The 72,089-nt window shown below is 41.3% G+C and overlaps 1 protein-coding gene across 1 annotated transcript; it reads left to right on the top strand.

Moving 5' to 3' along the window:
• Nucleotides 1–37,038: 37,038 nt before the first annotated feature.
• Nucleotides 37,039–46,352, top strand: CBLN4 (cerebellin 4 precursor). Its single transcript, XM_004447713.5, has 3 exons — nt 37,039–38,380; nt 41,376–41,492; nt 43,072–46,352. Exons 1-3 carry the CDS (start codon nt 38,090–38,092, stop codon nt 43,267–43,269), a joined length of 606 nt encoding a protein of 201 aa, XP_004447770.1. The 5' UTR covers nt 37,039–38,089; the 3' UTR covers nt 43,270–46,352.
• The last annotated feature ends 25,737 nt before the right edge of the window (nt 46,353–72,089 follow it).

Here is a 72,089-nt window from a genome sequence, read left to right as displayed (position 1 = left end):
ATGGATTGTGTTGCCTGAGCTGTGTGAGTTTGACAGGCTAGTCAACAATCACTTGACCATACCTGTGAGGGTCTGTTTCTAAACCATAAATTTGGTTCCATTGGTCTATTGTGTCTGTCTTTAGGCCAGTACCATGTTGTTTTTACCACTATCGGTAGGAATTATGATTTAACATCTAAAGATGAGGGTTCACTTTTCTTTTTTATGATGTTTCTGGCTATTCAGGACTCCTTACCCTTCCAAATAAATTTAATGATCGTGTTTTCAATTTTTTCTTTAATGTTGGTGTTATTTTTGTTGGGATTGCATTAAATCTGTATATCAATTTGAGTAGAATTGACATCTTAATGATATTTAGTCTTCCAGTCCATGAGCATGGAATGTTTTTCCAGTTATTTAGGGCTTTTTAAAAAAATTATTTTGTGTTAGAAAGCTAATATCTCAGACTCTGTACATCACCTTAAGTAAATATGATGTGAAAAGGGTGTAAGAGTATAGCTGTGAAAGGAAAAAGGTTTTGTGGTGGATGTATGGGAGTGCTGTATATTATATATATGCATTGCTGTGGTCTAGGACTCCTGTGAAGAAATGCTGAATAATTAGGGGGGGGGGGGGAAAGGATAGGATGTGGAATTTTTTCAAGTCAACATTCTTTATCTAAGTTCTTTATCTAACTTTATCCAAGTTCTTTATCCATCCTTTAAACCCATCGCTATATACCATTCCCTAGTAAGGGACCATGACATTATATTGGGCTTCAAATTTCGGGGAGTTCTGGACCACAGAGTGTTTCAACAATGGCAATGGAGGGATACTGGTATGGGATACCAATGACAGGTGATATATGGCTGACAGGGAGCTGTACAGAACATATGTCCAGGGGGCATGGTAATGATTGGATATACTCATAATGGCAACAATTAAAAACCACAGCAGGGGGGGTACTGGGTTCCTGGCCAGTGGTGCTCTGCCGCGGTCCCTAGGGGAGCAGCGACAGTCTCCCAGGTACAGCGGCGGGGACCTGGAGGGAGTGAGGGTTCAACAGTGAGCCCCTGATGCTAATGACTATGCTTGTGAGCTGATAAACCTAAAATAAGAACAAGGCCTAGAGCAACATTGTGCCTGGGAATTTCCTCCTGTCAGCCTTCATGTTACTCAAATGTGGCCAGTCTCGAAGCCAAACTCAGCATGTAAATGCAATGCCTTCCCTCCAGCGTGGGACATGACACCTGGGGACGAGCCTCCCTGGCAACGAGGGACCACTATCAAATACCAGCTGATGATGCAACTGGAAAAGGACCTTATACGGAAGGTTCAATGCGGATCAGCAGAATATCCACGTCTACATAAAATAACATGACTTTAAAATGCTGTTTGACCTAAAGTAAGGGGGAAATGGAAAGGAGAAATGAGTTTATACGGCTACGAGTTTCTAAAAAAGAGTCTGGAGGCTGGCAGAAGGATTGCCCTCATGCACAACTGAGCAGAGTCAGAGAGACAGATAAAGCAGATACAACCCCCAGATATTGGTTCCTTTGAAGGCTAAAGAGACCCATGAGAGTTATGGCCATGGCCGATGGGGTTAACTACCAGGGCAGATGGCCCCTCTTTGGAAATGGTGTTTATGTGTGATGAATCTGGACTCAGATGGGATCTCCCTTCATAAGACTTTCATGCTAATGTGCTGGAGGTGCAGTTAACGTTGGGATTTAAGATATATTTAGGGGATTTGAATCTCTGGACTGACAATGTGATAGCCAGGTCCTGAACCTCAACAGACTCCAGCACCTACAATCTGATTTATTGGACTTACCGCACTCAGCTAAGATGGAGTTGAAGAAGGACAATCACCACACCATGGAGCCTAGAGTGATTACAACTGAAAATGGGAGGATTGCATCCAGCATCCATGTGGAATTTGAGCCTCCTCTTGACATAGAGGTGCAATGGACACAACCAATCCAATGTCCACATAGAAGAGGTGGTATTGGATTGAGAAAAGTGGACATGGTGGACGATGGGTATGGGGAAAGGCAGGAAGAGATGAGAGGTGGAGGTGTCTTTGGGACATGGAGCTGCCCTGGATGGTGCTTCAGAGGCAATCCCCGGACATTGTAAATCCTCACAGGGCCCACTGGATGGAATGGGGGAGAGTATGGGCCATGATGTGGACCATTGACTATGAGGTGCAGAGGTGCCCAAAGATGTACTTACCAAATCCAATGGATGTGTCATGATGATGGGAACGAGTGTTGTTGGGGGGGGAGGGGGGGGTGGGGGAGCGGGGTTGAATGGGACCTCACATATATATTTTTGATGTAATATTATTACAAAGTCAATAAAAAAAAAGAAAAAAAAAAGAAAAAAAATTATTTTGTTTATTTCTCTCCCCTCCCCCCCCCCATTGTCTGTTTTCTGTGTCTATTTGCTGCATGTTTCTTCTTTGTCCGCTTCTGTTGTTGTCAGCGGCACGGGAATCTGTGTCTCTTTTTGTTGCATCATCTTGCTGCATCAACTCTCTGTGTGTGCGGCACCATTCCTGGGCAGGTTGAACTTTCTTTTGCACTGGGCGGCTCTCCTTATGGGGCACACTCCTTGCGTGTGGGGCTCCCTTACATGGGGGGCACCCCTGCGTGGCACAGCACTCCTGTGTGGCACAGCACTCCTTGCATGCATCAGCACCATGCGTGGGCCAACTCCACACAGGTCAAGGAGGCCCGGGGTTTGAACTGCAGACCTCCCATGTGGTAGACGGATGCCCTATCCATTGGACCAAGTCCGCCTCCCCTCCTTGAACCATGGACCTCCCATGTGGTAGATGGACACCCTGTCCATTGGACCAAGTCCGCTTCCTCAATTTAGGGCTTTTTTGATTTGTTTTAACATTGAGTTGCAGTTTTCTGAGTACAAGTGCTTTACATCATTGATTAAGTTTATTCCTATTTGAGTTTTATTTGTCACCACTCTTTTGACACTCTTAGTTACTTTTATTGATATAATCTTTATTTCTATATTCTCTTCTAGGCTTCTCTCTCCTGTCTTTTCTTTTCAGGCTCTAATATACTCTAATATACCCTTTAGTATTTCTTGAACTTCTCATCTCTTGCTTAGAAATTCTTTCAGTTTCTGTTTATCTGTAAATATTCTAATTTTGCTCTCATTTTTGAAAGACAGTCTTGCTGGATATAAGATTCTTGGCTGGAAGTTTTTCTCTTGTAGTATCTTAAACATATCAGACCACTGTCTTCTTGCCTCCATGGTTTCTGGTGAGAAATTAGCACTTAATCTTATTGGGTATCCCTTATATGCTATGCATTGCTCTTCTCTTGCTGCTCCCAGAATTCTCTCTTTGTCTTTGTCCTTTGACATTCTGATGAGTATGTCTCAGAATTGGTCTATTCAGATATTTTCTGATGAAAGTACATTGTGCTTCTAAGACATGAATATCTATGTCCTTCAATAGGGTCAGGAAATTTTCTACCATTATTTCTTCAAATATTCCTTCTGCCCCTTTTCCCTTCTCTTATCCTTCTGGGACACCCATGACACATATGTTTGCATGCTTTTGTTGTCATTTAGTTCCCTGAGACCTTGTTCAATTTTTTCCATTCTTTTCTTCATCTGTTCTTTCGTATGTTCACTTTCAGAGGCCATTTCTTCAAGTTCACCAATCCTTTCTTCTGCCTCCTCATATTTGCTATTATATTATTCCAATGTTTTTAAAATTTCATTGATTGCACCTTTCATTTCCATAAGATCTGCTATTTTCCTATGTATGCTTTCAAATTCTTCTTTGTGCTCATCCAATGTCTTCTTAATATCCTTAATCTCTTTAGTCATCTCATTGAATTTATTAAGGACATTTGTATGAACATCTATCATTAGTTGTCTCAACTCCTTTATGTCATCTGGAGGCTTATCTTGTTCCTTTAACTGGGCCATAGCTTCCTGTTTCTTGGTGTGGACTGTAATTTTTTGTTGGGGTCTTGGGATCTGGCTTACTATTTATTCTGGGTGCAGTTTTTCTCTTTAGTTTAGGACTTCTTGCCCTTTCTCCCTTACTGGTTGCGCAGTAGGAGCCAAGTATATAGTTGGTGGTGTAAGCTGTGGAGGCTCAAGCTGCCTTCATTATGCTAGGGACCAATGAAGCTTCTTCCAACCTTTGCCAGGGGTAGGGACAAGAGTCACAGCTGTTTGGAATAATCCAAGTCCTGCAGGCCTAGACTGTAGTTGTCCAGAGAGATGATGAACCTTTGTCCCCTGCCTGGGGCTGGGATGGAGCTGCTGGTGTGGGCAGCAGTCTATGCAGTGTGGGTCTAAGATGACCACAGTTGCCCTGATAGACTTCCGATTTTCAGTCTGTGCCAGTCAAAGTTATCTGCAGTTACCTGGATAGGCTGGTGCAGGGCCTGCCAGCCTCTTCCCTTTCAGAGGTGGGGCTGAAGCCTAGGCTAGGGCTGCAGGCTGATCTGGGTGAAATAAACCAACTCCTACCACTGCTGTGATTTTCAGTCAGCCAGACTTCCCCTCAGGCTGGGGGCAGAGTCAAAATGATGGCTACCAGCCTCTTTCCTACTTGGGCTGATTCACATCCCAGCTGTTCCTAGGGTTATATTTTAGCCAGTTGAGTCTACCAATCAATAGCCAAATTTGGCAGCCAGCTGTCTCCTCCTCCTCTGTTTTTGGGAAATGGATCTTCCAATTCCAGGCACAGAATAGCTCCTGGGGAAGCTCATGCCGCCAGAGTAGGACAATCACCGGCCTCTGCAACTTGTCCAGTAATTTCCCAGAGAGGCTGGCACAGATCCCCGCAGTATCCTCCCTGCTGGAGGTGGGGCTGGGGCCTAGGCTAGACCTGCAATCTCACCTGGATGGGAAGAAGCCGATCCCCACCACCACTGGGATTCTCATTCAGCCCTGCTTCCCCTCATGTCAGGTGCAGTGTTCAGATGGCATCTCCTGGCCTCTTTCTGATGTGGACAGGCTCAAACTTTAGCTGTTCTCAGGATTATACTGTAGCCCACTGAATTTCCTCATCAATAACTGAAATTGGTGCCCAACTATCTCTTTCTTCCCCATTTTGGGAAGTGGAGCTTTCAATTCCAGTGGGGGAACAGCTCCCGAGGTGCCTTGTGCCTTCAGTGGAGGATAGGCACTGGCCTCAGGGGCATGGAGCCGCTACTTATGAGTCTTCTCTGCAGATGGGCAGTCTCCTTCTTCCACTCCACCAAGTCATTGCAGAATGATCTTCTGGCCTCCTGGATAGTCAGATAGCTCTGGGTGTTTGCTAACTGCCCTGTAGCAGGAGCTGACTCTAAGAGCTCCTTACTCCGCCGCCATCTTGCTGGTTGTCCGTGTATATGCTTGTGATGAAACAAAGCCCTTAAATATCTTGACTTAATTTTGAGCATTGTCTTAATGTTTAATCACACCTTTAGGGTTCTTATATCTTTTTTGGTTTCTGCCACAAGTTACATTTAAAGTGAAATAAAACTAAAATAACCCTTTAAATGAGCAGCAGTTGTATTGTGATAATCCTTGAATTGTATTCCCCTACTGATTTTTCCAAATTCTTTATAGCCAATAAGAAGAAATCCTGTGGACACTGAGGGAATGTTTAGGTACAAGAGAGAAACCCAGTCAAGTTAGTTTAAGGAAAAAGTTATTTTAAAGCTGCAGGGGACTCTTATAGAATACGATTTTGGGGAAGCACAACTTTGCCTCTCAAGAACTTGAAAAAAATTAGGGAGTCTCTATATTTTTTCTTACTTAAGCTACATGGTCTCCTGACCTGCCATGCATCTGCTTCATTCTTTTATTTCTGTGCAAACTGGCTTCTAGGCCCTTTAAACAGATCCTTTAGAAGAGGCTTTGGTGTGTCACCCAGATACCCTGTTCAGGACAAAAGTAATGTTTCCCCACCTCCTGGGAGTGTGGGTGGTTGATGGTTCTTGGTTGCAGTCTGGGTGATGAGAGTTTCCTTGCTCTTCGGGCAGTCTGCCTCCAGTGACCATAGGCAGGTAGGTGTAAAAGGCTTTGTTACAAGGTGGAAATCTCTGAAGGGACATCCTAACTTGACAGCTTCCAGAACAGAGAGAGGGCTCTGCACAGATCCAGACTTCAGTGCAATTGGTCCTGCCACTTGGGCCATAGGACCTGATAGCCCATAAGGTATTGGAAGCATCTGTGGTGGGAAGGATGCTGTGTGGAGCTGATTACAAACTCCAGTAGGAAAATAACAATGCAGAAACCTAAGTTTCTGGAGCAAAGTCATGCTATCTGTACCAGAGATATATACCATTTGAAAAATAGCCTCTGGCATGCTACTGGCTCCCGGTAGAGATGGAGTCCCTAACTATCAAGTGACTGTGCAGTCAGAGCTACCCATCCTGATCTGGGTTCTATCAGATCCACGAGTCTTAAGGTCAAAAGGGCCCAGCAGTAATCCAGTGTAAGATGGATGTGGCACATGTGGGACTGGGAAGAAACAAACCAGAGGACACAGTGAGCTGCATGAACAGGTGAACATCTCCTCCAGGTCACTTACCAGGGTTGTACTGGTGCTTGTTGCTTAGTTCAAACCTGTGGCCACATGAGGATTCCCTTATGATCAGCTGATGAAGGACACAGGGAGCAAATTTATTTCATGGTTGGCTTGACTCAGATTGTGGGTACAAGCTGAAAATTGACTATTGTTGCATGCTCAGGGATATCCCAGAAATAGAGCAGTGAGGAGAAACCCTTCCAATGGCAGACCTTTGGACAGTGCCCCAGTTAGCTACTTGGTATAGAAAGAGACATGTCCTGGGGATAGAATATAACATCATGGTCAATGGGGAATGATTTGATTGATTTATTGGGGGCCTGGAAGGAGAAGATGGTTTGGGGGAAATGGCATGTGATGAACCCATGGGAGTAAATGCAAATTGTGAAAATCTTTGTATTGCATGCTATTGCCCACCAGTGAGCAACCACTGGGGAAGAAGCACTAAACAATCAAGGAGACAGAATGACTCAATCAGTTCACATCAGCCAGTCTCTGTCACCAGTCACCCAGTGGTGACACAATGAGTACAAATTCAGTAGCTCTGGTAGCAGGGATGAAAGCTATGCATGGGCCAAATAGCAAGAACTCTCCCTCACCAAGGGTGATCTAGCTATTGCTACTGCCAGATATCCAATCTGCCAGCCACAGAGTGTGCACTGAGGCCCTGTTATGGCACCTTTCCTAGAGGAACCAGCCACTTGGGAAATTACATTGGTCCCTTTCCTATTGGAAGGCACAGCACTTCATCTTGGCTAGAATCAACACATATTCCAGCTACAGGTTTGCATGTTCTCCTTACAAGGTCCCTGCCAGCACCACTTTCCAAGGCTATACAATGTTTGATCCATCAACGCAGGACCTGGCATGATGTTGCATTGGACCACTCTGCAGCAAAGGATGTGTGGCCGTGGGCACACTGGTCCCAGTACATTCTGCATCCCACCCCAAAGTGGCCAGACAGAGCAATGGAATGGCTTTGAGAGGCATCAGTTTGGAGATGACACCCTGAGAGGATGAGGTGCCATCCTTCGGGTTTCATCATGTACCCTGAATCAAGTCCATCAGGCAATGCTATATCCCCTATAAGTAAAAGACCTGGTTGAGAATCAATGGGGAGAAAAATGAGTGGCTGACTTGCCATCATTCCCAGTCCCCAGCACAGGAATTTCTGCTTCCAATCCCTGCTACTTTAGATTCTGCCTGAGAGTGAAACCTCCTGAAATTCTGGGCCTAGGCTCTTCATTCTCCTCACGCTAGTCCCAGCCATGGTCCATGATTTTACTGTTAATTGACTCAGACTCTGTCTTCCAATTCTAAATTCCCAAGAAAATAGAATTGAGGTAATAGAATATAGCAGTTACAGCAGTAAGCAAGTCTGGGTCCCAATCTCAGCTTTCCCAATCACAGATTATCTGACCTTGGACTTGTTATGTAGCTCTCAGTACCAGTTGCTTTTCTCTAAAATGAGAGTGATTATCATTCTAATATCATAGGTTTGTGAAGGGTGGAGGGGGATAAATTAGGTGTCAGTCACAGCAAGTGCTCAGAAATAATTAGGTATTATTTTTATTGTTATTACCACTACAGCAACACCTACTACAATCTCTAGTGCTCCTGGGAGACTCTAATGAGATAATATATACCTGGCTTGATCGGTGCTTATTGAATTAAAAACAAATGCTGCTGGAAAGGGCACATTAAGCTTATCGACAACATTGTCTCTTTTACAAGGTAGCTGAGTACAGGACACAAAGATCTGCAGAGTTCCTGCTTCTGCTCCTTCCCTGTCATCATTGACACAATAGCCAATATTCTTTGAGTAGTTTATATGCTTATACGTGTTAAGCACTTCAACGTATTACCTTATTTAATCTTCTCACCAACCTTAGAGGCAGGTACTATTATTGTCTCCATTTTACAGAAAAGAAAACTAAAGTATAAAGAGTTTTAAAACAGGCATTCTTCCCTCAGTGACATTTAACCATAATGCCATGCTGTCTTTTTCCCCACAATCATGAGCTCCTCACTTTTGATCATGAATATTAAGCATTTACTCCAGGCATAGAGGAGAAGAGGACTTTAGCACGGCTAGGACAATAGGGTTGAAGACAATTAGCCTAGACTCTTACAGAACTTAAATTGTTTTTTTTTTAATATAATTTTTTTATTAGAGAAGTTGTAGGTTTACAGAAAAATCATGCAGAAAATAGAGTTCCCATATACTCCCCCATTATTAACACTTTGCATTAGTGTGTGGTTTCTTTGGTACAACTAATAAAAGAATATTATTATAGTCCATATAACATATATATTAAGGTTCACTGTGTTTGTAGAGTCTTATCAATATTTTTTTGGTAAATTTTTATTCTTGTAACATATATACATCCTAAAATTTTCCTTTTAAATTGCATTCAAATATATAAATCAGTGGTGTTAATTACATTGACAATATTTTGCTACAATCACTACCATTCATTACCAAAATTCTTCTATCAACCCAAACAAATTCTATACCTATTAAGCATTAACTTCCCATTCCCTACCACCATCCTGGTCCCTGGCAACCTATATTTTAGTTTCTGACTCTTGATTTGCTTATTCTAGCTATTTTGTATCAGTGAGATCTTACAATATTTGTTGTCTGGCTTATCTCAACCTGCTGTCTTTGAGGTTCATCCATGTTGTCACATATATCAGAACTTCATTCATATTTACTGCTGAAAAATATTTCACTGTATATTAACACGTTTTGTTTATCCATTCATCTGTTGATGAACACAGGGGTTGATTTCATCTTTTGGCAATTGTGAATAATGCTGCTCTGAATATTGGCGTGCAAATGTTATTCAAATGCAGGACATATACCATTTTGCTATTTGGACTGTTTGTCATATTTTTTGTCCCTCAATTCTTCTGTTAATGTCTACTTTCAAATTTAATTTGAGTTTTGGTATTGTACCATTTTTGAGTCCCTTCTCATTACTTTTTGTATTTTTTTAAATATATTTTCTTCGTAGTTACTATGGGGCTTAAATTTCACATCCTAAATCTGTAATAATCATGTTTGATTTGATACCGACTAAATGTCAATAGCATACACATACCTGTTTCTTACCCCTCCTCTCCCTCTTTTTGTTAAAATATACAAATATATCTTTATACATTGTATGTCTAAAACCATAGATTTATCATTACATTCTATATTTTTTGGAACCTGTAAGAAGTAAAAAGTGGAGTTACATATCAAAAAAATACAGTGCAATATTACCAGCATTTATAATTAACTACATGGTTACCTTTAACAGAGGTATTTCTTTCTGTCAGTTTAAGACCTTATCTAATGTCCTTTTCTTTCAGCCTGAAGGACTCCGTTTAGTGTTCCTTATAGGGCAGGTCTGTGATGAACTCCCTCAGTTTTTGTTTATCTAGGAATGTCTTAATCTCTCCCTCATTTCTGAAAGACATTCTCTTCAGATATAATATTCTTGGTTGCCAATTGTTTTCTTTAAATACCTATTGCCTTTTTGCCTCTGTGGTTTCTTATGAGAAATCAGCCCTTAATCTTATTGGGTATCTATCAGTTTGACTATTGTATGTCTGGGCTTGATCTTCTAGTTTACCCTGTTTGGAGTTCATTGGGCTTCTTAAATGTGCATATTAATGTCCTCCATTAAATTATCTGCCTGTATTTCTTTGAATAATCCTTCTGCCCCTTTCTCTTTTTCTTCTCCTTCTGGAATTCCCATAATACCTACACTGGTACACTTCATGGCATGGGCTCTCCTCAATTTTTAAAATTCTTTTTCCTTACTGCTCCTCAATCTGAATCATTTCTCTTGTCTTGTCTTCAAGCTCACTGATTCTTTCTTCTGACAGCTTCATTTATGCTGTTGAAATCTCAAGGGACTATTTAATTTCAGTTATTGAGGTCTTCAATTAGAGTGCTTGACTCCTTTTTAAAATTTCTGTATCTTTATTGAGATTTTCACATTGCTCACTCATTGTTTTCCAGATATCCTTTAGTTTCTTTCCCATATTTTCCTTTATCTCTGTGAGCATACTGAGGATCGTTTTTTAAGTCCTGGTCTGGTATGTCTAAGGTCTTGTCTTTTTCATTGATGTTTTCTGGATTTTTATCCTTTCCTTTGGATGTGCCATCATTTTCTATTTCTTTGTTTTTAATATTTTGTTGCACACTGTTCATTTTAATATTTTAAAGTTTAGTACTTGAGCTGTCTATTCCATAAGTTTGCATCCAGATAGAAATTTGACAGAGTGTTCCTTGGGCATTAGGAGCTACCAAAACAGCAAAAATCTCCCTTCACAGTCTTTTGCATTTTCACTGTGAGTTGGCTGGTGGTCTCCTTCAGAGTTTAGCCCTCTTATCAAGATGATCAATCTGAGACATATCCAAAATGCCAGGTCCTTTCCTTAACTGAGCCTGGTATTGTCCCATCTTGTGCTTCTTCATAGCCTTAGGAATGCCCTCTTTTACAGGAATTTGAGTGTCTCCTCTACCCCTTATGATATCGGCTTTCTTCCCATCCTGTGTGCTCTATTGTATGATTTAATTCAGTTAATCTTTTGCTCCAGCCTACTTTGACTTATTAGTTTCTCATACTGCTTTCACTGTCTGCAAGCTGCTTCTGCCTACAGGCAAGTTCTGGGAGGATGAGCCTGAGATGAATTTCCTGGTCTAGTTTTTCAGGTGTAGTTCACTTTGTTCTGATAGAAGAGTATATGAATAAAAAGCCACACAAGTTATTACTCAGAGTAAAAAGAAGTAAAAGGTAATTAGAAATTGATATTAAATCTCTCTTATCTATATTATACTAGGTTCTAGTCTTCATAAATCAGAGGTGGAGTGCCTTCCATATTTTGAGTTTCCAGATTTTAACTTTAACTCTGAAAAGCTTTCTAATTCTGGATAACTGTAAGTGGTCACCCAAGTGAACTGTGTCAGTAGTTAAATGTGGATAGTATAGACTATTTGTAGCCTTAATAAAGTGTCAGAACTGTGCTATAATAAACATTCATGACATATTTGGTCTTAGAACTGTACAATACTTAGAACTGTACAATCCCTTTTTATGGATTGCTTTAGAGAAAGTCATTGTGGAGACAAAGTGGTCTCAAAAAACATCTAGAACCTTCCATACAGCTTCACCTTCCTGTAGCTTATTATTTAGAGGTGAAATCTGTAAAATGCTTAAGTGTGAGAGGCCCATTTACTTTATAGATAAGGCAATTGAGGATTATAGATGGAGAGTGATTTTCTAATGCCTCACCACACTAGAGTTAAAACTAAAGCAAGAATTCTGTGTATCTCAGGACACTGCATTTTTTGTTTATTTGTTTATTAGGCAATGATTGCCTTGAGGGAAGAGACTATGTCACATGCATTCATCCATTCATTCACAATTATTATTGTTGACTATATACCAGACACTTGTCCTAGGCCCTAGGGAATTCAATATTGAACAAAACAGACCTGACTCCTGACTTCATGGAAATGTTGACTAGTAAGGGAAACAGAGGGTAATCAAATAATCAGTAATAACATACGAAATTTCTGTGATAAGTCCTATTATTAAGAAGTACAGAGTCAGCATATAAGTCTACCTATAACTGGAGGGTGAGAAAAGGCATTAAACTGAATTCTAGAGCCATGCTATCCAAAACAGTAGCCACTAGATACATGTGGCATTTGAATTTAAATTAATTAAAATGCAATGAAATTTAAAATTCAGTTCCTCAGTTGTGCTGGCCACATTTTCAGTGCTCAGTAGCTACTATTCCATAGCTATGGCTTCTGCATTGGACAGTGCAATCCTAGAACATTTCTCTCCTCATAGGTGGTTCTGTTGGATAATGCTGCTCTGAAGAATGAATGAACATTAACCAAATGACAAGAGAGGTGGTTTTTCCTGCATGAGGGACTGATTCATGCAAAGATCTTGTGGTGAGAAGGAGTGTAGTCATGCGGGGACTTGTGAAGAGGACACAATGTGAACAAGGGGCTAGGGAGGTAAAAACTGGAACCAGAACCTAAAAAGCCTGATAGAGGTGGGCTTGGGCTTAGCCTTTCTTCTCTACAAGTTTGAAATTTATAAATCACTCTGGCTTGATGAGAAGACTGGAAGAGAAGGGGAGTCACCCTGGGTTCAAGAAGACAAGTTAGAAAGTTTCTGGTACCAGATGAGAGATGGTGGTGGCTTAGACCAGAGTGATAGGGTAGAAGTGGGGTCTGCTGTCTGGCTTCTGACAGGAAATACTAGGGGTCATTAGAGAAAATGCACTCACTCTCACTTCAAGATATGGTAAATGTTCTGTTTCTGACCATTTTTCTCTTCATCATAGGGTTAAGTAATGCGTTACAGAAAGAGTATACTGATGATTTATTTGTTCCCAAGAAAGTTGAAATTTCAGAATTTTCTGACTAAACTGAAGAAAAGGAAAAGGAACTTCAAGCACTGGAGAGGAAAATGATGATCAAGGCACTGAACTGTATTAAAAACCCAGGGAAGAACCAGCAAGATGGTAGTGGGATAAGGAGTTCTTAGAGTCAGCTCCTGCTATGGGCAGCTAGGAAATACCCAGAGCTATCTGGAGTTAGCTGGACCACCTGTTTGGGGGCTCCAGGAGGCCAGAAGAACATCCTACCACATCCTTGAAGGAATAGAAGGAGGAGGCTGGCCATCTGCCAAAAAGACTCATAAGTAGCATGCTTCATGCCATGGAGGCCAGTGCCCATTCTCAACTGGATGCACAAAATGCCTTGGAGCTGTTCCATGGCTGGAATTGAAAGGTCCACTTCCCCAAAACAGGAGAGGAAGAGATGGTTGGGTACCAATTTCAGCTGCTGATGAATAAATCCAGCCAGCTAAAGTATAATCCCGAGAACAGCTAAAGTTTGATCCTGTCCAAGCCAGAAAGAGGCTGGGAACCACCACCTGAACTCCAAGCCTGGCATGAGGGGAAGTGGGGCAGCTTGAAAACATTCAAGTTTTGGGAATACAATTCAAGGATTATCACAATACAATTGCTGCTCATTTAAAGGGTTATTTTAGTTTTATTTCACTTTAAATGTAACTTGTGGCAGAAAACAAAAAAGGTATAAGAACCCTAAAGGTGTGATTAAACATTAAGACAATGCTCAAAATTAAGTCAAGATATTTAAGGGCTTTGTTTCATCACAAGCATATACACGGACAACCAGCAAGATGGCAGCGGAGTAAGGAGCTCTTAGAGTCAGCTCCTGCTACAGGGCAGTTAGCAAACACCCAGAGCTATCTGACTATCCAGGAGGCCAGAAGATCATTCTGCAATGTCCTTGGTGGAGTGGAAGAAGGAGACTGCCCATCTGCAGAGAAGACTCGTAAGTAGCGGCTCCATGCCCCTGAGGCCAGTGCCCATCCTCCACTGAAGGCACAAGGCACCTCGGGAGCTGTTCCCCCACTGGAATTGAAAGCTCCACTTCCCAAAATGGGGAAGAAAGAGATAGTTGGGCACCAATTTCAGTTATTGATGAGGAAATTCAGTGGGCTACAGTATAATCCTGAGAACAGCTAAAGTTTGAGCCTGTCCACATCAGAAAGAGGCCAGGAGATGCCATCTGAACACTGCACCTGACATGAGGGGAAGCGGGCCTGACTGAGAATCCCAGTGGTGGTGGGGATCGGCTTCTTCCCATCCAGGTGAGATTGCAGGTCTAGCCTAGGCCCCAACCCCACCTCCAGCAGGGAGGATACTGCAGGGATCTGCGCCAGCCTCTTTGGGAAATTACTGGCCAAGCTGCAGAGGCCGGTGATTGTCCTACTCTGGTGGCATGAGCTTCCCCAGGAGCTATTCTGTGCCTGGAATTGGAAGATCCATTTCCCAAAAACAGAGGAGGAGGAGACAGCTGGCTGCCAAATTTGGCTATTGATTGGTAGACTCAGCTGGCTAAAATATAACCCTAGGAACAGCTGGGATGTGAATCAGCCCAAGAAGGAAAGAGGCCGGTAGCCATCATTTTGACTCTGCCCCCAGCCTGAGGGGAAGTCTGGCTGACTGAAAATCACAGCAATGGTAGGAGCTGGTTTATTTCACCCAGATTGGCCTGCAGCCCTAGCCTAGGCTTCAGCCCCACCTCTGGAAGGGAGGAGGCTGGCAGGCCCTGCACCAGCCTATCCAGGTAACTGCAGATAACTTTGACTGGCACAGACTGAAAATCGGAAGTCTATCAGGGCAACTGTGGTCATCTTGGACCCACACTGCATAGATTGATGCCCACACCAGCAGCTCCATCCCAGCCCCAGGCAGGGGACAAAGGTTCATCATCTCTCTGGGCAACTACAGTCTAGGCCTGCAGGACTTGGCTTATTCCAAACAGCTGTGACTCTGTCCCTACCCCTGGCAAAGGTTGGAAGAAGCTTCATTGGTCCCTGGCACAATGAAGGCAGCTTGAGCCTCCATAGCTTACAGCACCAACTATATACTTGGCTCCTACTGCGCAACCAGTAAGGGAGAAAGCGCAGGAAGTCCTAAACTAAAGAGAAAAACTGCACCCAGAATAAATAGTAAGCCAGATCCCAAGACCCCAACAAAAAATTACAATCCACACCAAGAAACAGGAAGCTATGGCCCAGTTAAAGGAACAAGATAAGTCTCCAGATGACATAAAGGAGTTGAGACAACTAATGATAGATGTTCATACAAATGTCCTTAATAAATTCAATGAGATGACTAAAGAGATTAAGGATATTAAGAAGACATTGGATGAGCACAAAGAAGAATTTGAAAGCATACATAGGAAAATAGCAGATCTTATGGAAATGAAAGGTGCAATCAATGAAATTTTAAAAACATTGGAATAATATAATAGCAAATATGAGGAGGCAGAAGAAAGGATTGGTGAACTTGAAGAAATGGCCTCTGAAAGTGAACATACGAAAGAACAGATGAAGAAAAGAATGGAAAAAATTGAACAAGGTCTCAGGGAACTAAATGACAACAAAAGCATGCAAACGTATGTGTCATGGGTGTCCCAGAAGGATAAGAGAAGGGAAAAGGGGCAGAAGGAATATTTGAAGAAATAATGGTAGAAAATTTCCTGACTCTATTGAAGGACATAGATATTCATGTCTTAGAAGCACAATGTACTTTCATCAGAAAATATCTGAATAGACCAATTCTGAGACATACTCATCAGAATGTCAAAGGACAAAGACAAAGAGAGAATTCTAAGAACAGCAAGAGAAAAGCAATGCATAACTTATAAGGGATATCCAATAAGATTAAGTGCTGATTTCTCACTAGAAATCACTGAGGCAAGAAGACAGTGGTATCATATATTAAGATACTACAGGAGAAAAACTTCCAGTCAAGAATCTTATATACAGCAAGACTGTTTTTCAAAAATGAGAACAAGATTAGCATATTCACAGATAAACAGAAACTGAAAGAATTTGTAAGCCACAGACCAGATTTTCAGGAAATACTAAAAGAAAAGACAGGAGACAGAGGCCTGGAAGAGAGTCTAGAAATAAAGATTATATCAATATTGAAATAAACAAGCTGCCTCAGAGAGCTAGAGACCGGAAAATAGGCCTACAGGAAATCGGGGGGTGGAGGAAGGATGTGAGCCGACGTCTGCAGGGGTGGAATCTATGATAAGCTGGTGGTAAGTATGAGCAAAGAAGAGATAAAATGGGGACAAGGGGTTGCCTTTGGGTGGGGCTTTGCGGGTTTGAGGGGGCCGGGGATGGGTGGATGGGTAATATTGCCCACAAAATTGGGGGGGGGGAGGGGCAACATATGAACATAGGAGAGTGTCAGGTGTTGGTTGAGAGTAAAATGCTGAGAAAATCATATCAAAATAATTAGGAGGGTTACCTGTTTAGGATGCTTGGAGGGGATGGCCTGATGTGGGATGAACTCCCGGGGAATGTCTGAATGCTCATTTTGCCAGGGTGGGTTGTACCATTGGGTAGAGACCCAAGAAGTGAGAGTTGGGGTGGTCCCACATCCTGGGGAGGACTAATGCCATCAAATAGAGAGAACTGTATCTCTCGAGAGAAAGGGTGGCTCCCGGGGCATTAGGGCAGTTGAGAAAGTCAGGCCCTGAACACTGTTGCAAGTATCTCTGGACGTGGCTCCTGGGGAAATGGAGATTGGCTGTCGCTGTGGGCCCCAAGGGGAGGGGAAAATGGATATTGAATGGATGGAACCAAGGTAAATGTGGGGGCAAGAGAGGAGTTTTGCGAGAGTACACGAGGATGAATATAAAACATGTAATATTATACCAAAAACATACAGGGGACAACAGACTAATAATGTAAACCATAATGTAAAACATAGGATAACTAAAAAATTTAGAAAACTGTATATCCTAAAGTATGGAACACATTGTAAGCACAGATGTCACCTTGTTTGAAAGGTATTGTTTCGGAGTCTGTACATCAGTTTCAGTAAATATGATATGAATAAGTTAAAAGATTATCGCTGTGGAAGGGAAAAAGTTTTATGGTGGATGTGTGGGAGTACTGTATATTGCATATATGAATTACTGTGATCTAAGACTCTTGTGAAGAGAAGCTCAATAATTAGGAAAAAAGAAAAGAAAAAGACAGGATGTAGAAATTTTTCCAAATCAAAATGTACTCTAGATCTAACCTTTAAACTCATCGCTGTATTCCATTTTACTAGTAAGGGAACCTGACATTATATTGGGATTCACTTTACAGGAAGTTTTGGATCACAGAGTGGTTCAACAATGATGGCGGAGGAATACTGGTATGGGATGTTATTGACAGGCTATATATGTTTGACAGGGAGTTATACAGGGCATGTGTCCAGGGTGCATGAAAATGTTTGGATATACTCATAGTGGAAACAATTAAAAACAACAGCTGGAGGGGCACTGGGTTCCTGGCCGGGGGTGCTCTGTCGTGGTCCCTAGGGGAGCAGTGGCAGTCCCCCAGGTGCAATGGTAAGAACCAGGAAGGGACGAGGGTCCAACAGTGGGCTCCTGATACTAATGACTATGCTTGTGAGCCTATACGCCTACAATAAGAACAAGGCCTAGAGCAGCATTGTGCCTGGGAGTTTCCTCCTGACAGCCTTCATGTTACTCAAATGTGGTCAGTCTCGAAGCCAAACTCAGCATGTAGATGCAGTGCATTCCCCCCAGCGTGGGACATGACACCCAGGGATGAGCCTCCCTGGCACCGAGGGATCACTACCAAATACCAGCTGAAGATGCAACTAGAAAATGACTTTGAATTAAAGGTTCAATGCGGATAAGCAGAATATCCCTGTCTACATATAATAACATGACTTTAAAATGCTGTTTGACCTAATGTAAGGTGGAAATGAAAGGAGAAATGAGTTTATATGGCTATGAGTCTCTAAAAAAGAGTCTGGAGGTTGTCAGAAGGATTGCCCTTATGCACACCTGAGCAGAGTCTAGAGACAGATAAAGTAGATACAACCCCAGGTATTGGTTCTTTTGAGGGATAAAGAGACCCGAGGGTTCTATGGTAATGGCAGATGGGGTTCACTGCCACGTCAGATGGCCCTTCTTTGGAGCTGGTGTTTCTGCTGATGGAACTGGACTCAGATGGGATCTCTTTTCACAAGACTTTCATGATACTTTACTGGAATCGTAGTTGGTGTTGGGGTTTAAGATATATTTAGGGGATTTGAATCTCTGGACTGACAATATGATAGCCAGGCCCTGAGCCTCAACAGACATCAGCTCCTACACTCTGATTTATTGGACTTACCCCACTCAGCTAACATGGAGTTGAAGAAGGTCAACCACCACACCATGGAGCCTAGAGTGCCTACAATTGAAAGCAGGAGGATTGCATCCAGTATCCATGTGGAAGCTAAGCCCCCACTTGACATAGATGTGCAATGGACACAACCAATCCAATGTCCACAGAGAAAATGTGGCATTGGTGTGGGAAGGGTGGCCATGGTGGCTGCTGGGTGCGGGGAATGGGAGGAAGAGTTGAGATGGGGAGGCGTTTTCGGGACTTGGAGTTGTCCTGGGTGGTGCTTCACGGACAACTATGGGACATTGTAGATCCCCCAGGGCCCACTGGATGGAACGTGGGAGAGTGTGGGCTATGATGTGGACCATTGACTACGGGGTGCAGTGATGCCCAGAGATGTACTTACCAGGTGCAATGGATGTGTCATGATGACGGGATAGAGTGTTGCTGTGGGGGGAGTGGGGGTTGGGGGCGGTGGGGTCGAATGGGACCTCATGTTTTTGAATGTAATTTTTTTTAAAAAAATGAATTAAATAAAAAAATTAAAAAAAAAAACCCAAAAAAACAAAAAACAAAAAAACTGCTTTAAAAATAAAGATTATTAATTTAAAAAAATAAAGATTATATCAATAAAAGTAACTAAAAGTGTCAAAAGAGTGGTGAAAATAAAATGACAGATAAAACTCACATAGTCAGGAACAAATTTAACCAACAATGTAAGCTACTCGTATTCAGAAAACTGCAACTTAAGGTTAAAAGAAATAAAAAAAGACCTAAATAACTGGAAGAACATTCCATGCTCATGGATTGGAAGACTAAATATCATCAAGATGTCAGTTTTATTCAAATTGATATACATAGTCAATGCAATCCCTATAAAAATTCCACCAGCATTAAAAAAATTGAAAACACAATCATCAAATTTATTTGGAAGGGTAAGGGTTCCTGAATAGCCAGAAACATCATAAAAAGGAAAAGGGAACCCTCACCCCCCGACTTTAAATCATATTACCTACCTGGCTATTTTGGTAAAAACAGCATGGTACTAGCCTAAAGACACACATAGACCAATGGAATCAAATTTATGATTCAGAAACAGACCTTCACATGTATGATCAAGTGGTTTTTAACGAGCCTGTCAAACACACACAGCTCAGGCAGACCTGTCCATTCAACAAATGGTGCTGAGAAACAGGGTATCCATAGCTGAAAGAAGGAATGAAGACCCCTATCTCACACCTTATCCAAAAATTAACTCAAAATGGATCAAAAAACTAAAAATAAAAGCAAAACCATAAAACTTCTAGAAGAAATTGTAGGAAAATATCTTCAAGCCCTCATGGTAGGTGATGGATTCTTAAAGGAGATAAGAGGAAGACTGAGAGGGACTACTGATGTTTAATGTATTTAGAAGTTTTAATTAGCTCTACTGTAATTGTGTGGAAATATATAGAGTAGATGGTAACACATAGTGAGTACCAGCTAGTTTATAAATGGGGATGTTACTGAAAATGATAGTCTAGGTATGTAGATGCCAATGAACAGAATGCTAGAGAATAATCTGGAACTGAATAGCACAGTAAACCAAGAGGTGGATGAGAATTGTGGTTGATGGTACAGACACAAGACTGTCCTTTGTGAGCTAGAGCAAATGTACATCACTACTGCAGGGTGATGGAAATGTGGAGAAGCGTGGGAAAAATACAGCTGGAGTGACCTATGAACTGTGGTTAGCAGTAATAATATAATATTCTTGCATCTATGGGAAAGGTGTACTAGTGTTTATAATGAGGCAGTATGGAAAATGTGGACAAATGTAAACTATGGACATGGTAACAATCAGATGATATAATCTTATCTGTAGCAAATGTTCCACCACAATCTGGTGTGTTGATGGAGGGGTGTTGTTTGGGAATTCTGCACATGTGCATGATTGTTTTATAAGTTTACAACTTCTGTCATAAAAAATATATTTAAAAAATAATAATAGGGTGGGTTGGGAGAAAAACACACCGAATGTAAGATAAGGACTATGATTAGTAGTAAAATTTTGACAATATTCTTTCATAATTTGTAAGAAATGTCTTAGGACAATGCAAGGTGTTGGTGGAAGGTTGATGTTTGGGACCCTTATATGATATTAAGCATGTTTGGTTTGTAAGTTAACAACTTTTACTATACTCTTAATTGTTTATCTATGTTTATATATAAATGATACAAAGGTAATAATAATAGGGTTGGTTGGGGAAAATATAATTTGGTTAGTAGTAGTATTTTGAAAATGCTCTTTAATTATTAGTTAAAAAGTTTTAATAACAATGCAAGTTATTGTTGGTAGGGTGAGTTATGAGAGTCCTGTATGTTGTTATATATGTTTGTTTTGTAAGTTCACAACTATTATTGTACACTTATTGTTTATGTATGTTTATGTATGAGTGATATACTTTAATAAATTAATTTTTAAAAATTAAAAAAACAAAAAACCAAAAACCAGGGAAACAAACTGCAAGGGACTCTAAAAGAGCACTCGAAGCTTTTTGGTGCTTTTCTCTTCCGTGATTCATCTATCATACAGGACCCCTTATATAAAACCAAAGCAAAACGACTTCTGTAGATCCTCTTTATGAAGACATTTTCAACCATTTCTCTTTGGAAAAAGGCACCTCATAGAAATTTGCAGTCAAGAGGATGGGCATGTATGGTTTCATTCAGAATGTGTGTGTATGTGTGTGTGTACTTGTGCATCCCATGCAAATGCAGATTCAAGAGCTGGCAAGAAGCAAGCGGACAAAGAAGAATACACAGCGAATGGACACAGTGAGCAGACAACAGGGGGCAGGGGAAGAGGAAATAAATAAATAAATAATAAATAAATGAAAAAAAAAGAGCTTGTCTAGAACTTGAGAGAAACTCCTCTATTATTTTTTTTCCCTTTTAACATGACAGTGTTTCCATAGCAATGTGAACTTGGGTTTTAGAGAGGCTATATTGATGGGGCTTTGGCAAACCGTGCAAAATCATTAATTGCACAGGAATCTGTCTTTGGCACTGGCTTGTTATAAAGGACGCTGTAGGGAAATTGGACTGGTAGTGACATCTTTAGGTCCCACATACATCTGTGATGGAAAAAAGCATTCTGCCTTCAATATTTGTGGCTTAGCTTTCTCTCTGTGTCTGCCCATTCCAGGCTACAGAACAATTGGAGATACAGGCAGTGAGAATTTGTTTCTTTGGTCAACATTTTGGGATACAAAGGTTCTTGCTCAGCTTGTTAATGGTTGCATTTCCCCATTTTAATTGTCTTTGTTAGGGGAATTTTTTCCCAGCTCATTTGGGCTAAAGTCCTCACTTAGTTGCCCTCAAAAGGCCAGTCTGAACCCACACAGCCCTTTCTTGTCACTACATGGAGTCAGGTTGGCTCTATTATTAGTAGTAGTATTTCCTTGTAAGATCAGTCATATCATGTTCTTGGTTAGGGCTGAGGATATTAAAAATGAGTAGGCAAATGTTCATTTCATGCTGAATAACCTTGGCAAAATGCAGAAAATTCATTTACCTCTGTATTATTTTACTGTTTTCTATTCAAAGCAAAAGACAATCAGATTACTAGAAGTTTTAGTTGCAAAGGACAGAAAACCAACTTGACCCACCTTAAATATAAAAGGCTTGTACTGGTCCTACCCTCTGGCTCATTGGTCTTACCCAGGTCAGCTAACAAGGAGATGAAGATGGTCAACCACCACACCAGGGAATCAGGAGAGCCTACAGCTGTAAGCAGAATTGCATCCATCATCCATGTGGAATCTAAGCCCCCTCTTGATCTAGAGGTGGAAAGTACATCATCATCCCAGTGTCCACAGAATGGAGGAATAAAATATGGACTAGAGTGGACTTACTGATATTCTACTATGAAACTATTGTGACAAGTAATAGAAGAAATTTTAGCATCGAGGTGGAGAAAGTGGCCACAGTACTTACTGAGGGCAGGGAAAGGGTAGAAGAGATCTGATGTGGGAGAATTTTTGGGATTTTGAGTTGTCCTTAATGATATTGCAGGGTCAGATGCTGGAACTTACGTATCTTGCCATAACCCGCTGAATGTACTGGAGGAGAGTGCAAACTACTGGATAAACTATTATCTGTGTAGTGCAGCAGTGCTCCAAAATGTGTTCATTGAGTGCAATGAGTGTGCCACAATGATTGGGGAGGTTCATGGTGAGGGAGGAGTGGGTTGGGGGGGGGTGGGGGATAAACAGGAACCTCTTATATTTTTCAGTGTAACTTTTTTTTGTGTGTGATGTATATATCTTCAAAAAATACAATTTACATAATTGATGTGGTGGGGGTGGGAGGGGGTTATATGGGAAACTATTATGTTTCTTGTTTTTTTATGTTTTTTAATGTAACATTCCTTGTGATCTATTAACTTTAATAAAAAAATTAAAAAAACAAAAATAGTCAAGGGCTGTGAAAAAAAAAAGCTTATACTGGCTTTGTTTTGTTAAAGTCTGATTATGGAGGGGCCCTCATGCATGAGAAGGCACAGATTGTAAGAAAATTTCCATTTTTATCTGTTTCTCATCTATGGATCTTTATCTTGCATTATTCTATACTGCTGACAAAAAGATTGCCATTAGCTCATCTCAGTTCCTGTCTTTTCAGGTGCCTGGCTCTAGAAGCAAAGACAAAGTGTGTTCTCTTTCTACCTCCAACTATAAACTCCTGGTGGGGCAACTCTGATTGGTTTTCCTTGGGTGACATGTTTGCTTTTGGACAGACCACCATGGCAAAGAGCATGAGGCATTCTGGTTGGCTGGGGCAGGGTCTAGTGCCCATTCTGGAACCAGAAGGAAGGACAAAAATTGTTATTGTCCCTGTCAATCACAAGATTGAAGCGGGATGGGAGATGCTTTTCAGTGGAAAGACTTGTGCTTGCCTGCAAAAATAACAGTTGTCCACCATGCTATGCAACCTCAATTGTATTCAAGGAGCCCTGGCCCCATTCTCAAAATGGAAAGATCTCTACACCTGGCTGAGCATTAAAATAACCAAGGAAGATTTAAAATACAGATTATCAGTCCCCATTCTCAAAATATTTGATTCAGTGGGTCTGGGCTTGACCTCTGAATCTAGAACATTTTGAAAGCTTCTTTGGTTATCCTGATAAAGAGTCTATTTTGGGAAGCACCAGAGAGTACAATTATTATACAATGACAAGGTGTAGAATAGATTAAATTGTGCTAAGTATACTTTCAGAGTACAATATTTAATTGCACTCTAGTTCCTCAGAAATCATAAACTTTAAAAAAAAAAAGATATTATCTGATTCTTCCTGTGCTGATGGAGAGCCTGGAGAGGAATCAGGCTTGAGGATGAAAACCAGAAGCATGTCTGAGGGAGGGTACCATGAAGAAGAGCCTAGAAGTACAAGGAAGGATGGGTAGTGGAGATTTGCATACTTTTTGGCCATCGGCACCTGAAACCCTTTCAATGTATGACAAATCATATATCCTAAGTGTCTTGGTGAGAGGAAGAATTACCTTCCTCTTTAGAAGATGAAAGTGCTAATAGTTCACTTTTTACATATATAGTTTTCTTTTTATTAGAGAAGTTCTAGGTTTACAGAAAAATAATGCAGAAAACACAGAGACCGCCCGCACCCCCCCAATTATTAGTTTGGTAACTTTGGTACAACTAATGAAAGAATATCATTATATTAATAATTACAGTATTAGCTCTAGTCCATAGGTTACATTAAGGTTCACTGTTTGTGTTGTGTAGTTATATGGGTTTAAAAATTTTTTTTTGTTCTGGTAACATATACACAACCTAAAATTTCTCCTTTGAACCACATTCCAATATGTAATTCAGTGGTATTAATTACAGTCACAATGTTGTGCTACCATCACCACCATCCATTACCAAAAGTTTTCCATCACCCAGAACAGAAATTTTATACCAATTAAGCATTAATGCTCCATTCCCTATCCCTGTCCCTGCCTATGGTATCCTGTACTCTAGTTTTTGACACTGAATTTACTGTTTCTATTTATTTCTTATCAGTGAGCTCATACAATATTTGTCCTTTTGTGTCTGGCTTTTTTCACTCAACATGATGTCTTCAAGGTTCATCCATGTGTACATATATATCACATTTTGTTTATCCATTAATTTATTGATGGGTCCTTTGGTTGCTTCTTCCTTTTGGGAACTGCAAAAAATGCTGCTATGAACATCGGTGTGCAAATATCAGTTTGAGTCCCTGCTTTCAGTTCTTTTGGGAATATACCTTGAATTTGGATTGCCCAGATCATATGGTAAATTTATATTAAACTGATTCCCACAGTGACTGTACCATTTCACCAAGAGCTCACTTTTCCCATCTTCATTGGAGCTCCAGCTTAGATGTAGGCTGTAGCAATGAGAAGTACCATTGTACATGTGGACTTATGAGGTTGTGACACTAAAGAGCAAGGCCTACGATTGGAAAATCATGAAGACATGAGAGCAAGACATCATAAGTTGGAGGAAGAAATTCAGGAGATGGTCTGGGTGCATCTCCAAGACAGAGGGCAATAGCTGAGCTGGAGTTTTTACAAGATTCAAACATTTTGATTGCCTGGATGGGTTTGATCAGGAGGGTATGGACAGTTGTGGTAGTTTGCAATTAGCATGTATTATTCCCTACTCAGAGGATCCCTGCCTTCAACAATTTCCTGTTTAAAGCTATTAGGTAGCTGAGTTCCTGTAAAATGTAGAACTGAGATGGGAAATAGGAAAATTACTATAAAGAAAAATTTCCATTACTGGTGTACTGAAAATAAGGTCCTTAAAATATACCAAGGCTAAAGAGTTTGCAAACAGGGAGTCCTGGGGCTGTATCTAACCCACAGTCAATTGGAGGATATCACCAAAAGTCTGCATTTATGGTTTCTGTTGATAAAGAAAATATCTGGCATTATTAGGTTCACATCTTACAAGGATAGCAGCTACCTGCTTGAGATGAGGCATAGATTGTCTTTTCACAGTTCTCTCCTTCTGGCTTCACCCTTTTATGGTCTCTGTTTGGCCTCAGTCTCCATCTGGGCTCTATTTGCAAGCAACAAATGGTGACTCAAACTGAAATAGAAAGGAATTTATTGAAGTATATTCAGTACTTCACAGAACATCTCAGTGGATTGGTGAGCCAGGTTTGGAGGCAACATAGCTAGGAACCAGACCCTAAATTGTCTTATTAAACTGGGTCCCCCAATGTGATGGCTGTGGCCACTGAGCACAGACCCCACATTCTGCTGCAATTGCTTCACCTGTCTGGATGCTCAATGCTGGTTACTGCACAGAACTGTTTCTATGAGGTTCCTGCTTCCTCTCGCCAACTTCTAACTCAAACATCTGGGGTGACTGTGTCTGATTCACAGGGCCTGGGTCATTTGCTGGTACTCTAGCTGCAAGGGAAGTGGAAAATGAGTGTCTGGCACTTTCAGCCTCTGTCTTGGGAGGTAGGCTCTTCTTCGTAAGGAGAAGTCCCCAGGCTTGGGAAGGGGATTCTGATGTTAAGCCAGCCAAAATCCCCCAAAATGGCAGGTGTCCAACACAGCCTCTGAAGGCATTTGAGTTTGTTACCTGGCTTAGTACACACTAGGCCCTAATTAAATACTGGTTGAAGGAATTACAAGATTGGGAACTTGAATAAAAATAAATGGGAAGAGGGTTCTAAAAGAAGTAGAAAAGCAGAGGAAATGTGGAAAGGAGAAAAGGAAGGGGTGAGATATGGCCACAAGAGGAAAAATTCAAAGTGTGTCAAGCCTTAAAGAGCTTTTGCTCTAAAGCACAGCTTATCTATTTCCTCATTTATTTTGCTTTTCTTCTCTATTTTTTTCTTCATAAAGACTGTACAAAGCCCAAGCAAAGCCATGTGAAATTCATTTTTTTGTGTGTTTGGCCAGGAAATATTGGACCCAGCCCAGAAGTGGTTCAGTTTAGTCAGTCGCCAAACTACCAGCTGCCTGAGTGATGAGTTGGTCCATCCAAGAGGTAGTTATTTAGCCAACAGACAGATGGCCAAGAAAGTCAAGTAGTTGGTATACTGTTTGTCATTTGAGAGGTTCTGAGCCAACTGAAATAGCCAGAAGCCAACTGGTTCAGAAGCCATAGCCCACTACCTTGGATTTATTCCTAGAATCCCACAGGTACCCAATTAGCAGGCAAAGGACAAAGCAGGACGAGTTTTGCTTCACTAAGCCCATAACCTAGCGAAGAAGAGGTATTCTCATAACCCCAGTGGTAGATAAGAAAGTGGCTGAGTTGGTAGCATGGCCAAAATAAGACACTCATAACCCAGCATGAGGGATGTGGAAACAAGGAGCAGCTGTGAAAATGGGTGTCCAGGGAAAGGAAATGCTACTCACAGCACTTTTCCCAGAAACATATTAAAATTTCCAAGTACAAAAAGATGGTTTATTATGTATCATAAATAATTAGTGAGAATTAGAGAAAACGTAAGTTAAATTTTGAAACTATCTAGTGTTATGATTGGAAATGCACACAGAAAAGGTAGCCAAAGTCAGATTCTTTGCCATACAACTTTCTTCAGTACTTCAACAAACATTTATTAATAAGTCTGTGCTATGTGCCAGAAACCATTCTTGAGAATTCATTTTGGTAAGCAAAAATTAGATCATCTCTGCCCTCATGGAGCTTACAGAAGAAAATGGGGATATTTTTAGTAAAATAATAAGACAAATGAGTGTAAAATTACAACTCTGGTAAATAATTCTGAATTGAAAGCAAAAAACGTTATGGGAAAATCATGGAAGGATCTGACAACTTATTAAATTATATATATATGTGTATATATATATATACACATATAAATAAATATATGTGTGTGTGGGTATATGTATATATTTCCCCCAGGGTCTATGGTCCATGGATTTTATAAAATGTTCTGCCATTTGAAACCTCAGTCCTCTGCCATAACTTTCATTTTTGTTTGCCTTCTATTGACATGAATAATTCCAGAAATACAGTCAGTTTCTCCTCTGGATTTGGTATCAACTGACAAGAAACAGTTCTGAATATACTAGAAGCCCCTTGCATTTTTTGTTTCAACTTTTCTCATGTGTTCCAAGGAAAGATCTTTGGATGTGAAGACACATGTCCAGCAATCAAACCCAATCCTGCCACTTACCAGCTGAGTGACATTTGGCATCAGTCTCTCAGACCCTCCACTTCTTCATCCTTAAAATGGGGGTAATAAGACCTACCTCTCAGAAAAGTGCTGGCAACTAAACAAGAGAAGTTTCTGAGGCAGCCAGTTGGAGGTACAATTAGGTCAAAACAAAACAAAACACATCAAAAAATGTAATGGAGTTACATTATATTCAAGGGTTAGATTCTAAAGGTAGTTCATAAAGGGGAAAATGGTTGTAGTCAAACTGACCTTTGAAAGTCCCCCAAGGATTCTCACCGCAGTTAGGACACCCAGTTCTCAGGGAGCCCAACACAGACGGTTTTTCCTTTGGGATCAAAACGGAGTGCTCTTTTTTTCAGGTGTGTACCAGGTTAAGTGTTTGGCTTGCTTCTAGTGGCCATGTTGTAGTAATATGCTTCTCCTTAAACACTGGAATCACACTCAGTGATGTAAGATGCTCATGTATGAGAGGCTGTGGGATTTGAGACTGTCACCAGCAGTAACACTTCCTATCTCATGCTTACTTGGAGCAGACCCCATTGACTGGATTGGAGAGAAGAGAGTAAGCTGTTGGGTTGAAGTTATTTCCCTCTCTTCACTGAAAAGTCCAAGTGTAAACTCAGGAAAGAGAAAAGCATTTAATTCCCTCTAGCTGCCAAATTGGTAGTTGGAACACCACCTCCTAAAGATAACTCTGTCAGGCTTTAAGCATCTCCTGGTATTTAACAGCCGCCATATTTTTCTTCCATCCTTACCTGGCTTTCTGATTCCTCTGTGGCTGTGATGATCATTTCTGATCAACTGTTCTTGACTTTCTGTATAATTTCTACTTTGGAAAATACATCCCTTTTGGCCATATGATTCTTTCATATATTCTCAATCTGTCACAATTAATAAGAGAGAGTGTGTGTGTGGGGGGGGGCGCAATTAACCTTTGTCCACTCCCTGCAAGGAGCTCACAAACCTGCCTGGTGCTTTTGTTTCATTCAAGAGCTTTAGCCACACAGAATTATTGGAGATTAACTCTCTTCATCTCCAACATTCTAGAACTCAGAACTTGTATAACGGTGATAACCTCCCCTTCATACCTGGCTTTGATTATTGTCGATATACTGGGTGCCTGAACCTTGATTCTCTTTCACATTTGGGCAAGTTTCTTCCCATTATAATGTCTATTTAGCCATTTGATGGGCCTTGGTTCAGGGCACTGCAGTACCTGGACTGGTTATTTTTAGCCATTGGTAGATTTCATAAATTAATGATAACAATTGCTGCTTTGAATTGAGCACTTCCTTTGTGCCAGGCACTGTGCTAAATGCCCTGCTAACACTTTCTATTTAATGCTTCCAAGACACAATGGACTGGGCATTATTTTTATGATTGCAATTTTCTAAGCCAAAGGAAGGTTTGCAATTTACTCCTCAGTCATAAAGTTAGTAGGAGGTGGAGCTGACTTTAAATACCCTGTTTTTAACCACAGTTCAGACCTTGGTGGGCGTACCCCACCGCTGCATCTACAAGGTTGCAGGGGCCAGAGAACCAGCTTCCCCAGATTTACTTGGATGCTAGTTAATCGAATGGATTTGTAATTCATGGCCAGAACCATCATTTCAGAGCAGTGCCAGAGAGGACGCATTTGTAAGAAGCCTCTCATCTAGTTCTTCCCCTTAGGAACTATTGGTTTGGACCCTGCATTCAGATCTTCCTTATATATACAAAAGAAAAAAAAGTGTCAGTTAACTTATGCACTAGGCACTGAGCTAGGACTTTCTTCTTTTTTCCTTTAAATTTTTTATTTTGAAATAATTTAAAATTGCAGGGTAGTTGCAAAAATAATAGAAAACTCACAGAAAGAATTCCAACATACCACTCTCCTCAGATGTGCAGATCACACAAATTTTAATATTTTGCCACTTAAAAATTTTCTAATTTTTACAAGAAAACACTCCCCTCTTCCCCCTCCCTCCATGACTTTCCTTCCCTGGTAATCTCTAATTTGCTTTTTTTCTCCATGAATTTGCTAATTCTAGTCATCTTTTAAAAGTGATATACAATTTTTGTCCCTACATAGTTTATTTCATTGAGCATAATATTTTCAAGGTTCTTCCATGTTGCAGCATGTCTTATAATTTCATTGTTTTCTTATAGCTGAATGATATTTCATTTTGTGTACATACCATATTTTGTTTGTTCATTCATTTGTTGATGATCACTGGGGTTGTTTCCAACCTTTGGCTATTGTGAATAATGCTGCTATAAATATTGATGGGCAAGTATCTGTTGACAACCCTGTTTTCAGACTCTGAGTATATACCTAGAAGTAGGATTGCTGGGTCAAATAGTAATCATATATTTAACTTTTTGAGGAACTGCCATATTGCATTCCACAGTGGCTGCACCATTTTACATTCCCACCAATAATGCACTAGAGCTCCAGTTTCTCCGCATCCTCTCTAACACCTTTCTTCCTTTTTTTTAAATAGCCATTCTAGTGGCTGGTATTGCATCATGATTTGGATTTGCATTTCCCTAATGGCTAATGATGTTGAGCATCTTTTCATTTATTTATTGACCATTTGTATATCTTCTTTGGAGAAATGCCTATTCAAATCCTTTGCCAATTTTTTAATCAAGTTGTTTGTCTTTTTGTTATTTATATATTTTAGATCTTAAATTCTTATTTGATTTGTGATTTGAAACTATTTTCTACCATTCTTTAGGTTGTCTTTTCACTTTCTTCATAATTCCCTTTGAGGCATGAAAGTTTTAAATTTTGATGAAATCAAATTTATCTATTGTTTCTTTTGTTGCTTGTGCTTCTGGTGTCATATCTAAGAATCAATTGCTGAATCTCAGGTCATGAAGACTCATCCCATGCTATCTTCTACGAGTCTTATACTTTTAGCTCTTTAGGTTCTTGATCCATTTTCAGTTGAGTTTTGTATATGGTGGGAGTTAGGGGGTCTAACTTCATTCTTCTGCATGAGGATATCCAGTTTTCCCAACATCATTCTTTGAAGAGACTAGGCTTTCCCTACTACATGTACTTAGCACTCTTGCCAAAAATCAATTGCCCTTAGATGTTTGGGCCTATTTTGCACTTTCAATTCTTTTCCACTCATCTATTTGTTTATCTTTGTGCCAGTACCTCGCTCCTTTGATTACTATCACTTCATAATACAATTTAGCGTTGGGAAGTATGAGTCTTCCTGCCTTGTTTTTCTTTTTCAAGACAGTTTTGGCTATTTAGGGCCCTTCAGTTTCATAATAATTCAAAGATTGGTTTTTCCATTTTTTCAAAAAAGGCTGTTGGAATTTCAATAGGGAATATATTGAATTTGTATATTGCTTTGGGTAATATTAACATATTAACAAAGTTAACTCTTCTAGTCTATGAACATGGGGTATCTTGCCATTTATTTAGGTCTTAATTTCTTTCAGCAGTGTTTTACAATTTTCAGTATACAAGTCTTAGATCCTTAGCAAATTATTTTCCTATGGATTCCTTTGAGTTTTCTCTTTATTGCATGTTATCTGCAATAGAGTTTTACTTCTTCTCTTCTAATCTGGATAACTTTTATTTCTTTTTCTTGCCTAATTGCTCTGGCAAGAATTTCCAGTATAATATTGAATATCAGTGGTGAAAGTGGGCACCCTTGTCTCATTCCTGATCTCTGGGGGAAAACTTGAAGTCTTCCACCATTGAGTATGATGTTATCTATGGGGTTTTCATAAACGGCCTTTATCATGTTGAGAAAGTTCCTATCTATCCTACTTTTATGAGTGTTTTTATGAGCTAGGGCTTTCTTGATGCTAACACATTATCTAAAGAGTTGAGTTGAATCTGAAACATAATCAGAAGATTTGATACTACTCATTAACTATGCCAGTTGCTGTGTAATTTTTTTTCTTAAATGTATCCTGTGAGGCTTTATATGTCTGGACATCTTCCTAGACTCTGAGTGAATAATATTTTAGAGTTGGATCAATACAACAAATGAAGGGAAATTGCTATTCAATTGGTATCTCTTATGAGAAAAAAATGTTAGTTCCTTTTTCTCTCCAGATTTTAAGTTTAAATTATGGCAAAAAAAGAGAAAGGTAATGTAGTGTATTTCTTTTGGTTGGTCTGTCCCACATCCCTTTCCTTTATGTTTTTATAGTTTATTTTATATTTGTATCATAACGTCATATATGATTACGATGACAATTCAAATAATAAGGGAACATCTAAAGTAAAATTAATGAGCCATTTTATTTTCCAGTTTCTTTACCTATAGAAATGAGGCACTGATTGTACTCAAGGAGTAAATGAGACTATGTATATATCTTACTTCTTGAGCTAGGAAGCAGGTTCAGACTCTAAGGGACCTGAAATTTATTTTGTAAACAGTAGGAAGTTATTGAGGGATTGTAAGGAGGATGTTCTACATTTTAAAAAAGGTTTATTTAGGCTGACATGAAGAGGATGGAATAGAGGGGATGAAGGCAGGGAGATCAGTTCAGAGGCCATTTTAGTAATTCAGGGAGGAGGATATATTACTTATAGTCAGAAACAGCATATATACTTGGTTAAATAATAAAAATTCACACTTTCAAGTAACTATTTTCAATTTACATGAAATTAAATAACTGCCTGATATAGGAACATTAAACACTTTTTTGAAGGACTGTTGTTTGTAATAGCCCAAACTAGAAATTTCCAACAATAAGAAATTGGTTAATTAGCATATGCTATACCGTATAATGGGCTCTACTAAAGCAATTTTAAAAAATAATGGCAGTATGTATCTATAGACATGAAAAGATAGGTTTTTATTTGGTCCTACTATGTTTTTAATTGGAAAAAATGTTATAAATACTATACGTTGGTAGAATCGTAATTACATGCATGTGTATATATATACATATGTGAAAAATCTCAAGGGAAATATGTCAATAATAATAATGTTGGATATCTCTGGGTTTAAGCATTAAAAATTTCACTTTTTATTCTGTGATTTGCCATAACGTATGACTTTTTTTTTTTGCTGAGGTGGGGGCCTTTTTAAAAAAATTAAAAACTATTCTCATTTGGGAAATTTTTATAAAGGCCACTCAGAAAGACTTTATCTTTATTCTACCTCATTTTCTATAGTAATTTAGAGTCAACTATAATTTGATTTTTGGCTCCACTGAAGGCCCAGAGACTAGGATAAACTCCCTAAAAAAGCAAACAAACTAAAAATGTTTTCTTTTCCCTTTAATCTACCATTCTACAGCTGACAATTTGCTGTCTAACTTTTCATATTTTTTCCTCTTCTTATTCAAATATCTACTAATCTGTATGCACATACAAAGAATTAACATGGAATTGTACAATAAAATAATATAATATTGCTTGCACTACCTTTCTAGAAAGCTAGAATTGAAAGCTAGAAGTGAGCAAAAGAATAATGCAGATGTGCCAAGTTGAGAGAGGGGAGTGGGAGAGGAGGATAAAGAGGAGAGGGAGGGATAGAGGAGAGAGAAAAAGAGCTGGGAGGGGAAGGCAGTGGAGGCGATTCACAAGGTTTAAATCCCTTTCTGAGGCTCAGCTTTGCCTCCTACCTGCAATATATTCAAAGTACAGAGCATCCTTTCAATAAATCTTCTTTGTGATTCTTTGGACTTCTATTCCTAGTAGTTAAGGGTAGACTAAATATTTCAAACTCCAAACAATTTCCAAAAGAATTTCACTTTTACAATCATGTTTATAGTGAGTATTTTATTTCCCCTATGAGAAATAAGGACCCAAGTTACCTTATTCAATAAACTTTTATTTGGAGTACCTACTCGCTACCAAATTCTGTGCACCCAAGGAGTAGGTTGTCAGAGGAGAACACAACAAATAAATCAACAACATCAAACAACTGTGATAAATAGAGTGACTGGAACAAGTACAGGGTATTACAGGAAAAAGGGAACAGAATCTGTCAGTGACCATCATCAAGAAGTCTTACTGCTCCCTGAGGTCTTAGACGCACGCCTTGGCTGGCCAATGCAGTGATTCCATGAAACCATGTGGACAAATTGTTTCAAGCAAATTTTAACTTCTGAAACCAATGTAAAAAACAAAGCCTTGCTCCCTGCCCTTTATCTCATTTTCCCAATAATACTATCATCATAGAAAATAAGTCAGTAATTTGTCTCCAGATGGAGACTTGCAGGTGTACTCAACACTGTTCTGGAATTTTCTCACATACTAGTTGTACGCAGAGTCATTTATCCTTAAGCTATTTATCCTTCCTCAAAGAATAACGTTTGCTTGGGTGGCTAACTCTCACTATAGAGAGCAAAGGGTAATTAAGTGACTCAGTGGACCTTGGTCTGGGTTTGATGTGAACTTGGCTGCTATTCTCTCTCTCGATTTTCTACCTTCTGCACTACTGATCTGTGGCTATGCCTGCTAAATGATGTATGGAGCCTTCTTTCATTCAACCACAGGGTTATTTTTCCTGTGAGGTCCTCAGAGTTGAATACCTTGCACATCTATCTCTGCCTTCTTAAATATGTTTTCTTCAGAAACAGAAAATTACTCATGGGTCCATACTGTTTTGGGCTTGCTGGAAATTTGGTTTCTCTAAGGGATGGCCAGACAGGCACTCATGTAAGTTAAAGACCATAGCCGTGTTATAGCTTTACTATGCAAGCCCAGGTCGGATCTAATTTACCTTGAAGTTGAGTCCAACTCCAGAGGAGTGAAATTGCCTCATCTCTAGAGAGTTAGTAACAAAATTCCTGGGCATCAAATTCCATATGGGAGATTTCAGAAAAGGGAAACATTTGGATCACAATGAAGTTTTTTTTTAACAGCACATTTTCAACTGAAAACAGTTAAACAGGTCTGTGGCTTGAAAGAAACTTGGACACAATCCTGTTTCTTTTCTCCTTGGGATGCTGGCACTGGAGCAGGCGGTGGGGAGCAGATGAAGCCTCCTTTCCCAGAAATGCCTGGGAAACATTTCCCAAGGACAGGGGTTGGATGCGCTGACGTCTTTTGGTGGGGGAGGCATGTCTTTAAGGTATGATTTTCTGGGAAAGTTCTAAGGAGGATTCTGAATGTCAAGAACAGTAGGTTATTAAAGCCAGTCCAAGCAAAAAAAAAATTATGTATTTATGTTTATTTATATACATGGTTTTTTTTGAGCATTTTTAAATTGAATTTTTTTGAAGATACATAGATCACAAAAAATATGAGGTTCCCACATACCACCCCTCCCCCCCTCCCCATATATATATGTTTTTTGCAAGAATCCAGGAGGCTCTCAAGAAACGTAAGGTTGGAAGAAAGTGTTGCTGGACCTCATGCAGTTGGGAGGAGTTAGGAACCAGAGATTCACCCTTTAACCCCCTTTCCCCAGATGCGCTTCTGTCTACAAGTGTGGTCATTCCTGGCTTCAGCTCATGCACAGCCCGTAAATGGCCATAGCAGTTCTGGACTCTACAAGACCCTTTCTCGGCAGCACCTAGTGCTTACTAGAAGCAGTTTCACTGGCTTATTTAGATCTGAGGGAGAGAAAATCTGGCAGTCCAGCACATCTGGCTGAGTCAGGCTCTAAAGCCATGGGCTTCTGATACCAAATGGCTCAGCAGCCCTAGAACTAAGGGGCTCTCCCTGTCCAATCAGGGGCGCAGGGTGAAGGAGACAGGGCCATGTGCTTCACAATGTTGGGTAGCTTCTCTTAGCAGGAGTTGACAGGATATGACATGTTTCATAGCCTCAGAATATCCTGCGTAGGGGAACATCCTTTAGTAAGGAAGCAAGGCTTTTATCACCAATTATCTAGGAGGCTTTAAATTTAATTTTTTCCTGAGAGATTCACTTATACCAGTTTATACTATAAGGTGAATTACTGATAATTACACTCTATCTGGCAGTATTCAGTCACTCCACAATCAATTACTGAGTCCCTGATATGGTTGCTCTCCTAGGTTTGGGGGACACAAAATGCAAAATGAGTACTTCTGGTAGGGGAACAAGGAGGGAGAGAGGACGTTTCTTTAAGTCTGAATTCTTGCAGGATGGTAGATGTCTAGGGAAGAAGAGGATGTGGAGAGAATACATCCGGGTTGGTGAGAAGATAGTTTATTGCTTATTTAGTAAGTCTGTAGTCCACAGAGTCTTTTTCTCAAACTTCCTATCCCAGCCTGGAATTGAACAGTCCAGGTCTTAGTTATGGAACAGCTGTCGAGGATAAGGAAGGCAGAGTGTTCAAGCCTGCAGGAGAAAAAGAGGAACCCAACTAGATCCAGTCCCTGCCCTCAAAAAGACATCATCAGATGAGAGGCAACTGCAGCTGTTTTTGAGGCAGATAGTTGGAAAAGGCCAAGGAGAGTCACAAACGACAGTGGGGCTCAGGTGAAAAGCTCTGCTGGGTGGGGCATCAGTCCTGGGGAAATGGTGGCCCCCCTCAGAGGGCAACCAGCAATTCACCCTGTTTAGTTGGAGCCTAGATTAGTGCAATTCCACCTTGTAACCAACAAGACGGCACTGGCACCTGCCAGTCAGTACCGATGTTGGTCTCCCTGGGGCAGAGTCTGGAGACCCGTTTGGCCTCAGGCATCGACCCTTTAGTTGCCAGATCCTAGGGAAATGGGGGTGGGGATTTACCAACCCGTTGGAGTTGCTCCTATTTTAACAATTGCATTTTGGTACTTATGGCTCAATATGTGGCCCTGCCTCCAGGGTCATGGGAGGGGAGAAGACTGGAGGTGCAGGTGTGGCTTTCTAAATGCCAAGCCGAAGAAGGTCTCCTTGCGTCAGAGATCCACCCATCCTGGAGACAAACGATTAGTACTCAATACATTTCTATGAGTTTCTACTCTTTGTCAGGCCCGAGCCGGCTGATGGGGGTGCTGGGTTGACTGAAGATACAGCACCTCCTCGCCGGTAACTGGAAGTGTAGAAGGAATTCGTCAAGGTAGTGATAGGATTCCCCCAAATCACAGAGCTGGAGAGCTGATGAGGACCTGAGCCGAGTCCAGCCTTCCTAGAGAGCACACGTGACTTGGCCAAGTTCTCGTAGCCCTCCAGAGACAGACAACCTGAGGAGAGAAAGGTGCTGTATTCTCAGGAGCAGGGCTGGCTTATTTTAGGGTTCGGGGAGCCTGCTCTTGCTGAGTTAGTACACCCCCTCTCACTTCCCACCTCCCCCGGCTTTCCCGGGGGTGGATTCCCCTGCGGGTGGAGGGTGGGCTGCGGCCTCTGCGCTGACCCCCCGGGGCGGAAGGCATTTGCCTGGTCCCAGCGGTCCCCACGGCTCGGTCCGCCCCGAGAGGCTTCCCGGAGCTCGCCAGGCCCGCAGGCTCTGCGGGGCGGGCTCGCGGTCAGGCGCGGTGCGGACGCCCGCGGGTCCCCGGGTCCCGGCCGCGCGCCGCGCGGGGCCGCCTCCGCCCGGCCAGCTCTGCAACCGCGGCGGGCAGCGCCACTCTCCGCTTGGAGGGCGCTCGGCGGCCGAGCCCCGTGCCGGGGAGGGGCGACGGGAGCCTCAGCCCCCTCCGCGGGCCCAGACCCAGGAGGGGGAGAGCGGGAGCCGAGCTGGGGCCAGCGCAGGGCCGTGGGCGCCTTATTTTTTTGGACACGCACCTGAGCGCCGCGCGCTCCCCGGGGACGCAGTGGCCTCGGACCTTGGCTGCCAGCAGCGCTGTGCGTCCCCGCTCTCGCCGGGGTGCGTTACACCCCAGGTGGAGCGGCTCGACTGGGGTCACCGGACGCCCTCTCCCGCTTCCCCCGGAGCCAGCGGGTTGAGGCGTCAGCCAACCCCAGCCGCCCCGGCGCTCCTATAAATAGAGCGCGTGTGCCAGCCCCGCGCCCTCCCGGCTGCGCCAGGAGGGAGAAAGTTGTGTGCGGGGACCGAGGGCGTGCGGCGGAGGCAGGAGAGGACCCGCCGGCCGGAGCTGATTCCGCGGATCTGTGCTTCCATCGCGGGGACGCGTCTAGCCCTTGCCTGTGTCCAAGGGACACCAAGCTTTGGAGAATCTTGACCAAGAGAAAGTGGGAGTCGCTAGCGTCCTGGCCCTGAACACAGCCTCGCGGGTTTCGCAGTCCGGGAAACACCTCCTGCCTCTGTAATTCATCCCTGCCGTCACCCGGACTTGGGCAGCACCGACACCGGCGCCGCTGGGCATGCACCCCCCTTGTGGCTGCTCTTTGCGTCCCCTCTGTTCCTGCTCGGTGGTTCACCAGGGGGGGTTTGGGTTCGGGGTTAGAATTTATTATTTTTTTTCCTTTTAGGTGTAAATGCGAGAGTTTGGTGATCTTTACATGTTTAGGAACCAGGGTGGGTGCAGGAGCCCCAGAGAGGGCTGATTCTTGAGCGGAGGAGGGTGGGGTAGGGGGTTCTGCATGAGCTCCTTAAAGGACAAAGGTAACCGAGCCAGCGAGAGAGCGCGAGGGGAGCCTGTGACTTCAAACCACAGAATTGGTGGAAGTGTGCGCGCCGCCGCCGCTCCTGCAGCGCTGTCCATCTAGCCGCCGGCGTCTTCGTCAGCTCCGGGGTCCCGGGCGAGGAGGCGACTGGGACTTAGCAGGGGCGTCAGCGGCTGCGGCTGCCCACGCGGCTCACCATGGGCGCCGCGGGCCGGGCGCTGTCCGTGGTGCCGGCCGTGCTGCTGGCCCTCGCGCTGCCGGCGCTGCCCGTCTGGGCGCAGAACGACACGGAGCCCATCGTGCTGGAGGGCAAGTGCCTGGTGGTGTGCGACTCGAACCCGGCCACGGACTCCAAGGGCTCTTCTTCCTCGCCGCTGGGGATCTCGGTCCGGGCGGCCAACTCCAAGGTCGCCTTCTCGGCCGTGCGGAGCACCAACCACGAGCCGTCCGAGATGAGCAACAAGACGCGCATCATTTACTTCGATCAGGTCAGACTCCGAGGCGTGCGGGGCATCGAGCGGGTGGGGAACGGTGTCCGGGCAGCTCGGAGCGGGGCTGCCGGCTCAGGCTATCCTGGTCGGATTGGGCAGTGCAGGATTATTTAGGTGCCCGTTGCCCCCAGCACGTCTAGTTCTGAAACTTCTAGTGTCCGCCCCCCTCCCCATTGCCTCCCGGCTGCTGGGCGCCCGGGGAGAGGCCGGCAGCAGCGAGAGCTCAGGACAAGTTTAACAGCAACAGGTCCCCAGGAACTGAAGGGACTCTGGACCCAAGACCCTGCAAGCTCTTGGCCAGAGCTCGGCCTGGCTCCGATTTCACTGCAGGTGCCGCGGAGGCGGTTTCTGCAGTACCCTCGTGGACGCCCGATAAATGTTTGATTTGCTTCTCCCAGGTGGGGAAGCTTCTCCCAAAGAGAGCTCCGTGGCTTCCCACTCTGCAGAGATCCCGCAGGTGGCCAAAGAGGGTGGAGGGCGGTGGCGGCGGGTCAGATCTCGTCCCCCTTGTCGCTGCCAGGGTCCCCGCACACGTTCCAGGAGCCGCCGCCGTTGGGCGAAAGCCTTTCTCCCGTACTTGGAGAAAAGTTACCAAGGAGAAGGGGAAAAGGAATTGGGCGACTGCGCTGGGCTCCCTTGGGGAAGCACTGAGGAGCCGGTTCTCCTTCCTTGTGCTCAGGTCTTCTCAGAGAATTGCAAACTGCCAGAGAAAGACAGACTTTGGGGTTGAGGGCAGGGAGTGGGAGAGGAGCTGGTGAAGGCAGCGGCTTCTGTTTAGCAGAGCTCTGGGGTTTGGTGTGATGAGAAACCCCAGGGTATTTGCTCAGCTTTAGCGAGGAGTCTTTAAGGAAGAGAACTGACCCCTGGGTTTCAATTTCAACCTCTGCATCACCCAGAGTCTGTCTTTAATCCCGGATTCAAAGATCACAGTTGCATCCAAAGCCACTTTTGCAGGAGCACAGGTTAAGTGGTGTTCCAGGAAGTTCCGAGAAGGGGTGAGGTGACATCTGTATTCCTTATTTAATGCTTCCTAAATAATACATTCTCTAGCTTGCCAAAGGCAGAGAATGCCTCTCAGGGGCTTACTATTGGATAGCTGTAATTTTTAAAGAATTAAGTAGCCCCTTTGGGGTTTTGGTGCAGTATTTTCCATCCTAATAGAAATAAATCCCAGCATCAGCCCTGGTTTGTGTTTGGATGCATTAATTAAATGCTGGAATGCTGTGGACATTGCACTAGCCTGTGTACTGCATGTTTTTTTTCAATGACCTTTCTGTCAATTAGAAGAGGAGAAGGTTTGTTCCTCTGTTCGAGGAACCATGCAGATGCATCTAAGAGACAACAAGACACATTTATTTATAAAGCTTGACGTGCCCGGATGCTCTAATTACAATGTAGAGTCAACATTCAATCTTATGTGTAGTCAACACTAATCAGCCATTTCCATTATTGGGAATGAGTTATGCTACTTGTATCTGAATTAGGAAGTCCCCGCTAAGCACTTCAAATTATTTTAAATGTGCCTGAAAAAAAATCCTTTGTAAAAGCTCTGTTGGGGATTATGGCACACCTGGTGACTTGTTGAAAACCATCCATCATCAGGTCAGAGAAAAGAAATCTGATGCTTATTTGGGACAAAGTGAAATCTGAGAATAAAATTATACTCACGCATGTATTTTAAATCAGTTGTTGATTCTGCTACATGACCATTACTATGTTCTGGTGTGTGGCTCAGAAATAATAGTACATTTTTAGGGAATTATGCAAGTCTTGAAAAGGTATTAATATTGATAAGAAAGCAGTGTTTAAAAGAGAGAGTAGCAGAATGCCACTGATAGATGGGAAATGTATATATTTTTTTTTTATTAAAGAACGTCTGATTCCTTTGAATGCCACTTATGTGTTTATTTCTCAGAGGAATGGAAGAAATCCTATGTATTTTACATGTCACTCCTTCCCCCATTCTCTCTCCCTTTCATAGGAAGAGACTTTGAGATTCATAAATTTAACTTAAGAGATAGCTTATTGAAGTTCAGGGTGGATTTCATAACCAGTAAGTAGAGCCAGGCTGAACATCTTGCAATGCAGAATGCATTGTTGCTTTCTTGGAAAGTAGTACCTTACGACTCTATGCTTACACTTTTCATTTCAGACCCTTGAACTTCAAATAAAAAGCAATTGATTGGTAGAAGGATAATGGATAATGCTGGGAGGGACATGAGAAGGCCATCTATTGCACATACTGTCCTTATTCACAGTCTACTCTTTGGCAGCCCATAAGGGCTGAGTCATTGCCAAAATATTAAAATTAAGGTGCAGATGACATAGGAATGGAAAAATAAAATGGTCTAGACATCTTAGGAAAAGGTTGGCAGAGGTTCAGAGGAGGTCCAGGCACTCAGATCACTTTGTATACCAACTGTTCAATGTCATGGATGATGTCACATGGTGGAGGGGTGCCCATCCCTTTGTGTCCAGGGATGACTGCAGAGTCCATGGGTGCTGATTGGCTGGCTTGGAAACGTCACCTCTGGACATCGCAAAGGTTTGTAGGCAGTGGGAGTGTAGACACATGGCTAGTGCCTTCTATTTGACTCTGAGGGCAAAGATTATATTTTAAGTTCCCACATACTACCTAGTTGTTTCCACAGCTACTGGGCCTTCCTGGCAGTTGATGCATGAATACAAAGCAGTTAATTTATTTTTTCCTATACCATTCGACAAGCAACAGAACCTTCCAATAAACAAGTCAATTTTTCAAGTCACTAAAGAGGAAGGAAATAGAACTAGATGTCCCATCCTCTGTGGTTTCTTTAGCTAGTTGTGGATTGAGAAAGAAAAAGAAAGAGAGAAAGGAGAGAGGGAAAGAGGGAGAGAGGGAGAGGAGAAGGAAAGAAAGAAGGTAGAAAAGGAGGGAAAGAGATGGGGAACTCATTTTACTTACAGAAGAAAATATTTTAATAATTTACTATTGTTTGCTATTTTTTTGTAGATCCTAGTAAATGTGGGTAATTTTTTCACATTGGAGTCTGTCTTTGTAGCACCAAGAAAAGGAATTTACAGTTTCAGTTTTCACGTAATTAAAGTCTACCAGAGTCAAACAATCCAGGTATGTGTTTTGATCCCTTCTCTCTCTATCCCCAGACAGCTGTGTTTATCTGTAGTGGGCCATGCATTTAAGTATTTCCCTAAACATTATTTTTCCTGTAAAGATATAACCATCATTTTTATATTTTATTTTTAAAAGTTACTGTTCAATTTTCTTCTTTGTAAGATCGCTTAAAACGTGTGACAAATAGCATATAGAAAAGTAGCCACTTGAAGTCATTGCCTTAATAATAACCAGACATTAAAAACATGGTTTAGTAAAAATTTAGTGATACAAATCCCTTTGTAAGATCTTGATTCCATTTAATGCACATGCAAAAATGATTTGAACTTGTAAGTAAAACATTGTAGGATAAGTAGAGCTCTGCAAGTGTGGAATAGATAAACACAACAAATTTGCTATCGTTTTTAAAACTGTGAGATAAAATTAACCATTAAAAATACACATATGAAGGAACATTCAATGTACTTTTGAAAATGTTATGCTGTGCTTAGCCTTTAAATGGTGTATCCTCAGGTACTCTGAAGCTAGTGAATTCTTACCAATTGCAGTTTGAAAGTTAACAATATATTTTGTGTTGTACTTTCTCAGGCAATGGGCTTGACCTTATACTAAAAAGGCAACAATGGGGCTAGTTGTCTTTAGCATATTGAAATATGCTAGTACCAAACACACAAACAACTGTCTATGGAATTTTAGGAACACTATTCAGCATGTGCCTGATACTTATATTGTATCCTATGTCTCCAGTGGAGAACAGATGACCCGCTCATCTGTCATTTTTACATATTCTAGTGAGTGGATACATTGGCGTGTCTCAGATTTTATTTATGCAAGCTCATCTTTAACCTCAGGGGAATGAATAGCTAGGAAGCAAATTTACTCCCATAGAAAAACTTCCCCCAAGCTCCATGATTTAGAAAGAAACTTGTCATGTCTGACACTGTATTATCAAAATTACAGGATGGAGAAAAGTTAGAATTTTGCATTGTTTATTTGCTAATAATCCACCATTAAACTCTCCAGTGGTAGTGGTGTTTAGTATTTTTAATATATTTTTCTTGTCAGGGAAAACAAAAAGAATTCATGCACATGTATATATTCTCCATTATTTCAGATGATTTTTCAACATGATGCTTGTCACAGCTGCATCAGTCACCTGCAAGGATTTTGGCAGACCCTTGCTGTAGCTGGCCTTATCAGGCCAGTGGGCACTGGGTTTCTTTTTATTAATGTACTGGGAAGCCACAGGCTTGCTTCATTATCAAACGATTGTGTTGAGTGGAAGAGGTGAATAAAGTAGTAAGCTTAATTTGTGTGCTGAAAGGAGGCCAGTTTCCACTTGGTAAGTTTGCTCATAGAGAGTATTCTCTTGTAAGCATTTAAGGAAATCCCAATGGGAGAAAAAAAATCAGCTCATTGTAAGTGTAGCCAACTCTATTGGCTAATTTGAAAGGAAGGAGATAGATGTTCTGAACCCCAGGTATTTTACCTGGACTGTCATCCTTTGAAGTTATTCATTATCGCCAGTATGTTTTTACTTTACTGACAGCTTTTCAGAGACATTTTTTTCTTTTAGGTTAACCTGATGCTAAACGGAAAACCAGTGATATCTGCCTTCGCTGGGGACAAAGACGTTACTCGTGAAGCTGCCACTAATGGCGTCCTGCTCTACCTAGATAAGGAGGATAAGGTTTACCTAAAACTGGAGAAAGGTAATTTGGTTGGAGGCTGGCAGTATTCCACGTTTTCTGGCTTTCTTGTGTTCCCCCTATAGAATTTGATTTCTCCGTGATGTTTATCCAGGTGAGGGGCCGCCCACCCCTGCATTATTTGAAGATCATTTTTTTCATCATCGGATTGATGTTTTTTGTTTTTTTTTGATTGGTTTCTCACGGGTGAATATGGATTCTCTTTAAGGATTCTAGGCTTGTCCAAACCAATACAAAGGTTCACCGATTATTTCTGTGTGTGTGTGTTTCAGTATATTTGGATTGGGACTCAAAGCAGACAATACCTATCTATGCTTAAATGTAACAGTTAAAAGCTGTCTGCAAGGTTTATCCTGAATTTAATTTCCTGACTTTGTTGCAGATGTGGAATTTTATTTCTCTTTTTTTTAAAGACTGACAACCGGGTCTAAGAATTAAAAAACTCCAGGTTCTGACTTCACTCAACAATTTGTGTGTTACTGCCAAAGAACTGTATATTGTGTTGAAATATTGATTACACTTGTTTTTGTTCCTTTGGATTTCATTTGTTTTGTTCTCCTAAGGTACCTGGGAACTGCTTTTCAGTGACTGGCTTGTGTCTTCTCTACAAGTAGGGAATGAATGGCTTGCCCTCAATTTTACCTTGACTTTGAGATCACAAACATGACTTCCCTAAAAAATAATAATAAAGAATGCTTCATAGTTGTATTTTAAGTATATATGTGAAAGAGTCATATTTTCCAAGTTATATTTTCTAATAGGAAGAATAGATCATAATTATGACAAGGAAAAAGTTGCTTACCCAAGTTCTAAGTGCTCAATCCCCAAATCTTGGCACAACAGCTCTCCTCTGCAGGAAATCTTATACTTTACTGCTCAACTTTAATTAACATGATTGATAATAACTGCTTTATTAAAAACCTAAGGGATTTTTTTTCCCCTTAGACATGACCACTTTATTAACTGGAGATGGGATGCTCCTGTTTTTAATTATACCTATTTTTCAAACCTTCTGTTGTGTTTGAAGTATCATCTGGTTTTGCCTTAACTCCTGAAATTGTGTATATTTATCTGTTTAGCTAATATGAAATCCAAATATCCCATATTTAAACTTAGTGCAATATCTTATTTTGTCTTTTGTATGGGTCATATGAATTCATAAAATTATTTATGTCTCTGTTATAGAATAAAAGTTAATATGTTAGTTGAATTGTTTTGTCCTTTCAGATTTGGAAATATGTATTCTGCATGATTTATTTCCTCTTTCTCTCTTCTATTTCTTGTTTCCTGCAGTTTGAGAAAAGCTTTCTGAATTTTCAGGCAAAGTTCTCTGAATTGGTATAGGAAATCATTACCATGTTTAATCTGTCCAAATTCAAGAGTTGCAAGCTTGCCAAAAGAGAATCAATGAACTTAGTAAACTCTTCCTTCAGAAGGACTTGTTTAGAAGTTAAAAGAGATCTCCCCAAATATCATGAGAGTACTCAGTATGAGTGAGTGGTGGTGAGTAAAAAGGCCAGCATTTTCAAACCCAAAGACTGGAAAAAAGTTCTGCCCTTTCCTCAGTCCCAAAAGATGACATTTTTCTGGGAAATGCTATTACAGACATCTTGTCTGAAGATTTGGCTACGTTTTCTGGTCTCTAGTGAATTGTAACAATTTGGGGGATCCCCTTTTTGTACCTACGGACAGCAAGAAAAGTGCTACAAGGCCCTTTGGGAGGAAACATGCAGGCATGTCTTCTAGTATAATTATGATAAATCACCGAGTTAAAATATTCAGTCATCACAAGGAATACTCTCCTACCCCCGAAAGAATTTTCTGGGGATGATGGCAATGGATCCTCGGTGTTTTGCTTGGCAAGCTGTTCTGCAGCTAGCTGGCTTTCCGTCAAAAACCTTTCCTCCTCTGTGATTGTGTAATGTAGAAACCAATATTGTTCAGAGGTAAAATAAAGGGGACTTTCATCTAAATATGAGTGGGATCCTATATAAATGGACCACCCGTGGGCTTCCACATATTTCTCTGTATGCAGAGTTTGTGTCTATACATTGCAACAAGGTGAATCATGCTTGAATAAATATACCATTAGTCAGTTTTTGGCAATGTCATTCAAAAGTTTTGGAATTACCAGTATATAAAGGAAAAGTTAGTCTATTATCAAAATAGACTACTCTGGAAATGTCTTTTGTAAATGTGCTTGTGGCCACCCTTTTATGCTTGCCTTTATTTGTATTGATTTTTCAGAATATAAAAGAAATTTGGCAAAAGCTTGACTTTAATTCCTAAGCTCCAGTGTACATATTTTGAAATGAAAAATTCATCCAAAAACTTCAAGAGAAAAATCTGCTTGGAAAGGCACTGAAGCTGTGCTATCAAATATCAGAAGGTCCCAGGAGCAGTGAGACCCTGGTGAGAGATGAGATATCTGATTAATGAAGTCAGAAGGAGAGCCTTAGGAACTTATCCTGAATGAAGTAAGATTTAAGTAAGGGCACAAAAGTTTACAGGGACAAAATGATTTATCCAGAAAAACATGCAATTTGGACAGACCTAGGATAGAATCCTAGTACATTTACCTACCAGCTCTGTGACATTGGGCAGGTTCCTTCACCTCTGAGCTTCAATTAATTCAATTTTCAGCAAGAAATAGTTGGTTATGGAGATTAAATAAAACACATGAAGTGGCTGGCACACAGCAGGAGCTCAATGAAAAGCTTACTATTATTACTAAAATTTAAAGTTCTGACCTGAACAAAGAAGCAAGTAGGGCTGATGGAGGATATTAGGATTAGCATTTGGAAGGGAAGAAAATTGCGTTTGAATGGGACAGTTTGAAGAGAAGGAGGCAGTGGTGTCAGACTTATTCCCAGCAGTGGAGCTAGAAGCTCTCTACACACTCTAAGACTTGAAAACGGTTTTCAGAAATCGCCAGGTCCACAAAATTGCTAATTAAACCAAGTATTTGGGTTGGCCTGTCCACTTTCATCAATGCCTGTGCCATCCCTTCCTGGATGTTCCTATCTCTTTTGACTGTTTCTTGATCTATTGATCAGCAAATGCAAGCAATTGCCTGTCGCAAGCAGTTTCCTGCTGACAGTTTCCCAAGAAAACAAAACTGAAAGAAATAAAGAGCTTGTATATATGATCTCACTGATTATAACTGCTTTTGGAGCTGCTTTCCATGATCCCATATTCTGCGAGGCCCTGACGATCCAAGCTAGTGCTAATTCAAATTTTGTTCTAATTATCTCCTTATTTTTCTGATTTAAGGTTTTTGTCCTCTTTGTCCCCTTTCTTTCTGGTTACTAACAACCTGGATGGCTACATGTTTTCTTTTGGCCTCTCATCTTAAGAAAGTCACTGCTTTGAATCATGAATTAAATACCTTCGACTAACATTAATTATATTATCCCATAATGTGTCATGTACTATGCTAGGTATTGAGTTTTTGGAAACAGTGGCCTCTTTCAGACCTTTCGAAACTTCAAATAAAGCTGGAATCTTGGCAAGGAGCAATAGAGGTCTAATAAATATGGTTCCACCTCTGCTTCTGACTGAGGGTTCTGGGCTTTATCAATTCACCTTTGCTATTTAAACTACCTTTCCCAGAATGGTGGCAGTCTGTTGAGTATAGCAGGGTCCCCAAACTGGTTGGCCTAATGACCACAGAGAAGTGATGAACACTGAGAAGGGTGATGGCATAAGATAATGGGAGTTCGATGTTTAGATTTGGAGCTATGAAGCTGAAACAGGACCCTTGCCTGAGAGGTTTCCTTTGGTGTGTGTATGGGCGTGGGGATGTGTGTGTGTGCATGTGTCGATTTAGGAAGTTGGCTTCTAAATAGGTTATTCTCTTCACTCCAGTCTAGACCTAGATTTTTAATGTGCATAAGAATCATCTGGGAATCTTGATAAAAACACAGATTCTAATGCATAGGTCTGGGGTGGGACCTAAGAGTGCATTTCTAGCATACTCCCAGGTGATACTGACTGCCGCTGGCAGGGACAGGTGCCTTCCAGGACTGCTTCAGAAATCCTTGTTACTCTTGTAGCATTGGCCTCGCTTGGGGATTGTTAGACATACGGCATCAGCCAGACCTGCTGAACTGGAATCTGTACTTTAACAAGATCTCCTTCCCTCCGTGATTTTTCGGCACAGTAAAGCTTATGAAGTGCTGTCTTTAAGTAAAACCCAGACTACCTGCATCAGAATCACCTGTGCTAGGGTTCAGTAGCTGCATTTATCAAAGTTATCAAAGTCCCCAGGTGCTGTACATCCATCCAGGTGCAGGGCATTTTCTTTACAGTGACCCAAGGCTATGAGTGCGCCTGTTTTCTTTCCTATTTTAAACTCAGTTAGCCAAGGGCAAGTAGCTTGAGGCTTTTGTGCAGGTGAGCATGATGTTCTTTTGTTCTGGGAGGGGAAAGTCTCCATGGACTGGTACCAGTTTGCCCGGAGGAAGAACAACAGGAAGAATTAACCTGGAGAAAAGATGCTGGGAATGCTTTGCATGAAATCCGAGGTAAGTCACCTATAGAAAGTGTAAGTTTTGTGAAGAAAGAAGACATTCCTCATTTTATGAGCATTTGTTTTGAAATAAAGATGCAGTTATATCTCGCTTTTCTCTGCAATTGAAGTACTCCTCCTTGAGGAATTGCAATACCTCTATCTAAGTATGCTTTGCATTTGGCTTCAGAAGACATTGCTCAATTGAGTGAAGGGTGTGTGTAAGAGACAGAATATTCAGAAGGATCGAAGACACCAGTAATTTCTACGTCAGTCAGTATGCTTAAAATTTATCCAAGGACAGAAGACTTTTTAAATAGTTTTTAGGTCCAGTTGGTGACATTTACAATGAGAAAGTACAGTCGTAAGTACTGCACTAAGAAAGTCTGTACCTCCCGTGGGCTTACCTTGAGAACATAAAATTTGACTCTCAGACTTTCTGAGAACTGGAAATTTTGAGGAAAACTTAGAGGATGTTGGTCTAGTGATTCTAGGGGGAAGATACTAGTAGCAAATGACTACTCTGTGTTCACAGTTTGGGGATGGAGAAATGATACCTGCCCTTCCCCCCATTGCTTTCCTGTTTTTGTCATGTCTTAGGTTTGATGTTACTGTGCAATCAATAAAAAGAGGAAAATGTAGGGAAATGGATACAGGCTGGGTGGCTTTTTTTTTCCTGTAGAAAAGAGGAAAAAGTGACACATTATGACCTCTCTTTCTGGTAGAATCATTTCATGGTTCTCTTTAGTAGTAGTTCAGAGAGGAAGGAAACTGAGGAGCCAGAGAGGCCAGGTAGGGGACCCATTTCAGAGAGATAAATGGTGAGGCCTGCATGCTGGTGGGCCTGAAACAACTGTCCAACCGCAAGGAGAAGCAAAGTGGGCAGCTATCATTGGCCATGAAATTAAGCCACACATCTACACCGGTACTGAGGTCAGATGATCTCTTTGCCCTGAGTTATACAGCGAAGCCTCTTTATTTTATGCTCTATAATGCACTATTTTGACTGGACACAATCCTGCTTAACCAGTAACAATGGCCAGTCTGGATGATTCATCTCTGAGGATGGAGCCGGGAGGCTTTGTTTCCTGTGTTTACACACATGGCTCCAGCTTTGAGTTGTGTGGGGCCTTACCCTTAGCTATTTAGAAATACATAGAGGATTACAAGTGTGTTTTCAAAAATATAATTTGGCTTTTGAGTGCTAGCATTTTTAAAAAACACCACAATGAAAATCTGACGTGTTTCCCACCGCCCCCCCCAGTATAAAAAATGGAGCATGGGCTAAAATAAGCATTCCATCAAAGAAGTAACATGCAAGCATGAGAACATTTTCAATGAAAAACTAGTGAAAAAGTGATGAAGACTTCACTGAAATCTCCCCAACAATTAACTGGAGAGGGGTAAAATTCATTGCAGTTCTGTTCCAACGGCTTTATTTTTCATTTTCTCACTCTGCACGTTGAGGTCAGTTTTCTGAAGGTAAAACTCTGCTGTTGTGTAAGCAAAGGCTTCAGCTCCTCTTCATTTGGGTGGCTTGATGTACCACGGGCAGTGCCGGGGAGTGTACTACATTCTGTCCTTCCATTTCTTAGCCGGCTTGATTGCAAAGAAAAATGCTACCGAAATAGTCTGGTAACCTCTCTCCAGGGAGAGGAATGCCCCACCTTTCAGTAATTCAAGAAAGCTGTTTCCCAGCTTGGAAAGAAGCCACATCTAGCTCTTGCTGCCTGAGGAAAGAGCCTCAGAGTGGGAGGCCTCCGGGGGCTCCTAGATTTAGGAGCAACCTCCAAAATGCCTGGGGCTAGTCTCAGAGGAGGCCAGATTTTGTCCTTTTCCCCCTTCAGGAGAAGAGAAGACAATCTTTTATACAATCCATAAAGGGAAATGTGTAATCCATAAGAGCCATTAAAAAGTCCTGTTTTGCAAGGTTTCCTTTTCTATGACTCTGAACTGATTGTTAAAAGTAAAAAGTATCAAGTCCTCTTTGACTACTAGAAATTGGCATAATGCTGTGAGTTGAATTTAAGCAAGAATTACAAAGTCATGGATGATTTTCTGAGAGAGATCAAGCACTGCTAGGGAGGAAATAAGCCAAGAACTTTTCCTTGGGATTTGGGTGCATCCCCCCCTTTTTTTGAACTGAAGAAACAATCACACTTATTGTGTACCTACTATGTACTCTACATCCTAAACTTTGAGTCTCCTCTGTCATCATTCTTACTGGTTCCAAACCTCTTTGCAAATGCCCATTCACTTTGTGGGTGAAAGCCATGCAAATGAAGAACCGAACATGTTGTTAGTGTTTGAGTCCAATGACCTGGGTGTTTTGAAGCAGCTACCTGCTGCAGGTGACTTCCTCATCTCTATCATATAATGTTCTTTCAGGGTCAAGCCTTGTTCATGATGGGGAAAGATCCAGGGCTGCCATGTACAGTTGTGGGAATTGCACACTAAGCTATTCCAGGGATATTCCATTTATATCAGACACCAAAGAATTATTTGTAATTTTCTAGTGGAAGGAAGTGATTGTCAATCTAACAAAATAAACTTGTGTGACAACCTTTTGACAGACAGAAATATCTTGAGTAAGGAGCTTCTTTTTCTAATTAACACCAAGGGCCTCAGGGTTAGTATTAATCTGAACTGAAGGGAGAAGCTTGCTTTCCTAATTCTTCCCATAATATCTAGACTTCTCAAGAATGACTTTGGTTATGGAATGTTGGGGCCACAGCCTTAAATACCACTGGGTCTGTGTGAGAAGACGGAAGGGATGGTTCAGTGCCCACCAAAGCTCATCAAGCTCCGTGGAACCCAGGGCTCTGGTCTGCTTCAGCCCCTAGGAAGACCGCATGGACCCTTCCTGCTGGAGGGTGAAGGGAGCTCATTTTCTGGGTGAGGTGCTAAACACAGCTCCCTTAAAAGGTTAGCAGGCTGAATCTAAACCCATGAAAGTAGATGTGCAAGGAAAACAGCTCTTAAAAATCTTCTATAACTCACCTTTATTTCTGTCTCTAAGCACCCACCTGCAACTTCACCCATCCAATTTGGAATAGCTGGTTCAAATTTCTCCTTAGTTATTCTTGTTTGCAATCCTTTCTCCCATGGCTTTGGGCAGTCATTCTGAGGTCTTATGAACTGAAGGTGGGGTGGGGGTGCTAATAGGTCAGGGGTGCAAGTAGATCATTTGTGGTGACCAAAAGTTTTCTGGACTGTTTTCTGCCTGCCACAAGCTTTTTCTGAGGGGATGATTAAAAAAGTTTTTACTATGGTGCAACTGAAAGTACTTCCCTCATGATCCCAAGGGGGAATGTAGCTTCTGGAAGAATCTGGTTGGAATGGGGAGAACTGGCTTCATTACCTCTCTTGGCAGGTGTTGGGTCTTCTTTTATTTGTATGAGGCAGTTAGGGAGGTTTTCTAGAGGGAACTCACCTGCTTCCAGGAAAGTTCATGAGGAAGAGTATTGCACTGTGGCTTGCAGGTTCTTGGAAAATGGGATGGAGTTAAGGCCCCCCATTCTATACCTACATGGCCTTAGGTAAGAAACCTGTTAGATGGAAATAGCATTAGAGGGTTCTTAAAGATATTTTAGAACTTTGTTGTAAGTAAGAATCTCCTGGGATGTTTTTTAAAAATGTTTATCTCTTCCCCCATGCCTAGAATTGGTGATTTGATAAATCTGCAATAGGTCCCAGGAAATACCTTTTTCATTTTTTTAAAGGAGATGCCAGAGATTGAATCTAGGACCTCATACCCAGGAAGCAGGTGTTCAACCACTGAGCTACATCTGCTTCCCTGGAAATAGCTATTTTTGATCAGTACCAGAGGGGAATCTGATGCTGGTATTTCTGTTCTACCTTCTGAGAATCATTGTTCCAATGAAAATATACATTGGTACTTTGCAAACTAACATTCTACCCTAGCATGCAGATTGCTTTTAATATTATAATTAGGAATGATTGGTTTTTTCATTACCCATTATCTTCTTCCCGAAGCCACTAAGTTTGAGTCAAATGAATGCATCTCAGAGTGTGAGGTTGCTCTTTAAATTCCCAATCTAAATAGTCACATCTGTTTGAGTAATTTTCATGGTGGTTTATTTTTGCCTCCTTATGTTTCCTGAATTAGCAAATTAATGTATGTTTGCTTAAATTGCAAATAACTGCCATGTGTGGGGTAAAATCTGAAAGGTCATTCTCATTTTCCCAGCTAACTCCACTAGCTGTCTTTGACTTATTGGGCCCAAATAGTGGGAGTTGGGAGTCCACCATGCACCTCTGTTTTTCAGTTTCTCCAGGTGATGCCAATGATTCTATATGGGAGGTCCTGTTCTAGAAGGGACTATTTAGCTTTGCAAATACCATTTTTCAGCCCTAAACAAGAGTTTGATTTTTACCTAACTCTTCATTTGAAATTCATAAAAATTCTAGATAACAATCATTAAAACCTTGCCACAATGTTGTCAACAAAAGTCTCTTGGTGCTAATGGAGTTACTGATGTTAGGTACCAGACATTAGCTGTATAATTCTGCCGCTTGGAAGCTCAGCTGATGCCCTTTTCCCGCCTGCCATTCTGGTTCGGAGTGAGTATGAGAGGGGAAGCTTGTTAACAGTTCCCATGCCTCAGCCCTGGAGAATAGATTGAATGAGTGTCCAACTCCTTGGCTTCCTCTGACCGGATATGTACAAGCCTGAAGTTGGTCTGAGCTGCCAGGGATTAACGCTGAAAGTATATGTCGTAGCCTGCTAACTGTGAGGTTGTGTTGCAGGGACTTCTGGCATTCTCCAGACACCTTCTGTGCAATAGGCAAAATCAGGCAAGACTCCTGCCCCTGGATATGCATAGTCAACACACTCTCGTGTGGGTTTCCCTGTTCTGATCCTGTGGCCCTTTGTGCTCTGCAAGGCAATGAAGGAAGAATCAAGATGCCAGGAGAACCCAACCGGCATTAAACTTAAAAGCCAGCCAACCTTTTCTGCAATATTTTCTCATCAGAAAAGGAATACCTGCTCATTGCAGTGAATTTCAGATGATTCAGAGAGCAGAAGCTATATGAACTCGAGCCCTAGTCTTACCACCCAGGGATGGTCACCACCACAGTTCCTGAATTCTCTGCATGTGGTTGCATTTGAACCTTCCTCTATAAAACAAAATTGGGATCATGTATCCTATCAGCTCTGGCTTTTTTCATTCTATTAATATCTCTTCATTCTTTTTGGTGTAAAGATTTTTATTATATCAAAACAAAAACTTACAATAGTTGCAAGTTTAGTACTGAGTATTTTTCCCTGAACCATTTGAGGCTATGTCCCCTCACCCCTAAATACTTCAGTCTGTATTTCTTACAAACAAGGTCATTTCCCTTTGTAGCCACCACAGAACCATAAAAATCAGGAAATTAACATTACATTACTAAAACCTAATCCTCAGACCCCATTCACGTATCAACAGTTGTCCCAATAATATCCTTTATGGAAAGAGGATCCTGGTCAAAATCATGAGTCACATTCAGCCTCCTTCAGTTCAATCCATTTCCTCTGTCTTCTGACTCTCATCACCCTGACACTTGAGGATGACAGGCCATTTTGTAAGCATGCCCCTCACTGTGTGTTTGAAGTCTCCCCATGACTAGGTCTGTGGTATATACCTTTGGCATATCACAGAAGTGATGCTGACTTGCCTATCAGCCATCTTAATTTGCCCCATTACTGATAACATTGCTTGTGATCATTAAATTACGGTGTGTCCATCGTAGTTATTTTTTCCCTTTAGAATTAAGAAGTATTGTTTGGGGAGGTACTCTGCAAATATCCCATTTATATCAAACTTTTTGTTTGTTTATACCTATATACACTCCTGGTTGCTTATTTTATTCACTGAGTTATAATCCATTGCTATCATCAATGACTTAAATGTTTAAATTGTTTCCAATTTGACCAGAGTATGGCTCTTCTTCTTTTAAATTTTAACATGTTCCCCTCATTCTCCGAATACTTTCTTGCTTTCTGACACAAAAAAATATTAGAGGTTCACCTTGTACTTTTTCTTATCCAGCACAGGAAACAATCATTTATCCAAGATTCTGTTTTCTTTAGTAGAGAGTGGTATTTAGAAACCAAGATCTGGGAGCTAGGTGTGTTCATTTTTACTGGGTATTGCTGTGCTTAAGTATCATCAGTGGATGAAGTTAGAGAGCATATGTACATGTAACATGTATGTGTGTTTATATCTATGTCTGACTGTCTATTGAAAACTGAATCTACTCTGGCATCCTACAATTCTAGCCAACAAAACAGGGTTCATTCTCATTTTCTCCCTTTCCATATTTGTACCTCACTTCTCTGCAAGTGAAAAACTGGGTGTTCGTAGTTCCTAATTTACTTATTTGATGGATCTCTCTGTAACTAGCTAATTCTCTGTTTCTACCACCACCCCCTTTCCCTGAATGGATGCCTCCCTCACCTTACAGGATTTCACTCTACATCTGGACTTCTACCTACCCCTTATTCTTGGAATCCAGGACTTGTCATGGAGCTGCTTTCCCCCACTGAACTATCCCCACATCACTTGGTTTAAACATTTCAAGGCCTGCTGTGGCAGTTTGAGATTATTTTTGTGAATCCCAAAAAGGAGAGATTATATTTACAAATGATTCTGTTCCTCTGGGTGTTATACCCTTTGACTGCATTAGATTCAACTGATATGTCTTGATTAAATTATTAAGATTAGGGATTTGATTCAGTAGGGTATGACTCAGGATTGAGCCCCCACCTTCTTAGTAGTTTGCTATTAATGGACACTGAGGACACAATGAATTGGAGAGAACTTGGTCATTTCAGTCCTGCCATGTGACAGAATGGAGAGGACTCAAACAACCCCAGTGAGAGCTGAGCCATTTGCCTGATAGTTTGCAGCTAAGCTAACCTGGAAAAAATTGAGCCCTATGCCAGACTGATATAGGAAGCTCTGAGAGATAAGCCTTATGCCCGCCTACAGCTGAGATTGGAAGAAGCTGATCCCATGGAGTCTTAAGAGGAAGAAGGAAGGAGAGACCAAGTAGAAATCACCTCCATCTTGTTTCAACACATGGTAGCTAACTTTGGTGAGAAGGCAGCCTTGAGTTGCTCTCTTTAGGGCCTTGTAACAGTAAGACTTTATTCCCAATAAATACCCTTTATAAAAGCCAACAGAGTTTTGGTACTTTGCATCAGCACCCTTTTGGCTGACTAATACACCTGTCCATGTGGATGCTCTGGATCACACACAACACTACCTATGCCAACCTTGTATATTTCCTTTAAAACAATTTCATCATCTGGTTTATTTATTGACTCTCTTGTCTGTCTCCCCTTGTTTGAACATAATCTCCATTTCTGAGTGGCCTTACATCTGTTAGTCACTGCAAGACTTGACACAGTAGAGACTCAAATATCTCATGATGGAAAGAATGAAAAGCCCTTTACCATGCTCACTGGGCCATGCCCTTATCATTGGGTGCCTATTGTGATGAGGGCGACCATTTGGCATCTGTGGTAGATTTCTCTCTTGAGGTAATCCTTCGTGCCGCCCACCAAATGCCTCTGGTTCTTTTCCTTCCCCTTCCCTTTCCAGGCTGTGTGACGAGCATGTGACTAGGTGACATGTTTTTGCCAAAAAATGGGATCAGAAGTGGTGTGTGTCACTTCCAGGAAGACACTTTCAAAGTCCATGTGTAATTGGCCTTGTTTCTGTACCTTTCCTGTGGTGACTGAAATATCTTCATCATTTGGGGACCTGACTGATGGTGAACATAGTTCCCCTGCTGGCCGGTGTTAGGCATGTAGTGTGACCAGGAAATAAACGTGGCTGTACCAGCCACTGGAATTCCTATTTTATTGTTGCTGCAGCACACCCTCACCTATCCTGAAAAAAAGGCTTCTTAAAGCAAAACTAACAAGACACCTTACTTCAGAGACACATTCCACCTCTGCTTGCAAGAAATAATTTGCAGCTAAGAAAAGGGGAATTTGTACTCTGACCTTAGTAGGAGAGAGACGTGAAGGAGCAAGTGTGAGGTGAGCCCCAATTTTCTCTGGGCTTGGAAATCATTTCAACTAAACAGTGTCTTAAAACCCTATAAAATATATACCATAGACCAGCTCAGTCAAGGTAGGTGATGGACTGGGTGACCTGACAGGCCTCTCATTTCCTCCTCTAATTTCTGTGATTATCAAAATGATGAAGTACTGCCAGTTCATTAAAATCCCTCGATGAAGGCTGGCCTGCAACTCCTCACTCATCTCGCTCCTCCTTGCTGTGTTTAAGTGATAAATATCTAAGTCCTTGTTCACATGACTTGGTTCGAATGGCAAAGTGCTGCTGGCTTATTTGAGTGAGCTCTCTAGCTTTGAGTCTCATCTTCTCAGACTTCAGTTCATTTACTTATTTAAGCATCATGCATTGGAGGTGCTGGGGTGGGAGGAAAGCAGTGAGCATGACAAGGCCTGTCTGAATGTTAAAAAGGCACAGTCCAGGGGGTGGGACAGGAGAGTTGTGATTGGGTGGAAAATTACTTTAGGGGGTAAGGCTTGTCATTAAAAAAAAAAAAAAAAATATATATATATATATATATATATATATATATATCCTCTTTGAAGTTTATTTTATATCACTTTTATTGAGATATCATGTCACTACTGACCAGAACTGTTTACAAGTATAATGCTTGGCCTTTGGGACAATTGAAAATCTTTGAGTACTAAAATTTTACGTAATGATTTGTTTAACTCAAGAAATGTTATGATGGTGAAAACTAATAGAAGGAAAGCTAAAGCAAAAATTTAATGATTTCCAAAAAACATATATTACTCCCTTACATCAAAGGGAGGGAGGGAATAAGAGGAGGAAAGGAAGGAAAAAAAAAAAAAAAAGACAAGAAAAAAGTCAAGACAGACCTGAAAAATATTTTTTCCTCCATGTTAGAAAGGGAAGCTGAGTTCTCAACAAATAATGCAATCACCTGAGTCAGTTTATATTAAGTCATCTTCTTTACATATTATTGAATCCCATCATGCCTTTCATATTGCCAGCAGCACCCTGTTGAAACAGCCTCATCATTGATCCAAGTCCTGCCTTACCACCCACGTGATAACGAATTCATGGATCCATCATTTGGTCATTTGTTGATTCAATTTTGTTACCTGAGACTGGCTCACATTCTTCAACATGTCACCACCTTTGAAAAATCCTTTGATACCACACATCTTTTTTATCATCTGTACAAATTTAATATACTGTGTCAACAGTTCATGAACATCCCTCATTGCCATGCTTGATCCTTTGCTACTCTTTGGATTCTTCCCAGTTGCTTAATAAAACCTTGGCACCATCTGTCCTGTCGAATTCTTGATCATTCATACAATCAATTTTTCTACAAAATAAGATTCTAATCAATAAGGTTAGAACCCAGAGGCTTCACCCTCTTCCTCAAGCTTTCTTGTCCCACATATAATGTAAAGTCCCTCCATCAGCAGGACTAGGTTTACACTCAGTTTGTATGTTTGACCATGTACTAGTAGTTATCTAAGTACCAATGATTAGACTGGTGATTTTTTGATGGGAATCTTATTACCAAATTCGTCTGAAATGGGGTCTAGGAGTCTACATTACTAATTCGATCCACCAGCTGACACCAGTGTTGTTTGTCCTCAGACCACACTTTGAGAAGCAAGAAATTAAAGAGGTACCCTCTGCTGTGAGGGAGAGTAAGAGGCAAAAGTAAAACCAGAAAATTGGAGATAGAACCACATACACGGCTGCAGAAATGGAAGCAACCATTGTGCCAGACATTTTCACAAACCACCCTACTAAATCAAATATTAAATAAAGGCCTCTCCAATGGCACTGTCACAGCTTGGGTTTTCAGGAAGTGGATGGTGAGACAGAGTTTGGGTAATCAAATATTTATTAGGGATCAATATATGGGAAAGGAAGAGGGTGGATGGGCAGAAGGAAAAGTCAAACTGAACTGCAGGTCAACAAAGCCTTGGCCACCCCAGTGGGGATCTCCGGAGTGACTTTTGCCCATCAGAGTGTCCTGCATTGGGCTGGGTCTGCCTTCTTGCTCGTTTATAAATGCAGCAAGGCCTGACTTTGGGCAAGGCTGCAGCCCGGGCAGGGCTGCTTTCTGCTACTAGGGCAGATCCTGAAGGAGCTACTGCATTTCCTCTAGCTGAGCAGGAAGCCCTTCCTTATCTTCCTCTGGGTGGTACATTTTTGCACCTGCCACAGTGGTGTATGACGAATCAGGCAGAACTCCTTTCTCGCAAGGTTAGAAACGGAAACCTCTACCAACTAGCTTTGCCTGGCTGCTTTGCAGCTCATCACTAGTGATAAATGAATTTCCAAAATGGGGTCTTTCCACAAGATATGGTCCCTTACAGCCTCAGTCTTGTAGACCTCTTGGGGGAAGAAGGCGTCCATTTATTTGCAAGAAGAGTGACCCAGGCAAGCAGACCTCTCAGAGAGTGGTTCTCAGCCTCAGGACAATTAATCTGGCAGAAGAGGCAGTGGCCTTCAGTATTGGCTCACACCACCTCAGCTGGGGAAAGACTAGCAGTTTAAATAAAAGTCTGGAGTATATAAGGCCTTCATAGAAAGATAATTCCGAGATCTGGCTCAAGGTGTTGGCTGAGGTGGTGGTCTCACCTGAAGCAAGCTCAGGTGGCTGTTGGCAGCATTCAGTTCCTAAAGGGTTAATGGACTGGAAGTCTGTTCCTTGGTGGTGACTGGCTGGAGGTTTCCCTCAGTTCATCGCCACAGGGACAGTGGCAGATTGCCTCATCAGAGCATGCCCAAGATGGAAGTCAGACTCTTGTACCCTGACTTCAGAAATGACATCCATCTTTTTTTTTTTTTTTTTTTGCTATATCCTATCAGTTAGAAGCAAGTTGCTAAATCTAGTCTACACTCTAGGCAAGGGTATTACAAATAGGATACCAGGAGTTGGGGATCACTAGGGGCTGTCTTAAAAGCTGCCTATCATATCAGGAACCCACTATAAATCTATTAGTTTTTTAATTTAAAAAATGCATTCCCTGTTAAGGTGAAGATGAGAAAATATGCTACATTAGAGATCTAGTTTAAAAGTCAAGAATTTCCAGATTTTGTCCAGATATTGTTGTAAAGTTAAGGCAATATTCTTTAACTTCTACAGCTCTTGAAATGTGATGTGTTGACTTCAACTCCTATACTCTGATTTATTGGACTTGCCCCACTCAGCTAACATGGAGGTGAAGAATGTCAACCACCACACCATGGAGCTTAGAGTGCTTACGATTGAAAGCAGGAGGATTGCATCCAGTATCCATGTGGAATCTAAGCCTCCTCTTGACATAGATGTGCAATGGACACAACCAATCCAATGTCCACAGAGAAAATGTGGCATTGGTGTGGGAAAAGTGGCCATGGTGGCTGATGGGTGCGGGGAATGGGAGGAAGAGATGAGATGTGGAGGCGTTTTCAAGACTTGGAGTTGTCCTGGGTGGTGCTTCAGGGACAATTATCGGACATTGTAGATCCTCCCAGGGCCCACTGGATGGAACGTGGGAGAGTATGGGCTATGATGTGGACCATTGACCATGAGGTGCAGCGATGCCCAGAAATATACTTACCAAATGCAATGGATGTGTCATGATGATGGGAGAAAGTGTTGCTGTGGGGGGAGTGGTGGGGTGGGGGTAGTGGGGTTGAATGGGACCTCATATTTTTTTAATGTAATATTTTTACAAAATGAATTAAAACAATTAAAAGATTAAAAAAAAAAAAGAAATGTGATGTGTTATGGTTACCAGATCCCCTCATCAAGAAATGAAAAAATTGAAATAGAACAGGCATTTTAGGAAACTGCCTGTATCTAAGGTAGACCAAAACAGAACTGTGGCTCAACCCTTTAGTTCCCCAGAAGGAAATTCCGGTGAATTTATGGTTAAATTAACTGGCATAAAAAAGTTGATCCTCATAGTTAACTAGTTCTGAGACTTCAGGTCAAAAAGATAATTAAAGACATCCTTGCAATTTTGGAGTGCTGAGTTTGAATGTTAAAACTTGAAGATTATCCAATTAATGAAATCTCATTTACTCAGGGACAGAACACTGGATGTTTGGAAGAAATATTTTGATGAGCCACTGGCATGAGAGATTAGAAGAGTAGGGCATGTCAGGTAACAATTAGTGCCCACAATGAACTGCCTTACTATACTGCAAGTTCTTTTGTTTTACTGAGAGCTGAGATGCAAGTTCGTATGCCGAGAGGAATTGCTCAGGATAATAGAGAAGGAAGGAAGTGTGGTTGCTTACTGTCAGGGAGAAAGCTCTGCAGGGTGGGACTATGCTGCGGAGATGGGGGACTTGGGAGAAAATCCATTTCGAATATCTCTCCCCATGATAAAAGCATCAGGAAAATTCTCCTTAAAGCTTTATGGAAAGGAAACTTGTGGGGGAGGTAAAGAGGAGGATGAAAGGAAAGCTTCTGTGTAATGTTAGACATTCATAACAGGGAAAATAGTGAAAAACTGAGTGTATCGCCTCCTACTTAGTCATCTACCCTTTCATTCAACAAAGAGTAGTATTCACTAGTGTGCTGAATGTTGGGGACACAGAGATGAACAAGACAGATATGGTCCCTGGCCAGAGTTAACAGAGGTTGACTAGACCAAATGAGAAGAAAGAACTGTCTCCAGATACCCAGATAAGTCATGACCAGGGCTGGGGGAGAGAGTAACCTTGGGGAAAACATCGCTGGAAAGCCCAGTGTGTGTGTGTGCATGTGTGTACATGCATGTGCATGCATTTAAGTAACTGAGGGATGATTTGGGTTGGAAGTGGTCTGTTCTGTAATCAGGGTTTTGGGACTCAAGGTACAACCATTTGCCAGTGGTGAGGGCTGTGCCACGTGACTGGGAATCTTCCCCATACTCTGCCTGGACCTGGTGGGTGTTATTTCCCAGACTCTGGGTTGGCAAGCGAGGCAATGAGAATCCTCAATCTGCTTCTGCTGCCGCAAGTGTTTGTACAACCAAACATTGACTTTTTGCTCCTCCTCTCTACAAGACCGAAGTCATACATTTTTAATTGGAATTTTTCAGCCAAAGAGCAAACTGGCTTGCCGCCCAACTTATGGGTGAAGATGTCAAGAGAGAAACCCTCACCTTCTGTCCTGCTGGCAGCAAATGAAAACAAACCACTTTTCTCTCTCTCCCAGCTGCTTTTTCTCCTCCACAGGCAGACTCTATTTAAAGCACTGGCTCCTTCACAGGTTTCAAGCCAAGGGACAGAAATCAACTGGCTAGCTTCTTTCTCTGGCGAATTTAGGCTGGGGATGCTTTCCAACTTCCTACCCCTGGCAAATTCAACTTAAACAATACGTTGTTTGTGGTGGGGGGGTGGGTGTTTGTTAAGGCTCCCCCAAAGCAATAAGTCAGCAACATTTAAAACCACAGTCGATAACATTTATTTCTAATTCTTCAAAGCTGTCTTTACAAAGAAAATAAAAGCTGCAACCTGCACAGCACCCCCATAGGAACAATCTTTCTCTGGCTCAGTTTGGTAATTCAATTGTGATGAGTAAAGTTGTGCAGTCATAGCAAAAGAGAGGAGGGAAAAAAGCAAAAGAGCAGGGAGGGAAAGCATGCCAGCAGCTGTCATCTGTCTTGTGAAAAGTAAAAAGTGCTTACCTGAGCCCAGATAGTAAATCCTACCTGCTTTATTAAATAAATGTAGTATTTCACTCAAAGAAGGAGACCTTTGGAATATCTGGAAAATCTTGCAGGCTTTGAAATGGAATAAAGATTGATTTATGTGGAGGTTCTCTTGTATGTGTGTTTTTCTTTCCCCAACACAAAGAATGGTAATCAGACACAAGGTTCATTTTTAAAGACCCAGAAAAGAAGTTGGGTGTTAGGAATTGGATACTTCATATATCTTCTTTTATTTATTTATACATATATTTCGTCTTCTTTATTTTCTTTAAAATATTACATTAAAAAAATATGAGGTCCCCATATACCCCCCACCCCACCCACACCACCCCTCCCACATCAACAACCTCTTCCATCATTGTGGCACATCCATTGCACCTGGTGAATATATTCTGGAGAACCGCTGCAGCACATGGACAGTGGTCCACATTGTAGTCCACACTCTCCCCCAGTCCACCCAGTGGGCCACAAGAGGACACACAACATCCAGCATCTGTCCCATCAGCACCACCTAGGACTCCAAATCCTGAAAATGCCCCCACACCATATCTCTTCTTCCCTCTCCCAACCATCAGAAGTTACAGTGGCCACCCTCTCCACATCACTACTATAATTTCTTCCTTACTGATCACAGTAGTTCCCCAGCAGAACAGCAGTAAGTCCACTCTAACCATACTCTATTCCTCCATCTTGTGGACCTAGAATGGCTATGTCCAGCCCCCTCTACATCAAGAGGAGGTTTAGATTCCAAATGGATTATGAATGTAATTTTCCTGCTTGCAGCTGTAAGCACTCTTGGCTCCCTGGTGTGGGGGTGGTTGACCCTCTTCACTTCCCTGTCAGCTGGCCAGGGTAAGTCCGATAAACCAGAGGGTAGGAGCTGCAAGTCTGCTGAGGCCCAGGGCCTGGCCGTCACATGGACAGTTCAGAGATTCAGGTCTCCTGAATATATACCAACCCAAACACCAACCACAGGTCCGGTAAAAGTGACAGAAGAGGCATGTGTAGAAAGGTCATATATGAATCCAACTCCATCACACTCAGGAACACAAACTCCAAAGTAGGTCCAACTGACATGGCCCTGAACTCTAGAGCCATCTGCCTTGACCATATAACCTGTGGGTCACTGCAGCCCTCAGGAGAACCAGCACCTGGGTTTCCATCTACCTTGGCTGTCTCTGGTACCCTGCTGAGGCAAGCATAAGCATCACCCCCTGATGACCTCCAGACTCTTTTTTGGAGACTCTTATCCATATAAACTCACTTGTCCTTTTCATTTCCCCCTTTTTATCCAAAGTCAAAAAGCAATTTTTAATACCTGATATTACATGTAGGCTGAGATATTCTGCCTGTCTGAGTTGACCTCTTTGTTCATGGTGTTTTTATAGTTACATCATCAGCTGGTGCTTGGTAGTGACCCCTCGGTGCCAGGGAGGCTCATCTCTGGGAGTCATGTCCCATGCTTGGGGGAAGGCAATGCATTTACATGCTGAGTTTGGCTTAGAGAGTGGCCACATTTGAGCAACATGGAGGCTCTCAGGAGGTAACTCCTAGGCACCCCACAGCTATAGGCCTAGTTCATATTTTAGGCACACAGGCTTATAATTGAAGCCATCAGTATTGTTGATGGCTTGCCGTTGGACTATCCATCTTTATTGGTCTTTGCCATTGCACTTGGGGAATTATTGTTATTCTATTGGGGAATGTGATAGAGCTCCCCTGGTCAGGAATTCAGCACTCTCTCATCTGTGGTTTCCAACTGAAACCACTATGAAAATATCCAAACCTTTCTATGTGCCCTGTATACGTGCCCTGGAGAACTCCTTCCCAACCATGTGCATCCCAACAATGATACCCCACACAAGTGCTCCTCCCCTGCCATAGTTGAACCTCTCTGTAGTCCAAAACTTCTTCAAAAAGGAAGCCCAATACATTGCCAGGTTCCCTTAATAGAAAAATGGCATATAGGGATGGGTTTAAAGGTTAGATAGAGAATACATAGAAATTTAGAAAAATAAAGGAAAAATAAATTGGGGTATCAAAGAAATGAAAAAAAGGAAAAGCTTTGTTTTTGACATTTTGCCTTTCATCACTGCTACAGGTGTTGCCCTGTATGTACAGTGGCAAGGCAATTTTTTCCATTTCTTCCTCAGTGTCTACCTCCTTTCTTTCTTTTTTCCCCCTGCTTATTAAGTTTCTCTTGACATAAGTTTTAGGTCACAGTAATTCACATATACAATATATGGTACTCCCACATATCCAACATCAAACTCTGTCCCTTCCTCAATGGTGATCTTTTTATATGTTCATATTATATTTGCTGCAGCTAACGTACAGATATTGAAACAATAGCTTTCAAACATGTTTCTATTTAGGTTTACATTATGGTTTATATTTTAGACTATACAATTTTCTAAATTTTTAGTTATCTTCTGTTTTACATTATGGCTTACATTTTAGCCTATAGACTTTTATACATTTTTGGTGTAATTTAACATGACCTATATCCATCATGGCATGATTGTGGAACACTTCCATTGCCCCACTTTACCCTGATTCCATGTATTCAACACCTCTTCCCCCACCCCCACCCCCCAGAGCCCACCATGACAATGAATCTTCATTACTTGAGGGACTATATTCAGAGATACTTGCAAAAATGTTGAGGGCTTGACATACCTGACTGCCCTAACCCATTGGGAGCCACCAAGTCTCTCAAGAGATATAATTCCCTCTGTTTGAGAACATCAGTCCTCCCCAGGATGTAGGTATACCTTCATTCTCATTGTATGGGTCTCCACCCAATGATACAATCCACTATGACAAAATGAGCACTCACACATTCCCCAGAAGCTTGCCCTGTGTCAGATGCCCTCCCCACCTTAAGCATCCCAAACAGTCAACCTTCCATATTACATTCTCTAAAGAGTTTTCCCTGCAAAACAATTTCAACCATATACCTGACAATCTCCCATGATCAAATGTTCCCCCTCACCCTCTCCCCAATTTCTTGGGCAATCTGACCCATCCTCCCATCCTTAGCACCCCTAAAGCTCATGCAGCCCCACCCAAAGTTATCCCTATGCCCCCATTTTGTCCCTTCCCTGTACAAATACTTACCACCAGCTTATCATAGATTTCACCCAAGTAGCTGTCAACTCACAACTTTCCTCTACCCTCCAACTACCTTAAAGTTTATCATCCAGTCTCTAGCTCTCTGAGATAGCTTGGTTTACTTATTTCATATCAGAGACGTCATGTAGTATTTGTCCTTCAATGCCTGGGTTGCTTCACTCAACATAAAGTTCTCAAGATTCATCCATGTTATCACATGTATACTATATTCTTATAGCTGAGTAGTATTCCATTGTATGTATATACCAATGTATATACCACATTTTACTTATCCATTCATCTGTTGATGGGCATTTGTGTTGATTCCAACTCTTGGCAATAGTGAGTAGTGCTGCTATGAACATTGGTGTGCTTATATCAGTTTGTGTCCTTGTTTTCAGTTCTTCTGGGTGTATATCCAGCAGTAGAATTGCTGGGTCATATGGCAAATCTATAGCTAATTTTTTGAGAAACCGCCAAACTGTCCTCCAGAATGGCTGGATCCTTCTGCATTCCCACCAGCAGTGGAAGAGAGTTCCTATTCCTCCACATCCTCTCTAACAATTGTAGTCTTCTGATTTTTTGATAGCTGCTAGTCTTATGGGAGTAATGGTATCTCATTGTTGTTTTGATTTGCATTTCCCTAATAGCTAGGGATTTTGAGCATTTTTTTCATGTGTTTTTTTAGCCATTTGTATATCATCTTTGGAGAAGTGTCTGTTCAAATCTTTTTCCCATTTTTAAATGGGCTGGTTTTTTTAAAAATTTTCAAGATATAGGAATTCTTTATATATGCATGATATAAGTCTCCTATCAGTTATATGGTTATCGAATATTTTCTCCCATTGTGTAGGCTCTCTTTTCACTTTCCTGACAAACTCCTTTGAGGTGCAGAAGGCTTTAATTTTAAAGAAGTCCCATTTATCTATTGTTCTTTTGCTGCTCGTGATTTTGGTGTAAAGTTCATGAAGTCGTTTCCTATTACAAGTTCCTGTAGACGCTTCCCTACTTTGCTTTCCAAGGTCTTTATGGTCTTGGGTCTGATATTTAGGTCTTTGATCCATCTTGAGTTGATTTTTGTATAAGGTGTAAGTAGGTAATCCTCTTTCATTCTTTTACATATGGATATCCAGTTCTCCAGGCACCATTTGTTGAAGAGGCCATTCTCTCCCCGTTGAGAGGGTTTGGTGGCCTTGTCAAATACCATATGGCTGTATATATGACGATTTATATCAGAACTCTCAATTTGGTTTCATTGATCTGTGTGTCTATCCTTGTGCCAATACCATGCTGTTTTCACTACTGTAGCTTTGTAGTATGTTTTGAAGTCAGGTAGTGTGATTCCTCCAATTTCGTTTTTCTTTTTTTTTTTTTTTTTGAAGATTTATTTCTCTTCCCTTCACCCCACCCTGGTTGTCTGTTCTCTGTGTCTATTTGCTGTGTCTTCTTAGTCCATTTCTGTTGTCGTCAGCTGCACGGAAATCTGTGTTTCTTTTAGTTGCATCATCTTGTGTCAGTTCTCCGTGTGTGTGGCGCCATTTCTGGGCAGGCTGCACTTTCTTTCATGCTGGGCGGCTCTCCTTATGGGGCGCACTCCTTGTGCATGGGGCTCCCCTATGCGGGGTACACCCATGCATGGCAGGGCACCCCTTGCGTGCATCAGCACTGCACGTGGGCCAGCTCCACACAGGTCAAGGAGGCCCGGGGATTGAACTGCGGACCCCCCATATGGTAGATGGGCACCCTAACCACTGGGCCAAGTCCGCCGCCCCTCATTTTTCTTTTTCAATGTATTTGGTTATTCAGGGCCTCTTTCCTTTCCAAATAAATTTCAGTTTCTCTAGCTCATTAAAGAATGATGTATTGATTTTTATTGGGATTGCATTGAATGTGTAGATCAGTTTTGGTAGGATAGACATCTTAATAATATTTAGTCTTCCTATCCATGAGCAGGGAATATTCTTCCATTTATTTTGGTCTTCTTTGATTTCCTTGAACAGTGTTGTGTAGTTTTTGGTGTATAGGTCTTTTACCTCTTTAGTTAAATTTATTCCTAGGTATTTGATTTTTTAATTTACTATTGTGAATGGTATTTGTTTCTTGATTTCCTCCTCAGTTTGCTCATTATTGGTGTACAGAAATGCTACTGATTTTTGTGCATTTATCTTGTAACCTGCAACTTTACTGAACTCATTTATAAGTTCTAGAAGCTTTGTTGTAGACTTCTCAGGGTTTTCAATGTATAGGATCATATCATCTGCAAATAGTGAAATTTTGACTTCTTTCCAATTTGGATATCTTTTATGTCTGGTTCTTGCCTCAGTGCTCGAGTAAGTACTTCTAAGACTATGTTAAATAGGAGGGATGATAGTGGGCATCCTTGTCTTGTTCCTGATCTTTGAGGGAAATATTTTAGGATTTCACCATTGTAGATGATGTTAGCTGTGGGTTTTGGATATATACTCTTTATCATGTTCAGAAAGTGCCTTTTATTCCAATCTTTTGCAGTGTTTTTTATCAAGAAAGTGTGCTGTATTTTGTCAAATGCTTTTTCTGCATCTATAGATATGATCATGTGATTTTTTTCCCCTTCAATCTGTTTATGTGGTGTATTACATTAATTGATTTTCTTATGTTGAACCATCCTTGCATACCAGGAATGAACCCCACTTGGTCATGGTGTATAATTTGTTTAATGTGTTGTTGAATACGATTAGTGAGTATTTTGTTGGGGATTTTCATGTCAAGTTTCATTAGAGAGATTGGTCTGTAATTTTCCATTCTTGTGGTGTCTTTCTTTGACTTTGGTACTAGAGTAATGTTGGCTTCATAGAATGAGTTAGGCAATGTTCCTTCTGTTTCAATTTTTTGGAAGAGTTTAAGCAAGATTGGTGTTCGTTCTTTCCAGAATGTTTTGTAGAATTCACCTGTGAAGCCATCTGGCCTTTGAGCTCTTCTTAGTTGGGAGGTTTTTAATGACTGATTCTATCTCTTGTGATTGGTTTGTTGAGATCATCAACTTCTTCTTTGGTCAATGTAGGCTGCTTATGTATTTCTAGGAATTTGTCCATTTCCTGTAAATTGTTGTTTTTGTTGGAATATAGTTTTTCAAAGTATCTTCTTATGATAGTCTTTATTTCTGTGGGATCAGTGATTATATCTCCTTTCTCATTTCTTACTTTGCGTATTTGCATCTTCTCTCTCTTTTTCTTTGTTAATCCAGCTAAAGGTTTGTCAATTTTATTGATTTTCTCAAAGAACCAGTTCTTGGTTTTGTTTATTTTTTCAAGTGCTTCCTTATTTTCTATTTCATTTAGTTCTGCTCTGATCTTTGTTCTTTCTTTCTTTCTTTCTTTCTTCTTCCTTTGGTCTTTAACTAATTCCTCCAAGTGTGCATTTAGTTCTTCAACTTTAGCTATTTCTTTTTTTTTTTTAATGTATGGATTTATGGCTATAAATTTCCCTCTCAGTACTGCTTTTGCAGCATCCCATAAGTTTGGATATATTGTGTTATTTTCATTAATTTCAAGTTAGTTATTAATTTCTTTTGAGATTTCCTCCTTGACCCACTGTTTTTCTAAGAGTGTGTTTTTAATCTCCAAATCTTGGTGCCAAATCTAGGTCTCTGACCCTTGTAGATTTCCAGCTTCATTCTACTGTGGTCAGAGAAATTATTTTGTAAGATTTCTATCTTTCTGAATTCATTGAGACTTTTTCTGTGGCCTAGCATGTGGTCTATCTTGGAGAATGATCCCTGTGCACTTGAGAAGAATGTATATCCTGCTGTATTTGGGTGTAATGTTCTGTATATGCCTATTAGGTCCAGCTCCTCTAATATATTGTTCAAAGTCTTTGTTTCTTTATTGATTCTCTTTTGAGATGTTCTGTCCAAAGTTGATAGTGGTTTATTAAAGTCCCCCACTATAATTGTAGAGGCATCTATTCTTTCACTTAGTTTTTCCAGTGTTTGCCTCACATATTTGGAGGCAGCCTTTTAAAGAGCATAAATGTTTATGATTGTTCTTTCTTCTTGAAAGATTATACCTTTCACTAATATGTAGTGTCTATCTTTGTCTCTCACAATTGTTTTGCATTTAAAATCTGTTTTGTCTGATAATAATATAGCTACTCCTGCCCTTTTTTGGTTGTTGTTTGTTTGTAAGTTTGTTTTCCAGCCATTTACTTCCAACCACCTTGAATCCCTGGGTCTAAGATGTGTTTCTTGCAGACAGAATATAGATGGGTCATATTTCCTTATCCAATCTTCCAGTCTGAGTCTCTTAACAGGTGAGTTTAATGAATTGACATTCAGTGTTATTACTTTCAAGGAAGTACTTATATTAGCCATATTTTCTTTGGATTTGTATTTGTCATATTTCGTTTGATTTTCATTTTCTGTTTTGTCTTTTTAGTTGCTCTTACACTCTCTTCCAACTCTGTCTCTCTTGTTTTTTTCTTTCTTCCTGCAGAACTCCCTTTAGTATTTTTGAAGGGCAGGATTCTTGTTGGCATACTCTCTTAGTTTCTGTTTATCTGTGAATATTTTGAACTCTCCATCATTTTTTAATGCTAACTTTGCTGGATAGAGTATTCTTGGTTGGAATTTTTTTTCTTTTGGTACCGTGACTATGTCATATTATTGTCTTCTTGCCTCCATGGTTTCAGATGAGAAATCAGCACTTAATCTTATGGAGCCTCCTTTGTATATAATGGTTCTCTTTTCTCTTGCTGCTTTTAGTATTTTCTCTTTGTCTTGAGCATTGGATAACTTGACAAGTATATGTCTTGGGGTAGGCCTGTTGGGAGTTATGCTGTTTGGGGTGTGTTGCACTTCCTGGACATGTACATCCATCTCCCTCAACAGGTTTGGGCAGTTTTCAGCCATTAATTCCTCCAGCATCCCTTCTGTCCCCTTTCCCTTTTCTTCTTCTTCTGGGATGCCTATAATACATATGTTTGCATGTTTTGCATTTGTCATTCAGGTCCCTAAGCCCCTGCTGGATTTTTTTCTATCTTTTTATCGACCCCTTCTACTATCTGATTTCAGATGTACTGTCTTCCACATCACTTAATCTCTCCTCTGCCTCTTCTAATCTGCTGCTATTTTCTAAGAGTGTATTTTTGATTTCTTGAATTGTGCTGTTCATCACCATCACATCCATTATATTTTTGTATATGATTGCAATTTCTTCTGCATTCTCTCCAATTGTTTTCTTCATTTTCTTAATCTCTTCCTTCACCTCATCAAATTGGTCCCTAATATATGTTTTGAGATCTTTAATTACTTGTTTGACGTTCTGCTTTTCTTCCTGGTTTTTAGTTTGTTCATTGGATTGGGGCATGTTTTCCTGATTATTGGTTTGGTTTGTAGTTTTTTGTTGCTGTCTGGTCATCATTTTATCTTGACAGGTTTAGTCAGTTGCTTAGCTTCTTTTTCCAGTTTGGAGTTTAATTAGTTGTTTTTGCATGCGTGTTAAGTCTTCTCTTTGTCACTTTGTTCTTCTTAGTCTATTTCCTTGTTGTTGGCTAAGTTCACTTGAAGGAAAATATTAGGGCTGGAGAAAGCAAAAGGAGTAAGAAAAGAAAATGAATAATAGTATTGATGGTAAATTTAACTGAGGAACCATGTGAGATATAGGAGAATGGATATTACACTCATGTAAGGTATGTAGAGTTATAACAGTAAGAAAAGTAGAGTATGTAAAAATCTGAATATGGGGAGGAATACAGTGTGAATTAAAAGGCCTGTGTGTTCAGGAGAGAGGGAAAGAGAAAAGAGAGGACAATAATATAAAGAGTGAATATAAGGCAGAAAACAGAACAAAGGTACTAGTAAAAAAAAGTAAAAAAAAATAGGGGGGCAAATAGAGAGGTGTAATGTAAGAGAAACAATCAATGATGGAGGATAGAAAGATGTAGAGGAAAGGGAATAGTGTTGGTGGCCAAAATCAGTACACACAGAAAAGAGTAGATGGAGGATGAGAAAATACAGCAAATGTGAAGCTCTCCCTGCAGCACCTAATGTAAGAAGAATAAGAAAGCAGGGAAAGAAAGAAAGAGAAAAAAAAAAAATGGACAAAAGGGAGTGGGGAAGTAAGCAGGAAAAAGAAAAAGGGAAAGAAAGAAAAAAGAAAGAAAAAAGGGCCTTGGGGGGATAAAGAGGAAGGAAAAACAAGGAAAAACCAATGAAATACTAGGGAACGTTTCAAGCAAGGAATCCTGTTTGTAGTTAAATAAAATGCTTAGGGATCTGATGTTCCCCCTTCCTCACTTCCCTCTCTCCCAGGCAGCAGGAAAACTGCCTGATAGGTCCAGTAGGAGATTCAAGTGGGTCCTTGTTGAATCAGGTCCGCACAGAAAACAATGACTCAATTTCCAGAGAGAGAGCGCCCACGCCTCACCAGGACCCCCAAGTATGCTATTGGAGGCTTGGAAAGCAGCTCCTACAGTCCCTCTCCTTTAGGTGTGCTGTGAGAGGGCTTGTTGATTTTCTGACTCCACCTTCTCCCAGGCTAAGTTTCCTATCCCAGGGTATTTAGGTGAATTGGGCTTTCTCAGCAGATTCACCACTCCTCTCTTCCCAGACTCTCCCCAAGCCAGCCAGTATGCTCCTCCAAGTGCAAACAAAGAAAAAAAGAAAAGAAGAAAGCGGGGGTGGGTGGGTGGGGGGGGGAGACGGGGGGCACCAGAAAATTGAACCCGCACTAGCTGGGCACCTCTACTGCACCCTCCACCAAATCCCTCCCACCCACGTAGTCAGTCCAAAACCGGAGGCCTAAGGCAATCCCGGAACTCTGGGAGCACTGGACTTGGGAAAGGGAAGTCCGGGACTCTGTAGACCCAGGGCATGCAGGTCTGTGGAACACAGGCTATGGGGGCTCAGGAGACACTGACCTGGGGACAATGCATCTGGGGACCACGGGGCCCAGGAATGCCATTGCACAACCGACAGTTCTCAGGAAACAACGTGGCCGCTAGCCCCAGGGGGAAGTGTCCCGCCAGCCCACAGCTTCCGACTTCTGTACTTGTAAGCCGCAATTCTACCTTTAGCAAGCACCACCTCCTCCACTCTCTCTCCAAATTGATGTCCACACACTCTCCGCCCTGCAAGCCCCCAAGACAACCTGCTCCGGCAAGACTCCAACCCCACTCCGCCGCCTCTTTGCAGGAGAGACCGTAAGGTGCACTCACACGTCATTTTGCCCTGCCTCTCTATATCTTCATTTAAAAAGGATGATAGGGTTTATTGGACAGCATGAAGTTTTTATCATGTGGGCATTGTAGGTTTCAAGGAAAAATGCCAATGTGTGTCAAGGGCTAGGCCAAGCCTGCCACATAAGTATTCAAAATGGTAGCTATTTTGTGTGGTAATGGATTTTTAATCCATGGTTTTTGCTTTGTTTTTACACCCTGCCTTGAATCAAAGATAACTTAAGACCTCTCTGTTAGTCATGACCATTTCAATTGCAGATTATAGAAATACAAACCCAACTGGTTTAATTAAAAAAAAGTCCAAGACCTGA

The sequence above is a fragment of the Dasypus novemcinctus genome, chromosome 24, assembly GCF_030445035.2.
Source record: "Dasypus novemcinctus isolate mDasNov1 chromosome 24, mDasNov1.1.hap2, whole genome shotgun sequence".
Taxonomy (NCBI): domain Eukaryota; kingdom Metazoa; phylum Chordata; class Mammalia; order Cingulata; family Dasypodidae; genus Dasypus; species Dasypus novemcinctus.
The sequence above is the reverse complement of the archived record's forward strand: the minus strand, read 5'-3'. Positions and strand labels throughout refer to the sequence as shown.

Coding starts and splice junctions, on each gene's coding strand:
- CBLN4 (XM_004447713.5), top strand. CDS start 38,090: ATGGGCGCCGCGGGCCGGGCGCTGTCCGTGGTGCCGGCCGTGCTGCTG. Junction 38,381..41,375: donor GCATCATTTACTTCGATCAG/GTCAGACTCCGA, acceptor ATTTTTTTGTAG/ATCCTAGTAAATGTGGGTAA. Junction 41,493..43,071: donor ACCAGAGTCAAACAATCCAG/GTATGTGTTTTG, acceptor TTTTTCTTTTAG/GTTAACCTGATGCTAAACGG.